The sequence below is a fragment of the Ranitomeya variabilis genome, chromosome 6, assembly GCF_051348905.1.
Source record: "Ranitomeya variabilis isolate aRanVar5 chromosome 6, aRanVar5.hap1, whole genome shotgun sequence".
Lineage (NCBI taxonomy): Eukaryota > Metazoa > Chordata > Amphibia > Anura > Dendrobatidae > Ranitomeya > Ranitomeya variabilis.
In genome coordinates this window covers 459068470-459140558 of record NC_135237.1, presented here as the reverse complement: position 1 = coordinate 459140558, position 72089 = coordinate 459068470, and the positions used below count along the sequence as shown (strand labels likewise).

The 72089-nt window shown below is 43.9% G+C and overlaps 1 long non-coding RNA gene across 1 annotated transcript; it reads left to right on the top strand.

The window, feature by feature from the left end:
- Window positions 1–25821: 25821 nt before the first annotated feature.
- LOC143781269 (uncharacterized) lies at window positions 25822–64150 on the top strand. Its single transcript, XR_013216639.1, has 5 exons — window positions 25822–25888; window positions 37788–37870; window positions 46302–46384; window positions 55205–55287; window positions 64066–64150. It is a non-coding gene; the product is annotated as an uncharacterized LOC143781269 (long non-coding RNA).
- Window positions 64151–72089: the final 7939 nt, after the last annotated feature.

Sequence of the window (72089 nt, the reverse complement as noted above, 5' to 3'; positions counted from 1 at the left end):
ACAACATCCTTAAGGTATTGTAATTGACCAATAGCTTCTCTTTCTTTAAACGTTAAATTATCAAGTTGCCGTTTTAAATCTTCCGCCACCAGCTTGGTGATGATCTCCACTGCAGGGCTAAGGGACAAGAGGGTAACCTTGTTAATCTGGGTAAAAGAGTTGAAGGAAACCCACCTTCTCGTGTAGGTGTTTGTTCTTCGAGCAAGTCCAAAGAAGAGCCCGAAGAGCCTCTCTCTCAGTCCCACTTAACCCATTACTTGCCAAATTAGAAATGTTCATTTTACAGATTTTTCAGAAAAGGGCGTCCCAATATTCAATTAAAAATGACAATGACATGATTTCCTATTTTGAAAACATTCATTTTACAAACACAACACAAAAAATTGGACCTAATTATAAAAAATTATAAAATCTTAGTTGCTAGAAGCAAAAGATTAGGCGTCCCAAAAAAAGGACATTGGTAGATAATGGGTTCATCCTGTCCGTGTTCACCCTTGAATTGCAGTTTCTTTAAAATAAGTTTGCGTGAAAAAAGATGGAGGTTTTTAACGCTGCAAAATAATCAAAGGCATTAGTTGGAGAAAACGTTAGGCCTCTACTTAATACATTCAATTGAACTGTAGAGAGGGCATGATCCAATAAATTACCTGTATCTCCCCTTGGGACCTGGTGTCCGGCTGTATACCCACAAGCCCTTTCTTAGCATTTTGTCTCAAGTTTATTTTCTTGTTAGATTGAGTTTCCTAACTCTCTGTTTCAGGGCAGCCCTTTTTACCAGTATGATGATCTTCAAAAGGTGTGGTGGATCAAATGGATGTTGAACGAGATCGTGAGAATGATCCGTTCCTATAAAAAGGACATGATCGCTCAGATTTCTCCATTTATATGACCTATTGAACTGTTTATCTACTATATAATTGTCTAAGGGTCACTTCCGTCTTTCTGTCTGTCTTTCTGTCTGTCACAGAAATCCCAAGTCGCTGATTGGTTACGGCAAAACGGCCACGACCAATCAGCGACGGGCACAGTCCGGCAGCAAAATGGCCGCTCCTTACTCCCCACAGTCAGTGCCCGCTCCATACTCCCCTCCAGTCAGTGCTCACACAGGGTTAATGGCAGCGTTAACAGACCACGTTATGCCGCTGTGTAACGCAGTCAGTTAACGCTGCTATTAACCCTGTGTGACCAACTTTTACTATTGATGCTGCATAGGCAGCATCAATAGTAAAAAGATCTAATGTTAAAAAAGTAAAAGAAATAAAAAATCATTATATACTCACCTTCCAGATCCAGTCCAGGCATTTCCTGCTCCTCGCGAAGCTCCGGTGACCGGTCCATGCATTGTGGTCTCGCGAGATGATGACGTAGCGGACTCGCAAGACCTCACATCATCATCTCGCGAGACCGCAATGCACTCTTGGGAACGGAGCGTCGCAAGGAGCATCGGTCAACGCCTGGGCTGGATCTGGGGGGCCGACGAAGGGTGAGTATATAACTATTTTTTATTTTAATTCTGTTTTTAACAGGGATATGGTGCCCACATTACTATATACTACGTGGGCTGTGTTAGATACTGCGTGGGCTATGTTATATACTACATCTCTGTGCTATATACTATGTGGGCTGTGCTATATACTACGTGGCTGTGGTATATATTACGTGGCTGGGCAATATACTACGTGTCTGTGATACATACTACGTGTCTGTGCTATATACTGTGTATCTGTGCTATATACTACGTGGCTGTGCAATATATTATGTGGCTGGGCAATATACTACGTGGCTGGGCAATATACTATGTGGCTGGGCAATATACTATGTGGCTGAGCAATATACTATGTGGCAGAGCAATATACTACATGGCTGGGCAATATACTACATGTCTGTGCTATTTACTATGTGGGCTGTGCTATATACTACGTGGCTGGGCAATATACTATGTGGCTGTGTTATATACTACATGGCTGTGCTATATACTATGTGGGCTGTGTTATATACTATGTGGGCAGTGTTATATACTATGTGGCTGGGCAATATACTACGTGGGCTGTGTTATATACTACAGCCCTGTGTTATCTACTACGTGCGCTGAGATATACGCTACTTGGCTGTGCTATATTTCTCTGCTGTATCTGTGCATCATGAATCGTGCTATGTGTTAAAGAGGGGGGCCCACTGAGACTCTTTCGCCCGGGGCCCTCAAAAACCTGGAGCCGGCCCTGGCTTCACTGATTGTTCGAGGCTGGGCGTGACCAATCAGCAAACGGAGCAGTCTGCCCGCGAATTGGCACGGAATTTGAACCACGCTTCGCTAATTGGTCGCGGCTGGCCGAATCCTGTGTATAAATTGCATTATTCTGAAAACTTCATAAGTAAACTACACACATATTCTAGAATACCCGATGCATTAGAATCGGGCCACCATCTAGTCATTTATATTTCGTTGGAATTTTTTTGCCTTTGTTTGCTGGATCTCCTCAGCCCATTTTTGCACTTCCACATCTATATCGTTATTACATTTTTTTAGTGCTTCTCCTGACATTTCACTGAAGATGGTTGTCTGAAGAATTTATATTTCAATTTCCATTTCCTTGAGTGTGTTAAAGTTCATCTCTTTAAGACGTGTCATAAACCCACTTGAGCATTTATTTGCACATTCCAAGGTGGGATTTGCAGTGCTATCCACTGAGCCACCATGCTGCCCTCAAGAAGAAGGAGGAGAAGCTGAGTTGCTCATTTAATCACAATCCACCTACATTCTTTTTGCGTAAGTATGCGTGAGCTATCACCACCTCGAATTCCCATATGTACATAATCAATGCCCCACATTTTCGAATTCCCTGAGTTACATTTATGTTTTAATTTAAAGTGTCTGGGTATTGTTTTGAAAGAGTCCATGTCATCCACGTCACGGGCGGCCTCAATATCCCTAACGTGTTCACAGGTTCTCACACACAACCCACGTGATGTTAACCCAATGTAAATTAGGTTACAACTGCATATAGCATAATATACTACATGTGTGGTAGTACATGTGATATAATCCCTAATATCAAAGGTCTTCAGGCCGTCCGATGACGCGAAGTATGTGGATCTTTTATGATTTTTACAAGCCAGGCAGTTGCCACACGGAAAGAATCCTTCCTTTTCTCATTACTCTTAAAAAAGGAGGGAGATTTTGAAACATAAACCAAAGTGTCTTTCAAATTTCTGCCTCTGCGTGCCGTCATCAAAATGTTTTTTGACAGTGGTTCGCATCATTTCCCACTGCTGATTGTATGTGGAGATAAAGCATGTACCTTCATTTTTTTCTTTATATTTGCTTCTTTGTGGGGCCAAGAGATCCAATTTTGATGCTTTCTTAGCTCTTAAATAGCCTTTTTTAATACTCCTGTTCAGGCCCGGATTAAGGGGGGGGGCCCAAGGGGTCCTGGCCCAGGGCCACCCACCAAGCGGGTGCCTCCCACCAATATAGGGATAAATATCTCAAAATATGTAAAATACACATCTCTTTGCTGTGATCCATTTCTAATGATAAGGAACATTTAACAAAAGAGAAACTATTGAAAGTGTAGGGACCTGGCTACGGTCCTACATCTCAGTGGCTGGCGCAGAGCGGCAGAGTCATGGCACCTGACCTGCGTCATCATCCTCTGACCTGGCTAGCCTAGCCAGACTTCCTTAGTACCCTCCCTGTACCCAATGCATAGCTTATGGCATGCAGCAGCCTTCTCTGATCCTAACAGAAGCTTCTAGACTCTACCTATTCAGCTCCCTTGGGTTAGTTCAGATGAAAGTATGACCAGCTACCTTCGAGGAAGGAGGCGGAGCCACAATGTTGGCGCGAGAAGAGGATTCTCCACCGCGGAGAATGGCAGGAATTCACTCTGGATCTTCAGTCACTGAAGATCCAGAGGTGAAGTGGTTCAGTCTTCACAGTGTCGCGGTGGGTGAGTATGATCTCTGTCTGTCTGTGTGTGTGTGTGTCTGTGTGTGTGTCTGTCTGTCTGTCTGTGTGTATCTTTCTTGCAGCTCCTGTCCTACACAGTACCTTACTGTATATACAAGTCTACACTATATCCTGCATTACAGTGTGTCTGTGTATACTGTATGTATATAGTGTGGACCTGTTTACAGTATAGTGCTGGGCATAAACTTTATACAGCCCCTCAGCCTCTATTCTATATACAGCCAGCACAGCAACAGCCTCTGATGTATACAGGTAAACAGCCTATAATATACACAGACTGGCAGCAGCCCCTCATATACAGGTCCTTCTCAAAAAATTAGCATATAGTGTTAAATTTCATTATTTACCATAATGTAATGATTACAATTAAACTTTCATATATTATAGATTCATTATCCACCAACTGAAATTTGTCAGGTCTTTTATTGTTTTAATACTGATGATTTTGGCATACAACTCCTGATAACCCAAAAAACCTGTCTCAATAAATTAGCATATTTCACCCGTCCAATCAAATAAAAGTGTTTTTTAATAACAAACAAAAAAACCATCAAATAATAATGTTCAGTTATGCACTCAATACTTGGTCGGGAATCCTTTGGCAGAAATGACTGCTTCAATGCGGCGTGGCATGGAGGCAATCAGCCTGTGACACTGCTGAGATGTTATGGAGGCCCAGGATGCTTCAATAGCGGCCTTAAGCTCATCCAGAGTGTTGGGTCTTGCGTCTCTCAACTTTCTCTTCACAATATCCCACAGATTCTCTATGGGGTTCAGGTCAGGAGAGTTGGCAGGCCAATTGAGCACAGTAATACCATGGTCAGTAAACCATTTACCAGTGGTTTTGGCACTGTGAGCAGGTGCCAGGAAGCATGAAGTGCTCCAAAATCTCCTGATAGCTAGCTGCATTGACCCTGCCCTTGATGAAACACAGTGGACCAACACCAGCAGCTGACATGGCACCCCACGCCACTGACTGTGGGTACTTGACACTGGACTTCAGGCATTTTGGCATTTCCTTCTCCCCAGTCTTCCTCCAGACTCTGGCACCTTGATTTCCGAATGACATGCAAAATTTGCTTTCATCAGAAAAAAGTACTTGGGACCACTTAGCAACAGTCCAGTGCTGCTTCTCTGTAGCCCAGGTCAGGCGCTTCTGCCGCTGTTTATGGTTCAAAAGTGGCTTTACCTGGGGAATGCGGCACCTGTAGCCCATTTCCTGCACACGCCTGTGCACGGTGGCTCTGGATGTTTCCACACCAGACTCAGTCCACTGCTTCCTCAGGTTCCCCAAGGTCTGGAATCGGTCCTTCTCCACAATCTTCCTCAGGGTCCGGTCACCTCTTCTCGTTGTACAGCGTTTTCTGCCACATTGTTTCCTTGCAACAGACTTACCATTGAGGTGCCTTGATACAGCACTCTGGGAACAGCCTATTTGTTGAGAAATTTCTTTCTGGGTCTTACCCTCTTGCTTGAGGGTGTCAATGATGGCCTTCTTGACATCTGTCAGGTCGCTAGTCTTACCCATGATGGGGGTTTTGAGTAATGAACCAGGCAGGGAGTTTTTAAAAGCCTCAGGTATCTTTTGCATGTGTTTAGAGTTAATTAGTTGATTCAGAAGATTAGGGTAATAGGTCGTTTAGAGAACCTTTTCTTGATATGCTAATTTATTGAGACAGGTTTTTTGGGTTATCAGGAGTTGTAGGCCAAAATCATCAGTATTAAAACAATAAAAGACCTGACAAATTTCAGTTGGTGGATAATGAATCTATAATATATGAAAGTTTAATTGTAATCATTACATTATGGTAAATAATGAAATTTAACACTATATGCTAATTTTTTGAGAAGGACCTGTATATATATACAGCCCAGCAGCTTCTAATATATACAGCCCAGCAGCAGCCCTATAGATAGATAGATAGATAGATAGATAGATAGATAGATAGATAGATAGATAGATAGATAGAGAGGTAGATAGATATGGATACAGTTGTGGCCAAAAGTATTGACACCCCTGCAATTCTGTCAGATAATACTGTTTCTGCCTGAAAATGATTGTAAACACAAATTCTTTGGTATTATTATCTTCATTTAATTTGTCTTAAATGAAAAAACACAAAAAGAATTGTCCTAAAGCCAAATTAGATATAATTCCACACCATACATAAAAAAGGGGGTGGACAAAAGTATTGGCACTGTTGGAAAAATCATGCGATGCTTCTCTAATTTGTGTAATTAACAGCACCTGTAACTTACCTGTGGCACCTAACAGGTGTTGGCAATAACTAAATCACACTTGCAGCCAGTTGACATGGATTAAAGTTGACTCAACCTCTGTCCTGTGTCCTTGTGTGTACCACATTGAGCATGGAGAAAAGAAAGAAGACTAAACAACTGTCTGAGGACTTGAGAAACCAAATTGTGAGGAAGCATGAGCAATCTCAAGGCTAAAAGTCCATCTCCAAAAACCTGACTATTCCTGTGCCTACCGTGCGCAGTGTCATCAGGAAGTTTAAAGCCCATGGCACTGTGGCTAACCTCCCTAGATGTGGACGGAAAAGAAAAATTGACAAGAGATTTCAACGCAAGATTGTGCGGATGTTTGATAAAGAACCTCGACTAACATCCAAACAAGTTCAAGCTGCCCTGCAGTCCGAGGGTACAACAGTGTCAACCCGTACTATCCGTCGGCGTCTGAATGAAAAGGGACTGTATGGTAGGAGACCCAGGAAAACCCCACTTCTTACCCCGAGACATTAAAAAGCCTGGCTGGAGTTTGCCAAAACTTACCTGAAAAAGCCTAAAACGTTTTGGAAGAATGTTCTCTGGTCAGATGAGACAAAAGTAGAGCTTTTTGGGCAAAGGCATCAACATAGAGTTTATAGGAGAAAACAAGAGGCATTCAAAGAAAAGAACATGGTCCCTACAGTCAAACATGGCGGAGGTTTCCTGATGTTTTGGGGTTGCTTTGCTGCCTCTGGCACTGGACTGCTTGACCGTGTGCATGGCATTATGAAGTCTGAAGTCTACCAATAAATTTTGCAGCATGATGTAGGGCCCAGTGTGAGAAAGCTGGGTCTCCCTCAGAGGTGATGGGTCTTCCAGCAGGACAATGACCCAAAACACACTTCAAAAAGCACTAGAAAATGGTTTGAGAGAAAGCACTGGAGACTTCTAAGGTGGCCAGCAATGAGTCCAGACCTGAATCCCATAGAACACCTGTGGAGAGATCTAAAAATGGCAGTTTGGAGAAGACACCCTTCAAATATCAGGGACCTGGAGCAGTTTGCCAAAGAAGAATAGTCTAAAATTCCAGCAGAGCATTGTAAGAAACTCATTGATGGTTACCGGAAGTGGTTGGTCGCAGTTATTTTGGCTAAAGGTTGTGCAACCAAGTATTAGGCTGAGGGTGCCAATACTTTTGTCTGGCCCATTTTTGGAGTTTTGTGTGAAATGATCAATGTTTTGCTTTTTGCTTCATTCTCTTTTGTGTTTTTTCATTTAAGACAAAATAAATGAAGATAATAATACCAAAGAATTTATGATTGCAATCATTTTCAGGAAGAAACTGAGTATTATCTGACAGAATTGCAGGGGTGTCAATGCTTTTGGCCACAACTGTATATACAACCCAGCAGCAGCCCCTCATATATATACAGCCCACTAAAGTCCAATTCACGCAGTATATCTGACTCAGATATACTGCGTGAATTGAACTTTAGTAACATCATTAGTGATTTTGCAGCACGAAAATCAAGGAAAGTGCCTGGATTGTAAAAAATGAATGATTTTACCTGAATTACTCGGTGTAAATGATTTTTGTAAATAAACTTGCGTTCGTTTCATTTTGTGTTTTTGCATTACATATTGCAACACCTTGAAAAATGGGCCTCCCTCCAAAATGGGCCTGGGCCACACACCTCTTAAATCCGGCCCTGCTCCTGTTGCTGTATCCCTGAATCTCTGCCCAAGGTCTCTAGCCTGTCCCTCAAACACAGCGTCTGAAGAGCAAATTCTCCGAGCCTGAAAAAATTGGCCAGTAGGAATAGCATTGATTTTGGAGACCAGATGTGCAGAAGATACATGTAAAAGTGAATTGACAGATTTTAATTACGATACATATTAGTATACTGTATACTGAACCATCATCCTGCACTCTGAGCTCCACATCAAGGAAAGAAATTACCCTTCGATCATAGTGGTAGGTGAGTCTGATGTTGGACTCGTTGTGATTCAAACCCATCATAAAGGTATCTAAATCCATGGCAGAGCCCTGCCAAATAAACAAAATATCATCTATAAATCGAAGCCACCCAAGGATCTGCGGAGCGGCGTATGCACCATCCATCAACAAACTCCTCTCCCAAAATCCAAGAAAGAGGTTTGCATAGGAGGGCACATTCGCCGCTCACATTGCTGTACCACGCCTCTGTAAGAAAAACTGATCCTTGAATGTAAAAAAAATTGTGTGTAAGTATGAATCGCAACAAGTCCAAAACCAGCTCACGATATCTGCATCCAGATTACTGGCTTCCAAGTAAAATTGTGAAGCCTCAAGACCGTCTTTTTTTTTTTTATTGATAAGCATGGTAGCAGACACAGGATAGGCATAGAGTCCACATGAAAGGATTGGTCAGGAAGAGGTTAATGATATTCACTTAGCGGAAATGAAGGCCTGGATACATGGAGAATGAAGCGTATGGGTCGGGTAGTAGTGCAAAATATGTGTTTCACGGATGATGTTACAGTTCCTAGTGGAAAAGAAAGTGAGTCCAACTTGCCCTTATTCCTTGGAAAAGAAAATATTCTATACATAACACTAAGTATGATCACCTGTGCACACCGGTCCGATGTTTAAACAAACAATTCTTGTGGTTTATTTGCAAACTGATACAGATTTGTTCGACATTATATCACTATATGTATTTATTCTCATGTTTTCACTTGTGGTTTTTATTGCTGTTATTTTTTAAATATATAAATTGCACTTGATTGATTGAACATTGTGGGATGACATTCCAAATGAACACACCTATATACATGTGTTGGCTGCACTCTGAACTGACCGAGGCTTGGCAAATATATATACAGAACAGAGCAAAAGTTTGGACACACCTTCTCATTTAAAGATTTTTCTGTATTTTCATGACTATGAAAATTGTACATTCACACTGAAGGCATTCTTGCCTTATAAATGGGGTTGGGACCATCAGTTGTGTTGAGCAGAAGTTTGGGGTACTGTATTTTCATTACTGTATTTTCATTTTTATATTTGAAAATTTGTACTAGGTTTTGAGGAATGTAACTCGGGTACAGGAAGGTGCTTCATTACATTGTATGTATGCATTGTGCATTGTGTGTATTGTATCCATTACATAATGTTCCACTTACTAAGTTAACCAGTTAAGGTTGGATAGGTGATGGGTGATGGTTTGGGGATATGTACGCAGGAGCCATTGTATATCACTGAAGCTGGTTGGTGGCTTTATCGGGTAGTGGTGGAAAATAATCTTGCATGTATCTGTACAACTAGTCAGTATAAGTAGAAATGTACACCGGATTTTTAAGATTTTGGCATTTCATGATGAAGCCATCATTGCCAAGAACTCTGACTACAGGGTAGTTTATACTTTTCTTTATAATAATTCTTATATTCACTATGTTGAATCAATCATCATTCAATAAAGCTATAATCAGACAGCCTTCCAATTAAGAAGCTGTGTGTAGTATAGTGTTATTAATATAGGGGGGTGACTAGGAGGGTTTTTATTAACTCCTTAAATATCAGCCCTTATAATTTCTTGTGCATCCTCCACCGTTGTGACACTTTATGTAATCATCCAATATCCTTTCCAGCATCCTATGTTTGTCATCATTGATGATGTCATAGACAGTTGATGTCACAATCACTTAGAACCTTCAGCTCTATTTTCCAATCACTTGTGCAGTTGGTTCGATTGCGGTGAAGCATGAAGATGTGCAAGAGGTGACTCTGGACAGGTAATTACTATAATTAATTAGAATTATCAGAATACATGCTAATTATAGGACAACAAGTTAAGCTAATGTAATTAAGGACTTATATCCCCAAATATAAAAGGACCTTGGATCGGATTGCATGCAAATATCATCATTATTTTCTAGCATAGGATAGGTGATGACTTTCTGATTGGTGGAGATTCAACCGATCACTGATCTCAAGAAAGCAGGTTGGAGGTGCAGCATATAAATCTCTGCTCCATTCATTCTCTATTGAACTACCTGAGATAGCGCTGTATTTGGTCCCATAGAGAATGAATCAGTCTGCAGAGCTGTTTGTTGTAGTCATGTGTCATACATGGCTTTATTCTGTGTTTTTCAGCAATTTACACTGTACTTTATATCAAAGGTAAAGACTTTCATAACTTGGTGACTGTGTGTGTTCCCTTAGCTCCTCTAACACCTCCTGCTCTTCCTGGAATTATGGTGGTTACACTAGGCCCTATTACAGCCAGTCACATATTTTACCAGTGACAATAACATTAAAGCTAAAATCTGAATGTTTGCATTGATGAGCAATATTTCTGCAAAAATACTGCCACAACCTTACGATGAAGGGAGCAAATTTAGCTTTTTTCAAACATTTTTAAAAATTGATAAATCTTTTTTTATTTGATAAAAATATGCTTTTAAATCAGATCCATGTTACTCTACTGCAAACTGAAATTTAGAGATGTACAGAGCATTTGTAAATTGCTGGTAAGGCACCCACAGGACAACATCGTCCCCAGGTTCCTTTGCTTCTCTTCTTTTATGATGTCATAAAGGCTTAATAACATAATGTTAGAACTCGGTGCTGTGGAGTTACAGGCCAGGTCGGAGTCATCACAGGGGTGCACACAAACAGCAGGGGAGAAAGAGGACTAGATGACACAGGAGAGGTAAGGAAATCCGAATTATTGAGCAGAAAAGATTTTTGTTCAGGTCTCCATGTTCTGTAAAAGCTTTCTATTATACTGTATACAGTAAGATGGAGGTGGGGGACATTTGTCATATTTCTTACATGTAATCCCTAACTACTAGACTGGGGTTTTAGTAGCAGATAAGGGGGGACATTTGTCTCTTACATATCAGCCTTCATATTGATAATGACATACCGTATATACTCGAGTATAAGCCGACCCCCCTAATTTTGCCACAAAAAACTGGGAAAACTTATTGACTCGAGTATAAGCCTAGGGTGGAAAATGCAGCAGCTACCGGTGAATTTCAAAAATAAAAATAGATGCTCCATACCGTTCATTATGGCCCCATAGCTGTGCCATATAGTGCTCTGCACCGTTCATTATGGCCCCATAGCTGTGCCATATAGTGCTCTGCACCGTTCATAATTGCCCCATAGCTGTGCCATATAGTGCTCTGCACCATTATTGCCCCATGGCTGTGCCATACAGTGCTCTGCACCATTATTGCCCCATAGCTGTGCCATATAGTGCTCTGCACCGTCCATTATTGCCCCATAGCTGTGCCATACAGTGCTCTGCACCATTATTGCCCCATAGCTGTGCCATACAGTGCTCTGCACCATTATTGCCCCATAGCTGTGCTGCTGCTGCAATAAAAATAATAAAACACATACTCACCTGTCTTGCTTGCAGCTCCTCGGCGCCATCTTCCCGGCATCTCTCCGCACTGACTGATCAGGCAGAGGGCGGCGCGCACACTATATGCGTCATCGCGCCCTCTGACCTGCACAGTCAGTGCAGAGAGACGCCGGGAAGATGGAGACAGCGCCCGGCGTGTGGAACGAGGACAGGTGAATATGCGATACTTACCTGCTCCCGGCGTCCCTGGCTCCTTCTCCCGGACAGCTGGTCTCCGGGTGCCGCAGCCTCTTCCTCTGTCAGCGGTCACCGGCACCGCTGATTAGAGAAATGAATTATGCGGCTCCGCCCCTATGGGAGGTGGAGCAGCCTATTCATTTCTCTAATGAGCGGTCCCACGTGACCGCTGAACAGGGGAAGAGCTGCTGCACCGGAGACCGTGGGACGGTTAGGGGGAGCGTCAGGATCGCCGGGACTAGGTAAGTATGCCTCAGCGCCCTCTCCCCCTCACCCACCGACCCCACCGCCGACCGTGACTCGAGTATAAGCCGAGGGGGCACTTTCAGCCCAAAAATTTGGGCTGAAAATCTCGGCTTATACTCGAGTATATACGGTAAATAATATTTAGCAGAATAAAAACAATATAGATGAAAAAAAAAGTGCTGGCTGATATCAAGCAATTATTTTCCCTGTAAGTGGGCATAATTTTTGCAGAATGGGACAAACTTTATATTAGCATAATATGATGTGATATGAAGCAGGAAACGTAATCGGCTTAGGCAGGAGTAATTAACTTTTGTGACGATTCATGATGGTTGAGGTCTTCCAATATAAAGTTGTACTTGGCATGTCAACGTCAGTAATGTAAACTTGGATATTTATGACGTTAGAGACTTTCAAACTAATATGCTAAGAAAAATACACTTGTCTTTTATCAATGTTGGAATCTAGAACTGAAATTGTAACCAATATGTCCTTTGGTGTGAACTGTACATGCTGCATGTGGCTAAGAAAGATCAATAGGGCAAAGGGTATCGTACCCTTTACTCCGATATGGCATAATTCGATTTCACTGGAGTTAATGAAATTGGGAGAATTGTAAACCTGGAGAAATAAAGGGATTGCCTATTTGATTAACGTTATAAAACAGAGAAAACTGATTCCCTTTTCAGATTTACATTTAAATTCAATGTAACGGATGAATTCCTGACCACATTTCCAGTAAAGTTTGCACTGCCTGACTATAATATTTACACTAGTATAAGGACTCACTGACCACAGCATTTATGCTAGGTGTGTAAATTCTGAACACATTTCCAGTAGACCAGAAGACTATGGACTGAATGAACACAGCATTTACACTAGAATGTGGACTAATAGACCACTCTTACAATGGACTGTGGACTGGCGGACCAAAATCTTTTACACTAGTTTATGGACTGACTGATCATAGCATTTACGCTAGGTTTGCATTGTCTGACCACATTTCCAGTAGACTCTAGTCTGACTATAACATTTATAGAATACTGTAGAATGACTGAACATATTATATACAGTAAACCATCAAATGACTGACTACAGGATTCACAATAAACTGACCACAGTCATTATAACTGAAATAAAGCTAACCAGAGAAAAAAAGAGGAGTATAAGTCCCATTTAGTAAACCAGATAAAAAATACGTTTTTATTTTTAGAAAAATACATTACAACACATAATCACAAAAAGTAATGAGACAGCAAGGGAACATTACAGAAACACTGAAAACCATAACAACAGCGACTCCCCCAATGGCACTGACACCATATTCATTGTAAAGTGCTAGTAGTGCATATTCAGCGGTAAGAACCAGCCTGAACCAGATAGCTAAACAGTCTAAATTAGTCCAGCCCTCAGTGGGAACATATTCTAGCGTAAACAGCGTACATTCAACTGAAAACGGTTCAATAGATCTTACCCATGGGGTCAGGTACCGGGGGGATCACCGCCGCAGTACCTGACCCCATGCCTAAGATCTATTGAACCGTTTTCAGTTGAATGTACGCTGTTTACGCTAGAATAAGTTCCCACTGAGGGCTGGACTGATTTAGACTGTTTAGCTATCTGGTTCAGGCTGGTTCTTACCGCTGAATATGCACTACTAGCACTTTACAATGAAAATGGTGTCAGTGCCATTGGGGGAGTCGCTGTTGTTATGGTTTTCAGTGTTTCTGTAATGTTCCCTTGCTGTCTCATTACTTTTTGTGATTATGTGTTGTAATGTATTTTTCTAAAAATAAAAACGTATTTTTTATCTGGTTTACTAAATGGGACTTATACTCCTCTTTTTTTCTCTGGTTAGCTGTATGTGCTCTGGGAGTGTCCTTGATTGGCCTAATTGACCTTATATGTGGCCATCTCTCTGTTAGCATATGACGAGTATGTGGGAGAGATGAATAGCATTCGTGTCCATTGTGGGATGTCTTTATTATACCTGAAATAAGTAATTTTGTCCCTAGTGTGTTATATTTTTCTTTGTGTACAGCACGGAACATATTATCACACCTTTTACTATTTACAGGTGACTGATGCCCAGTGAGATGGTGGAACATGAAATTATTCCTCGTGGGTTTCAAGAAGAGAATTAGAAAAATCTCCTAACAGGTAACTAATATTAATATTAATTACTGATAATTGTAGGTTTAGGCATAAGTTCTAGGCCTGCCGGGGTGTAATAACACCTTCCTGGTACATGAGAATATATTGTTTGTGTTTTTCACATGTATATCTTCTATACACAACTCCGAGTATAATACAACCATATTTCAGGTACAGATGTAAGGAACATTTCTTCTCCTTATCCTCTGTCTTCTAAAATAAGAAAACATTCTTATGTTTCATAGAATAGGCTTCTTATCAGCGGTGTAACATTCAATGCCTCGATTACAAGAGACTGATATCATCATTTACGCTAGGCTGTGGAGCAACTGACCGCAGCATTTCCACTAGACTGTGGACAGACTAACAACATTTACTCTAGACTGTTGACTGACTGACCACAGCATTTCCTCTAGACTTTGGATCGGATAACAACAACATTTACAATAGACTGTAAACCAACTGAACAAAGAATTTACAGTAGACTGTGGACTGATGGACCACAGCATTTAAACTAGATAGTAGACCCACTGACAACATCATTTACACCCGACTGTGGACTGAAATGACACATTTACATCAGACTGTGGCCTGACGGACAAAGCGTTTTACACTAGTCCATGGGCTAACTGATCCAAGCATTTACAGGAGTCTAAGGACTGACTGAGCATAGCAGTTATGCTAGGTGTGGAATTCTTGACCACATTTCTAGTAGACCAAAAGACTATGGACTGAATGACCATAACATTTACAATAGACTGTGGACTGACTGACCACAGCATTTATGCTAGGTGTGGAATTTCTGACCACATTTCCTGTGGACTAGAAGACTATGGACTGAATGAACGCAACATTTACACTAGAATGTGGACTGACAGACCACTTTTACATTCGACTGTGGACTGGTGGACCAAAAGGTTTACACTAGTCTATGGACTGACTTACCATAGCATTTAGCTAGGTGTGAAATTTCTGACCACATTTCCATTAGACCAAAATACTATGTGTGATGCGAGTCACTATAGTAAATGTTAGCTCCAGAAGTGGAGAGAAAGACTACAATAACAGAAAGAAAAAATATATCCTACTTACTGAATAAGTAAAAGGAGGTCAAACAATCCGAGGTCAGATCCAGGAAATGGTGCAGTACAACAAGGGGAAGTCAGAGACTTAAACCAATTTACTAGCCGAGGTCAGGAATACCAGAAAGACAAGACAGTTTACAGGGAGCAGGCACAAGAGAAGTCAGGTCACAAGCAAAGAGTCTAAGTCCTGGAAGAGAATAAAGTCAGGCTGGGGCAGGCACAGAGCACAGAGGGATCAGTCTTACACAGGCAGCAGCAAATGTACGATTGACACTGGATGGAGGAGTCAGCATGCTTATGTAGAGGACTACTCAAGGAAAGTGAACACAGATGATTGCAGCACAGATCAGTCTTACACAGGCAGCAGCAAATGTACGATTGACACTGGTTGCAGCACAGACCCAGCACGGATCAGTCTTACACAGGCAGCAGCAAGTGTACAATTGACACTGGATGGAGGAGCCAGCATGCTTAAGTAGAGGACTACTCAAGGAAAGTGAACACAGATGATTGCAGCACAGACCCAGCACGGATCAGTCTTACACAGGCAGCAGCAAGTGTACGATTGACGCTGGATGGAGGAGCCAACATGGAAAGTGAACACTGATGATTGCAGCACAGACCCAGTACGGATCAGTCTGACACAGGCAGCAGCAAGTGTACGATTGACACTGGATGGAGGAGCTAGCATGCTTAAGTAGAGGTCTAATCAAGGAAAGTAAACACAGATGACTGCAGCTCAGACCCAACACAACAAAAATAGACTGACAGCTTCTACACAAAGTAACTTAGCAGACAGGAACAGGATGGAGATCGTGACACTATGGTCTGAATGAGCATTTCATTTAGTGTTATGATCTGGTGGCATAGGAGCAGCATGAGACGAGCTCTGGAGAAGGTGGTACCTGTACTGACCGCAGACCCTGAACTTAACACAACAACTAGAAGTAGCCGTGGGATGTACCTAACATGGCCTAGACACCTCGACACAGCCCGAGGACTAGATACCCCTAAAGATAGAAACAGGAAAGTTATCTTGCCTCAGAGAAAATCCCCAAATGATAGACAGCCCCCCACAAATATTGACTGTGAGAGGAGAGGGAAATAACATACGTAGCATGAAACCAGGATTTAGCAAAGGAGGCCACTCTAGCTAAATAAAAAGGACAGGACAGAATACTGTGCGGTCAGTATCAAAATACTAGAAAATATCCACCACAGATATACAAAAATCTCCACACCTAACTAAAGGTATGGATGGTAAATCTGTTTCCCTTGAGGAGGGGTCACCGAACCCTCACAAGAGCCCCCAGGCCGATCAGGACGAGCCAAATGAAAAGCACGAACCAAATCGGCCGCATGAACATCGGAGGCAACAACCCAAGAATTATCCTCCTGGCCATAACCCTTCCATTTGACAAGATACTGAAGCCTCCGTCTCGAAAAACGAGAATCCAAAATCTTCTCAACCACATATTCCAACTCCCCATCAACCAACACCGGGGCAGGAGGATCAACAGAGGGAACAACGGGCACCACATATCTCCGCAACAAAGATCTATGGAAAACATTATGGATGGCAAAAGAGGCTGGAAGGGCCAAATGAAAAGACACAGGATTAATAATCTAAGAAATCTTATAAGGACCAATAAACCGAGGCTTGAACTTAGGGGAAGAAACCTTCATAGGAACATGACGGGAAGACAACCAGACTAAATCCCCAACCCGAAGCTGGGGACCAACACACCGACGACGGTTAGCAAAACGTTGAGCCTTCTCCTGAGACAACGTCAAATTGTCTACCACATGAGTCCAAATCTGCTGTAACCTGTCCACCACAGAATCCACACCAGGACAATCAGAAGGCTCAACCTGCCCCGAAGAAAAACAAGGATGAAAACCAAAATTACAAAAGAAGGGCGAAACCAAAGTAGCCGAACTAGCCCGATTATTAAGGGCAAACTCGGCCAACGGCTGGAAAGCCACCCAATCATCCTGATCAGCAGACACAAAGCATCTCAAATAAGTTTCCAAAGTCTGATTAGTTCGCTCAGTTTGGCCATTTGTCTGAGGATGAAATGCTGAAGAAAAAGACAAATCAATGCCCATCCTAGCACAAAAGGCCCGCCAAAACCTAGAAACAAACTGGGAACCTCTGTCAGACACAATATTCTCCGGAATGCCATGCAAACGAACCACATGCTGAAAAAACAACGGAACCAAATCAGAGGAGGAAGGCAATTTAGGCAAAGGTACCAAATGAACCATCTTAGAAAACCGATCACAAACCACCCAGATAACAGACATCTTCTGGGAAACAGGAAGATCTGAAATAAAATCCATAGAAATATGCGTCCAAGGCCTCTCAGGGACCGGCAAAGGCAAAAGCAACCCACTAGCGCGGGAACAACAAGGCTTGGCCCGTGCACAATTCCCACAGGACTGCACAAAAGAATGCACATCCCGCAACAAGGAAGGCCACCATAAGGACCTACCAACCAAATCTCTGGTACCAAAAATCACAGGATGGCCAGCCAACACAGAACAATGAACCTCAGAAGTCACCTTACTAGTCCATCTATCAGGAACAAACAGTTTCCCCACTGGACAGCGGTCAGGTCTATCAGCCTGAAACTCCTGAAGAACCCGTCGCAAATCAGGAGAGATGGCAGAAAGAATCACCCCTTTCTTTGAGAATGCCAACCGGCTCAAGGACTCCAGGAGAATCAGGCAAAAAGCTCCTAGAGAGGGCATCAGCCTTAACATTCTTAGAACCCGGAAGATACGAGACCACAAAATCAAAACGGGAGAAAAACAGGGACCATCGAGCCTGTCTAGGATTCAGCCGCTTGGCAGACTCGAGGTAAATCAAATTCTTATGATCGGTCAAGACCACAACACGGTGCTTGGCTCCCTCAAGCCAATGTCGCCACTCCTCAAATGCCCACTTCATAGCCAACAACTCCCGATTGCCGACATCATAATTGCGTTCGGCAGGCGAAAACTTTCGAGAAAAGAAGGCACACGGTTTCATCAAGGAACCATCAGAATTCCTCTGAGACAAAACGGCCCCTGCCCCAATCTCAGGAGCGTCAACCTCAACCTGAAAAGGAAGAGAAACATCCAGCTGACGCAACACAGGGGCAGAAGTAAATCGGCGTTTAAGCTCCTGAAAGGCAGCCACAGCCGCAGAGGACCAATTCGTCACATCAGCGCCTTTCTTCGTCAAATCGGTCAGGGGTTTAACCACACTGGAAAAGTTGGCAATGAAACGGCGATAAAAATTCGCAAAGCCCAAAAATTTCTGAAGGCTCTTCACAGATGTGGGTTGAATCCAATCATGAATGGCCTGGACCTTAACAGGATCCATTTCTATAGACGAGGGAGAAAAAATGAAACCCAAAAAAGAAACCTTCTGAACTCCAAAGAGGCACTTAGACCCCTTTATAAATAAAGCATTATCACGAAGGATCTGAAATACCATCCTGACCTGCTTCACATGAGACTCCCAATCATCGGAAAAAATCAAAATATCATCCAAATATACAATCATGAATTTATCAAGATAATTGCGGAAAATATCATGCATGAAGGACTGAAATACAGATGGAGCATTAGAAAGCCCGAAAGGCATCACAAGGTATTCAAAATGGCCTTCGGGCGTATTAAACGCAGTTTTCCATTCGTCACCCTGTTTAATACGAACAAGATTATACGCCCCTCGAAGGTCAATCTTAGTAAACCAACTAGCCCCCTTAATCCTAGCAAACAAAACAGAAAGCAAAGGCAAAGGGTATTGAAATTTGACCGTGATCTTATTCAGAAGGCGATAATCAATACAGGGTCTCAAGGAGCCATCCTTCTTGGCAACAAAAAAGAATCCCGCTCCCAATGGTGACGAAGATGGCTGAATATGCCCTTTCTCCAAAGACTCCTTAACATAACTCCGCATGGTGGTATGTTCTGGCACAGACAGGTTGAAAAGTCGGCCCTTAGGGAACTTACAGCCAGGAATCAAGTCAATAGCACAATCACAGTCTCTATGCGGAGGAAGGGAACTGGACTTGGGCTCATCAAATACATCCTGGAAATCTGACAAAAACTCAGGAATTTCAGAAGAGGGGGAAGAGGAAATTGACATCAAAGGAACGTCATTATGAACCCCCTGACAACCCCAACTAGTCACAGACATAGATTTCCAATCCAGCACAGGATTATGTACCTGTAACCATGGAAAACCCAGTACAATAACATCATGCAAATTATGCAACACCAGAAAACGACAATCTTCCTGATGTGCTGGTGCCATGCACATGGTCAGCTGTGTCCAAAACTGAGGTTTATCTTTAGCCAAAGGTGTAGCATCAATGCCCCTCAAAGGAATAGGGTTCTGCAAAGGCTGCAAGGAGAAACCACAACGCTTGGCGAATTCTAAGTCCATTAAGTTCAAAGCGGCGCCTGAATCCACAAACGCCATGACAGAAAATGACGACAATGAGCAGATCAAGGTCACAGATAAGAGAAATTTAGGCTGTACAGTACTGATGGTAACAGACCTAGCGACTCTCTTAGTACGCTTAGGGCAATCAGAAATAACATGAGCAGAATCGCCGCAGTAAAAACACAACCTATTCTGACGTCTGAATTCTTGCCGTTCAGCTCTAGTCAAAATCCTATCACACTGCATAGGCTCAGGACTCCGCTCAGAGGACAATGCCATCGTGTGCACAACTCTGCGCTCGCGCAAGCGCCGATCAATCTGAATGGCCAGAGACATAGAATCATTCAGACCAGCAGGCGTGGGGAACCCCACCATAACGTCCTTAACAGATTCAGAAAGACCCTTTCTGAAAATTGCTGCCAAAGCACCTTCATTCCATTTAGTGAGCACAGACCATTTTCTAAATTTCTGGCAGTATGATTCTGCCGCTTCCTGACCCTGACACAGGGTCAACAAGGTCTTTTCTGCATGATCCACTGAATTAGGTTCGTCATACAATAATCCTAGCGCCTGAAAAAAGGTGTCTACATTAAGCAAGGCCAGATTCCCTGATTCAAGGGAAAATGCCCAGTCCTGAGGATCACCACGCAGCAGAGAGATGACAATTTTAACTTGCTGAATGGGATCACCAGAGGAACGGGGTTTCAAAGCAAAAAAAAGTTTGCAGTTATTTTTAAAGCTCAAAAACTTGGACCTGTCCCCAAAAAACAAATCAGGAGTTGGAATTCTAGGCTCTAAAGCTGGAGTCTGAACAACATAATCAAAAATACCCTGTACTCTTGCAGCAAGTTGATCCACACAAGAAGCCAAATCCTGAACATCCATGCCAACGCCAAACTCCTGAACCACCCAGAGATTAAGAGGGAGGAGAAGGCAAAGTAGACTACAGAAAAAAAATGGCTCAGCACTTTTCTTCCCTTCTTTTGAGATGCATTTAACTCATTGGGGCCAGTTGTACTGTTATGATCTGGTGGCTTAGGAGCAGCATGAGACGAGCTCTGGAGAAGGTGGTACCTGTACTGACCGCAGACCCTAAACTTAACACAACAACTAGAAGTAGCCGTGGGATGTACCTAACATGGCCTAGACACCTCGACACAGCCGGAGGACTAGATACCTTTAAAGATAGAAACAGGAAAGCTATCTTGCCTCAGAGAAAATCCCCAAAGGATAGACAGCCCCCCACAAATATTGACTGTGAGAGGAGAGGGAAATAACATACGTAGCATGAAACCAGGATTTAGCAAAGGAGGCCACTCTAGCTAAATAGAAAGGACAGGACAGAGTACTGTGCGGTCAGTATCAAAATACTAGAAAATATCCACCACAGATATACAAAAATCTCCACACCTAACTAAAGGTATGGAGGGTAAATCTGTTTCCCAGAGCTTCCAGCTTGACTGAATAAATCCACACTGACAAAGCTGGACAAAAAAAAACCATAGAAATGCAGTGAGCTATAAAGTCCACAGCATGTGGACAGCAAAAACAAAGCCAGGACTTATCTTTGATGATTTGGACAGAATAGCAGGAGAATCCAGGCAAAGATGTGAATCCACCAAGAAACAATGGACAACTGCCACTAAGTAAAGGATCCAGCCAAACTAAATAGCCCAGTCAGAATTGTTAATAAGTGGAAGCACCTGATTACTGCTGAAATCCAAAGGAGCAGCAGTGTTATGATCCTAGTGGCTGAGGATCACAAAACGGACTAGCTAAGTTTATGAACATAGACACGAGCTCTAGGGAGGTGGTAACTGAACTGACCGCAAACCTGATCCTAACCAACACACTAAAGGTAGCTGGTGAACGTGCCTAAAATCCTGGACGTCTCGACGCAGCCTAAGAAACTATCTACTCCTGGAGGGAAAGTAAGACCTCACTTGCCTCAAGAGAAATCACCCCAAAGACATAGGAAGCCCCCAACAAATAATAACGGTGAGGTAAGGGGAAAACACAAACGTAGAAATGAAAACAGATTCAGCAAATGAGGCCCGCTAATACTAGATAGCAGAAGACAGATAGTGAACTGTGCGGTCAGTAAAAAACCCTATGCAAAATATCCACGCTGAGAATACAAGAACCCCCACACCAACTAACGGTGTTAGAGGAGAAACTCAGCCCCCTAGAGCTACCAGCAAGCAAGGAAATCACATATTAGCAAGCTGGACAGGAAAACAAAAATAAACCACGAAACATATGACCACTGATGGTCAAAAAAATGAATCAAGCAAAACTTAGCTTCTCTTCAAGAGACTGATAACGAAGGACTGCAGGAGAGCTCCAAAATAGCACTGAAGACATTGACAGCAGGCAACAACTGAGAGTCCAGGTGAACTAAATAGGAAACCAGCTAACAGATAACGAGACAGCTGATCAGCCTCAGACCTGCAGAATGACACAAAGAACCACCAGAGGGAGCCCAAAGACAGCACTACACAGTACCAGTTGTGACCACAAGAGGGAGCCCAAAAACAGAGTTCACAACACAGCAGTACCACTTATAACCACCGGAGGGAGCCCAGAATCAGAGTTCACAACATTACAACTTATAACCACCGGAGGGAGCCCAAGAGCAGAATTCACAACAGACTAGACTGTGGACTGACTGACCACAGCATTTATACTAGATTGTGGAGTGATTGGCCACATCTACAGTAGACCTTGGACTGACGGATCAAAACTTTTAATCTAGTCTTTGGATGAATGATCACAGCATTTATATTAGTTTGAATACTGACTGACCACGGCATTTGCAATTGTTTAAGGCCTTACTGACCTCATCATTTTCACCAGATTTCGAATGCCTGATCACATTTCCAGTAAAGTTTGCACTGCCTGACTATAATATTTACACTAGTATAAGGACTGACTAACCACAGCATTTATGCTAGGTGTGTAAATTCTGAACACATTTCCAGTAGACCAGAAGACTATGGACTGATTGAACACAACATTTACACTAGAATGTGGACTAATAGACCACTTTTGCAGTGGACTGTGGACTGGCGGACCAAAACTTTTACACTAGTTTATGGACTGACTGATCATAGCATTTACGCTAGGTTTGCATTGTCTGACCACATTTCCAGTAAACTATCAAATGACTGACTACAGGATTCACAATAAAGAGACCCCAGTCCTTATACCTGAAATAAGTAATTTTGTCCCTAGTGTGTTATATTTTTCTTTGTGTATAGCATGTAGCAGGAACATATTATCACACCTTTGACTTTTTACAGGTGACTGACGCCCAGTGAGATGGTGGAACGTGACATTTTTCCATGTGGATTTCAAGAAGAGAATTAGAAAAATCTCCTAACAGGTAATTAATATTAATATTAATTACTGATAATTGTAGGTTTAGGCATAAGTTCTAGGCCTGCCGGGGTGTAATAACACCTTCCTGGTACATGAGAATATATTGTTTGTGTTTTTCACATGTATATCTTCTATGCACAACTCCGAGTATAATACAACCATATTTCAGGCAGAGATGTAAGGAACATTTCTTCTCCTTATCCACTGTCTTCTAAAATAAGAAAACATTCTTATGTTTCATAGAATAGGCTTCTTATCAGCGGTGTAACATTCAATGCCTCGATTACAAGAGACTGATATCATCATTTACGCTAGGCTGTGGAGCAACTGACCGCAGCATTTCCACTAGACTGTGGACAGACTAACAACATTTACTCTAGACTGTTGACTGACTGACCACAGCATTTCCTCTAGACTTTGGATCGGATAACAACAACATTTACAATAGACTGTAAACCAACTGAACAAAGAATTTACAGTAGACTGTGGACTGATGGACCACAGCATTTAAACTAGATAGTAGACCCACTGACAACATAATTTACACCAGACTGTGGACTGAAATGCCACATTTACATCAGACTGTGGCCTGACGGACAAAGCGTTTTACACTAGTGCATGGGCTAACTGATCCAAGCATTTACAGGAGTCTAAGGACTGACTGAGCATAACAGTTATGCTAGGTGTGGAATTCTTGACCACATTTCCAGTAGACCAAAAGACTATGGACTGAATGACCATAACATTTACAATAGACTGTGGACTGACTGACCACAGCATTTATGCTAGGTGTGGAATTTCTGACCACATTTCCTGTGGACTAGAAGACTATGGACTGAATGAACGCAACATTTACACTAGAATGTGGACTGACAGACCACTTTTACATTCGACTGTGGACTGATGGACCAAAAGTTTTACACTAGTCTATGGACTGACTTGCCATAGCATTTAGCTAGGTGTGAAATTTCTGACCACATTTCCAGTAGACCAAAATACTATGTGTGATGCGAGTCACTATAGTAAATGTTAGCTCCAGAAGTGGAGAGAAAGACTACAATAACAGAAAGAAAAAATATACACTATTTACTGAATAAGTAAAAGGAGGTCAAACAATCCGAGGTCAGATCCAGGAAATGGTGCAGTACAACAAGGGGAAGTCAGAGACTTAAACCAATTTACTAGCCGACGTCAGGAATACCAGAAAGACAAGACAGTTTACAGGCAGCAGGCACAAGAGAAGTCAGGTCACAAGCAAAGAGTCTAAGTCCTGGAAGGGAATAAAGTCAGGCTGGGGCAGGCACAGAGCACAGAGGGATCAGTCTTACACAGGCAGCAGCAAATGTACGATTGACACTGGATGGAGGAGCCAGCATGCTTATGTAGAGGACTACTCAAGGAAAGTGAGCACAGATGATTGCAGCACAGATCAGTCTTGCACAAGCAGCAGCAAATGTACGATTGACACTGGTTGCAGTACAGACCCAGCACGGATCAGTCTTACACAGGCAGCAGCAAGTGTATGATTGAAACTGGATGGAGGAGCCAGCATGCTTAAGTAGAGGACTACTCTAGGAAAGTGAACACAGATGATTGCAGCACAGACCCAGCATGGATCAGTCTTACACAGGCAGCAGCAAGTGTTCGATTGACACTGGATGGAGGAGCCAGCATGCTTAAGTAGAGGACTACTCAAGGAAAGTGAACACAGATGATTGCAGCACAGACCCAGCACGGATCAGTCTTACACAGGCAGCAGCAAGTGTACGATTGACACTGGATGGAGGACCCAACATGGAAAGTGAACACTGATGATTGCAGCACAGACCCAGTACGGATCAGTCTGACACAGGCAGCAGCAAGTGTACGATTAACACTGGATGGAGGAACTAGATTGCCTAAGTAGAGGTCTAATCAAGAAAAGTGAACACAGATGACTGCAGCTCAGACCCAGCACAACCAAAACAGACTGACAGCTTCTACACAAAGTAACTTAGCAGACAGGAACAGAATGGAGATCGTGACACTATGGTCTGAACGAGCATTTCATTTAGACTAGACTGTGGGCTGACTGACCACAGCATTTATACTAGATTGTGGAGTGATTGGCCACATCTACAGTAGACCTTGGACTGACCGATCAAAACATTTAATCTAGTCTTTGGATGAATGATCACAGCATTTATATTCGTTTGAATACTGACTGACCACGGCATTTGCAATTGTTTAAGGCCTTACTGACCTCATCATTTTCACCAGATTTCGAATGCCTGATCACATTTCCAGTAAAGATTGCACTGCCTGAATATAATATTTACACTAGTATAAGGACTGACTGACCACAGCATTTGTGCTAGGTGTGTAAATTCTGAGCACATTTCCAGTAGACCAGAAGACTATGGACTGATTGAACACAACATTTACACTAGAATGTGGACTAATAGACCACTTTTGCAGTGGACTGTGGACTGGCGGACCAAAACTTTTACACTAGTTTATGGACTGACTGATCATAGCATTTACCCTAGGTTTGCATTGTCTGACTGCATTTCCAGTAAACTATCAAACGACTGACTACAGGATTCACAATAAACTGACCCCAGTCCTTATACCTGAAATAAGTAATTTTGTCCCTAGTGTGTTATATTTTTCTTTGTGTATAGCATGTAGCAGGAACATATTATCACACCTTTGACTTTTTACAGGTGACTGACGCCCAATGAGATGGTGGAACGTGAAATTTTTCCATGTGGATTTCAAGAAGAGAATTAGAAAAATCTCCTAACAGGTAATTAATATTAATATTAATTACTGATAATTGTAGGTTTAGGCATAAGATCTAGGCCTGCCGGGGTGTAATAACACCTTCCTGGTACATGAGAATATATTGTTTGTGTTTTTCAAATGTATATCTTCTATACACAACTCCCGAGTATAATACAACCATATTTCAGGTACAGATGTAAGGAATATTTATTCTCCTTATGCTCTGTCTTCTAAAATAAGAAAACATTCTTATGTTTCATAGAATAGGCTTGTTATCAGCGGTGTAACATTCAATGCCTCGATTACAAGAGACTGATATCATCATTTACGCTAGGCTGTGGAGCAACTGACCGCAGCATTTCCACTAGACTGTGGACAGACTAACAACATTTACTCTAGACTGTTGACTGACTGACCACAGCATTTCCTCTAGACTTTGGATCAGATAACAACAACATTTACAATAGACTGTAAACCAACTGAACAAAGAATTTACAGTAGACTGTGGACTGATGGACCACAGCATTTAAACTAGATAGTAGACCCACTGACAACATCATTTACACCAGACTGTGGACTGAAATGCCACATTTACATCAGACTGTGGCCTGACGGACAAAGCGTTTTACACTATTGCATGGGCTAACTGATCCAAGCATCTACAGGAGTCTAGGGACTGACTGAGCATAGCAGTTATGCTAGGTGTGGAATTCTTGACCACATTTCCAGTAGACCAAAAGACTATGGACTGAATGACCATAACATTTACAATAGACTGTGGACTGACTGACCACAGCATTTATGCTAGGTGTGGAATTTCTGACCACATTTCCTGTGGACTAGAAGACTATGGACTGAATGAACGCAACATTTACACTAGAATGTGGACTGACAGACCACTTTTACATTCGACTGTGGACTGATGGACCAAAAGTTTTACACTAGTCTATGGACTGACTTGCCATAGCATTTAGCTAGGTGTGAAATTTCTGACCACATTTCCATTAGACCAAAATCTTATGTGTGATGCGAGTCACTATAGTAAATGTTAGCTCCAGAAGTGGGGTGAAAGACTACAATAACAGAAAGAAAAAATATATACTACTTACTGAATAAGTAAAAGGAGGTCAAACAATCCGAGGTCAGATCCAGGAAATGGTGCAGTACAACAAGGGGAAGTCAGAGACTTAAACCAATTTACTAGCCGAGGTCAGGAATACCAGAAAGACAAGACAGTTTACAGGGAGCAGGCACAAGAGAAGTCAGGTCACAAGCAAATAGTTTAAGTCCTGGAAGGGAATAAAGTCAGGCTGGGGCAGGCACAGAGCACAGAGGGATCAGTCTTACACAGGCAGCAGCAAATGTACAATTGACACTGGTTGCAGCACAGACCCAGCACGGATCAGTCTTACACAGCCAGCAGCAAGTGTATGATTGACACTGGATGGAGGAGCCAGCATGCTTAAGTAGAGAACTACTCAAGGAAAGTGAACACAGATATTTGCAGCACAGACCCAGTATGGATCAGTCTGACACAGGCAGCAGCAAGTGTACGATTGACACTGGATGGAGGAGCTAGCATGCTTAAGTAGAGGACTAATCAAGGAAAGTGAACACAGATGACTGCAGCTCAGACCCAGCACAACCAAAACAGACTGACAGCTTCTACACAAAGTAACTTAGCAGACAGGAACAGAATGGAGATCGTGACACTATGGTCTGAATGAGCATTTCATTTAGACTAGACTGTGGACTGACTGACCACAGCATTTATACTAGATTGTGGATTGATTGGCCACATCTACAGTAGACCTTGGATTGACGGATCAAAACTTTTAATCTAGTCTTTGGATGAATGATCACAGCATTTATATTAGTTTGAATACTGACTGACCACAGCATTTCATTTGTTTAAGGCCTTACTGACCTCGTCATTTTCACCAGATTTCGAATCCCTGACCATATTTACAGTAAAGTTTGCACTGCCTGACTATTATTTACACTAGTTTAAGGACTGAATGACCACAGCATGATTATGTTATGAACTGGTGGTCTAGGAGCAACATGGGACGAGCTCTGGAGGAGGTGGTACCTGTACTGACCGCAGTTCCTGAGCTTAACACAACACTAGAAGTAGCCGAGGGATGTTCCTGTCACTCCCTAGACACCTCGTTACAGCCGGAGGACTAACTACCCCTAAAGATAGAAACATGAAAGCTATCTTGCCTCAGAGAAAATCCCCAAAGGATAGACAGCCCCCCACAAATATTGACTGTGAGTGGAGAGGGAAATGACATACGCAGAATGAAACCAGGATGTAGCAAAAGGAGGCCACTCTGGCTAGATAGATAGAACAGGACAGAGTACTGTGCGGTCAGTATTAAAAACTAGAAAAATCCACCACAGAGTTTACAAAAATCTCCACACCTGACTAAAGGTGTGGAGGGTAAACCTGCTTCCCAGAGCTTCCAGCATAACTGAATAATTCCATACTGACGAGCTAGACCAGAAAAAACATAGAATGTGCTGAACAATTAAGTCCACAACAAGTGGACTGCAAAAGAACCAAGCAAGGACTTATCTTTGCTGAACTGGTCAGAATATCAGGGAAATCCAAGCAGAGATGTGAATCCAACCAGGAACCATTGACAACTGGCACTGGCTGAAGGAAAGAACCAGGCTAAATAGCTGAGCCAGAATAGACAATCAGTGGAAGCAGCTGCTGACTGCTAAATCCAAGGAGCAGCCGTACCACTTAAAACCACCGGAGGGAGCCCAAGAGCAGAACTCACAAAAGTGCCACTTACAACCACCGGAGGGAGCCCAAGAGCGGAATTCACAACAGTACCCCCCCTTGAGGAGGGGTCACCGAACCCTCACCAGAGCCCCCAGGCCGATCAGGACGAGCCAAGTGAAAAGCACGAACCAAATCGGCGGCATGGACATCGGAGGCAACAACCCAAGAATTATCCTCCTGGCCATAACCCTTCCACTTGACAAGATACTGAAGCCTCCGCTTCGAAAAATGAGAATCCAAAATTTTCTCCACCACATATTCCAACTCCCCTTCAACCAACACCGGGGCAGGAGGATCAACAGAGGGAACAACGGGCACCACATATCTCCGCAACAAAGATCTATGGAAAACATTATGGATGGCAAAAGAGGCTGGAAGGGCCACACGAAAAGATACCGGATTGATAATCTCAGAAATCTTATAAGGACCAATAAACCGAGGCTTAAACTTAGGGGAAGAAACCTTCATAGGAACATGACGAGAAGATAACCAGACTAAATCCCCCACCCGAAGCCGGGGACCAACACACCGACGGCGGTTAGCAAAACGTTGAGCCTTTTCCTGAGACAATGTCAAATTGTCTACCACATGAGTCCAAATCTGCTGTAACCTGTCCATCACAGAATCCACACCAGGACAATCAGAAGGCTCAACCTGCCCCGAAGAAAAACGAGGATGAAAACCAAAATTACAAAAGAAAGGCGAAACCAAAGTAGCCGAACTAGCCCGATTATTAAGGGCAAACTTGGCCAACGGCAAGAAAGCCACCCAATCATCCTGGTCAGCAGACACAAAGCATCTCAAATAGGTTTCCAAGGTCTGATTAGTTCACTCAGTTTGGCCATTTGTCTGAGGATGAAACGCCGAAGAAAAAGAAAAATCAATGCCCATCCTAGCACAAAAGACCCGCCAAAACCTAGAAACAAACTGGGAACCTCTGTCAGACACAATATTCCCCGGAATGCCATGCAAACGAACCACATGCTGAAAAAAAACAATGGAACCAAATCAGAGGAGGAAGGCAATTTAGGCAAAGGTACCATTTTAGACAACCGGTCACAAACCACCCAGATAACAAACATCTTCTGGGAAACGGGAAGATCCGAAATAAAATCCATGGAAATATGCGTCCAGGGCCTCTCAGGGACCAGCAAAGGCAAAAGCAACCCACTAGCGCGGGAACAGCAAGGCTTGGCCCGGGCACAAGTCCCACAGGACTGCACAAAAGAACGCACATCCCGCGACAAGGAAGGCCACCAAAAGGACCTAGCAACCAAATCTCTGGTACCAAAATCCCAGGATGACCAGCCAACACCGAACAATGAACCTCAGAAATTACCTTACTTGTCCATCTATCAGGAACAAACAGCAGCTTCCCCACTGGACAGCTGTCAGGTTTATCAGCCTGAAATTCCTGAAGCACCCGCCGTAAATCAGGGGAGATGGCAGAAAGAATCATCCCTTCCTTAAGAATGCCAACCGGCTCAAGGACTCCAGGAGAATCAGGCAAAAAACTCCTAGAGAGGGCATCAGCCTTAACATTCTTAGATCCCGGAAGATACAAGACCAAAAAATCAAAACGGGAGAAAAACAGGGACCATCGAGCCTGTCTAGGGTTCAGCCGCTTGGCCGACTCGAGGTAAATCAGATTCTTATGATCGGTCAAGACCACAACACGGTGCTTGGCTCCCTCAAGCCAATGTCGCCACTCCTCAAATGCCCACTTCATAGCCAACAACTCCCGATTGCCGACATCATAATTGCGCTCCCCAGGCGAAAACTTTCTGGAAAAAAAACACACGGTTTCATCAAAGAACCATCAGAACTCCTCTGAGACAAAACGGCCCCTGCCCAATCTCAGAAGCGTCAACCTCAACCTGAAAAGGAAGAGAAACATCCAGCTGACGCAACACAGGGTCAGAAGTAAATCGGCGTTTAAGCTCCTGAAAGGCCTCAACAGCCGCAGAGGACCAATTCATCACATCAGCGCCTTTCTTCGTCAAATCGGTCAGGGGCTTAACCACACTGGAAAAGTTGGCAATGAAACGACGATAAAAATTAGCAAAGCCCAAAAATTTCTGAAGGCTCTTCACAGATGTGGGTTGAATCCAGTCATGAATGGCTTGGACCTTAACAGGATCCATTTCTATAGACGAGGGAGAAAAAAATAAAACCCAAAAAAGAGACCTTCTGAACTCCAAATAGGCACTTAGACCCCTTTACAAATAAAGCATTATCACGAAGGATCTGGAATACCATCCTGACCTGCTTCACATGAGACTCCCAATCATCGGAAAAAATCAAAATATCATCCAAATACACAATCATGAATTTATCAAGATAATTGCGGAAAATATCATGCATGAAGGACTGAAATACAGAAGGAGCATTAGAGAGCCCGAAAGGCATCACAAGGTATTCAAAATGGCCTTCGGGCGTATTAAATGCAGTTTTCCATTCGTCACCCTGTTTAATACGAACAAGATTATATGCCCCTCGAAGGTCAATCAAATCAGAAAGCAAAGGTAAAGGGTATTGGAATTTGACCGTGATCTTATTAAGAAGGCGATAATCAATACAGGGTCTCAAGGAGCCATCCTTCTTGGCAACAAAAAAGAATCCCGCTCCCAATGGTGATGAAGACGGACGAATATGCCCCTTCTCCAAAGACTCCTTAACATAACTCCGCATGGCGGCATGCTCTGGCACAGACAGATTGAAAAGTCGGCCCTTAGGGAACTTACAGCCAGGAATCAAGTTAATAGCACAATCACAGTCCCTATGTGGAGGAAGGGAACTGGACTTGGGCTCATCAAATACATCCTGAAAATCCGATAAAAACTCAGGAACTTCAGAAGAGGGGGAAGAGGAAATTGACATCAACGGAATGTCACTATGTACCCCTTGACAACCCCAACTAGTCACAGACATAGATTTCCAATCCAGCACCGGATTATGTACCTGTAACCATGGAAAACCCAGTACAACAACATCATGCAAATTATGCAACACCAGAAAACGGCAATCTTCCTGATGTGCTGGAGCCATGCACATAGTCAGCTGAGTCCAATACTGAGGTTTATCCTTGGCCAGCGGCGTAGCATCAATGCCCCTCAAAGGAATAGGGCTCTGCAAAGACTGCAAGGAAAAACCACAGCGCCTGGCGAATTCCAAGTCCATTAAGTTCAGCGCAGCGCCTGAATCCACAAATGCCATGACAGAAAAGGACGATAATGAGCAAATCAGGGTCACAGATAAGAGAAATTTAGGCTGTACAGTACTGATGGTAACAGACCTAGCGACCCTCTTAGTACGCTTAGGGCAATCAGAAATAACATGAGCAGAATCACCACAGTAAAAACACAGCCTATTCTGATGTCTGAATCCCTGCTGTTCTGCTCTAGTCAAAATCCTATCACATTGCATAGTCTCAGGACTCTGCTCAGAGGACACTGCCATATGGTGCACAACTTTGCGCTCGCGCAGGCGCCGATCAATCTGAATGGCTAGAGACATAGATTCGCTCAAACCAGCAGGCGTGGGGAACCCCACCATAACATCTTTAAGGGCTTCAGAAAGACCCTTTCTGAAAATTGCTGCCAGAGCCTCCTCATTCCATTTAGTGAGCACAGACCATTTTCTAAATTTCTGGCAGTATAATTCTGCCGCTTCCTGACCCTGACACAGGGCCAGCAAGGTTTTTTCTGCGTGATCCACAGAATTAGGTTCGTCATACAATAATCCGAGCGCTTGAAAAAATGCGTCTACATTAAGCAATGCCGGATCCCCTGATTCAAGGGAGAATGCCCAGTCATGAGGGTCACCACGCAGCAGAGAGATGACAATTTTAACCTGCTGAATGGGATCACCAGAGGAACGGGGTTACAAAGCAAAAAACAATTTGCAGTTATTTTTAAAGTTCAAAAACTTGGATCTGTCCCCAAAAAACAAATCAGGAGCTGGAACTCTAGGCTCCAAAGCCGGAGTCTGGACAACATAATCTTGGATACTCTGTACTCTTGCAGCAAGTTGATCCACACGAGAAAACAAACCCTGAACATCCATGCCAGCGCCAAAATCCTGAACCACCCAGAGATTAAGAGGAAAAAAAAGACAAAACAGACTGCAGAAAAAAAAATGGCTCAGAACTTTTTTTTTTCCTTCTTTTGAGATGCATTTAATTCATTTTTGGCCAGTTGTACTGTTATGAACTGGTGGTCTAGGAGCAACATGGGACGAGCTCTGGAGGAGGTGGTACCTGTACTGACCGCAGTTCCTGAGCTTAACACAACACTAGAAGTAGCCGTGGGATGTTCCTGTCACTCCCTAGACACCTCGTCACAGCCGGAGGACTAACCTTGGATTGACGGATCAAAACTTTTAATCTAGTCTTTGGATGAATGATCACAGCATTTATATTAGTTTGAATACTGACTGACCACAGCATTTCATTTGTTTAAGGCCTTACTGACCTCGTCATTTTCACCAGATTTCGAATCCCTGACCACATTTACAGTAAAGTTTGCACTGCCTGACTATTATTTACACTAGTTTAAGGACTGAATGACCACAGCATGATTATGTTATGAACTGGTGGTCTAGGAGCAACATGGGACGAGCTCTGGAGGAGGTGGTACCTGTACTGACCGCAGTTCCTGAGCTTAACACAACAATAGAAGTAGCCGAGGGATGTTCCTGTCACTCCCTAGACACCTCGTTACAGCCGGAGGACTAACTACCCCTAAAGATAGAAACATGAAAGCTATCTTGCCTCAGAGAAAATCCCCAAAGGATAGACAGCCCCCCACAAATATTGACTGTGAGTGGAGAGGGAAATGACATACGCAGAATGAAACCAGGATGTAGCAAAAGGAGGCCACTCTGGCTAGATAGATAGAACAGGACAGAGTACTGTGCGGTCAGTATTAAAAACTAGAAAAATCCACCACAGAGTTTACAAAAATCTCCACACCTGACTAAAGGTGTGGAGGGTAAACCTGCTTCCCAGAGCTTCCAGCATAACTGAATAATTCCATACTGACAAGCTGGACCAGAAAAAACATAGAATGTGCTAAACAATTAAGTCCACAACAAGTGGACTGCAAAAGAACCAAGCAAGGACTTATCTTTGCTGAACTGGTCAGAATATCAGGGAAATCCAAGCAGAGATGTGAATCCAACCAGGAACCATTGACAACTGGCACTGGCTGAAGGAAAGAACCAGGCTAAATAGCTGAGTCAGAATAGACAATCAATGGAAGCAGCTGCTGACTGCTAAATCCAAGGAGCAGCCGTATCACTTAAAACCACCGGAGGGAGCCCAAGAGCAGTACTCACAAAAGTGCCACTTACAACCACCGGAGGGAGCCCAAGAGCGGAATTCACAACAAGCATTTATGCTAGGTGTGCAAATTCTGAACACATTTCCAGTAGACCAGAAGACTGTGGACTGATTGAACACAACATATACACTAGAATGTGGACTAATAGACCACTTTTACAGTGGACTGTGGACTGGCGGACCAAAAGTATTACACTAGTCTATGGACTGACTTGCCATAGCATTTAGCTAGGTGTGAAATTTCTGACCACATTTGCAGTAGACCAAAATACTATGTGTGATGCGAGTCACTATAGTAAATGTTAGCTCCAGAAGTGGAGAGAAAGACTACAATAACAGAAAGAAAAAATATACACTACTTACTTAATAAGTAAAAGGAGGTCAAACAATCCGAGGTCAGATCCAGGAAATGGTGTGGTACAACAAGGGGAAGTCAGAGATTTAAACCAATTTACTAGCCGAGGTCAGGAATACCAAAAAGACAAGACAGTTTACAGGGAGCAGGCACAAGAGAAGTCAGGTCACAAGCAAAGAGTCTAAGTCCTGGAAGGGAATAAAGTCAGGCTGGGGCAGGCACAGAGTACAGAGGGATCAGTCTTACACAGGCAGCAGCAAGTGTATGATTGACACTGGATGGAGGAGCCAGCATGCTTAAGTAGAGGACTACTCAAGGAAAGTGAACACAGATGATTGCAGCACAGACCCAGCACGGATCAGACTTACACAGGCAGCAGCAAGTGTATGATTGACACTGGATGGAGGAGCTAGCATGCTTCAGTAGAGGACTAATCAAGGAAAGTGAACACAGATGACTGCAGCTCAGACCCAGCACAACCAAAACAGACTGACAGCTTCTACACAAAGTAACTTAGCAGACAGGAACAGAATGGAGATCATGACACTATAGTCTGAATGAGCATTTCATTTAGAGGATTAGACTGTGGACTGACTGACCACAGCATTTATACTAGATTGTGGACTGATTAGCCACATCTACAGTAGACCTTGGACTGACGGATCAAAACCTTTAATCTAGTCTTTGGATGAATGATCACAGCATTTATATTAGTTTGAATAATGACTGACCACAGCATTTTCATTTGTTTAAGGCCTTACTGACCTCATCATTTTCACCAGATTTCAAATCCCTGACCACATTTACAGTAAATTTTGCACTGCATGACTATAATATTTACACTAGTATAAGGACTGACCGACCACAGCATTTATGCTAGGTGTGTAAATTCTGAACACATTTCCAGTAGACCAGAAGACTATGGACTGATTGAACACAACATTTACACTAGAATGTGGACTAATAGACCACTTTTATAGTGGACTGCGGACTGGCGGACCAAAACTTTTACACTGGTTTATGGACTGACTGATCATAGCATTTACGCTAGGTTTGCATTGTCTGACCACATTTCCAGTAAACTATCAAATGACTGACTACAGGATTCACAATAAACTGACCCCAGTCCTTATACCTGAAATAAGTAATTTTGTCCCTAGTGTGTTATATTTTTCTTTGTGTATAGCATGTAGCTGGAACATATTATCACACCTTTGACTTTTTACAGGTGACTGACGCCCAGTGAGATGGTGGAACGTGAAATTTTTCCATGTGGATTTCAAGAAGAAAATTAGAAAAATCTCCTAACAGGTAATTAGACTGTGGACAGACTAACAACATTTACTCTAGACTGTTGACTGACTGACCACAGCATTTCCTCTAGACGTTGGATTGGATAACAACATTTACAATAGACTGTAAACCAACTGAACAAAGAATTTACAGTAGACTGTGGACTGATGGACCACAGCATTTAAACTAGATAGTAGACCCACTGACAACATCATTTACACCAGACTGTGGACTGAAATGCCACATTTACATCAGACTGTGGCCTGACGGACAAAGCGTTTTACACTAGTGCATGGGCTAACTGATCCAAGCATTTACAGGAGTCTAAGGACTGACTGAGCATAGCAGTTATGCTAGGTGTGGAATTCTTGACCACATTTCCAGTAAACCAAAAGACTATGGACTGAATGACCATAACATTTACAATAGACTGTGGACTGACTGACCACAGCATTTATGCTAGGTGTGGAATTTCTGACCACATTTCCTGTGGACTAGAAGACTATGGACTGAATGAACGCAACATTTACACTAGAATGTGGACTGACAGACCACTTTTACATTCGACTGTGGACTGATGGACCAAAAGTTTTACACTAGTCTATGGACTGACTTGCCATAGCATTTAGCTAGGTGTGAAATTTCTGACCACATTTCCAGTAGACCAAAATACTATGTGTGATGCGAGTCACTATAGTAAATGTTAGCACCAGAAGAGGAGAGAAAGACTACAATAACAGAAAGAAAAAATATACACTACTTACTGAATAAGTAAAAGGAGGTCAAACAATCCGAGGTCAGATCCAGGAAATGGTGCAGTACAACAAGGGGAAGTCAGAGACTTAAACCAATTTACTAGCCGAGGTCAGGAATACCGGAAAGACAAGACAGTTTACAGGCAGCAGGCACAAGAGAAGTTAGGTCACAAGCAAAGAGTCTAAGTCCTGGAAGGGAATAAAGTCAGGCTGGGGCAGGCACAGAGCACAGAGGGATCAGTCTTACACAGGCAGCAGCAAATGTACGATTGACACTGGATGGAGGAGCCAGCATGCTTATGTAGCGGACTACTCAAGGAAAGTGAGCACAGATGATTGCAGCACAGATCAGTCTTGCACAAGCAGCAGCAAATGTACGATTGACACTGGTTGCAGCACAGACCCAGCACGGATCAGTCTTACACAGGCAGCAGCAAGTGTACGATTGACACTGGATGGAGGACCCAACATGGAAAGTGAACACTGATGATTGCAGCACAGAACCAGTACGGATCAGTCTGACACAGGCAGCAGCAAGTGTACGATTGACACTGGATGGAGGAGCTAGCATGTTTAAGTAGAGGTCTAATCAAGGAAAGTGAACACAGATGACTGCAGCTCAGACCCAGCACAACCAAAACAGACTGACAGCTTCTACACAAAGTAACTTAGCAGACAGGAACAGAATGGAGATCGTGACACTATGGTCTGAATGAGCATTTCATTTAGACTAGACTGTTGACTGACTGACCACAGCATTTATACTAGATTGTGGAGTGATTGGCCACATCTACAGTAGACCTTGGACTGACAGATCAAAACTTTTAATCTAGTCTTTGGATGAATGATCACAGCATTTATATTAGTTTGAATACTGACTGACCACGGCATTTGCAATTGTTTAAGGCCTTACTGACCTCATCATTTTCACCAGATTTCGAATGCCTGATCACATTTCCAGTAAAGTTTGCACTGCCTGAATATAATATTTACACTAGTATAAGGACTGACTGACCACAGCATTTATGCTAGGTGTGTAAATTCTGAACACATTTCCAGTAGACCAGAAGACTATGGACTGATTGAACACAACATTTACACTAGAATGTGGACTAATAGACCACTTTTGCAGTGGACTGTGGACTGGCGGACCAAAACTTTTACACTAGTTTATGGACTGACTGATCATAGCATTTACGCTAGGTTTGCATTGTCTGACCACATTTCCAGTAAACTATCAAATGACTGACTACAGGATTCACAATAAACTGACCCCAGTTCTTATACCTGAAATAAGTAATTTTGTCCCTAGTGTGTTATATTTTTCTTTGTGTATAGCATGTAGCAGGAACATATTAACACACCTTTGACTTTTTACAGGTGACTGACGCCCAGTGAGATGGTGGAACGTGAAATTTTTCCATGTGGATTTCAAGAAGAGAATTAGAAAAATCTCCTAACAGGTAATTAATATTAATATTAATTACTGATAATTCTAGGTTTAGGCAATAGGTTCTAGGCCTGCCGGGGTGTAATAACACCTTCCTGGTACATGAGAATATATTGTTTGTGTTTTTCACATGTATATCTTCTATACACAACTCCGAGTATAATACAACCATATTTCAGGTACAGATGTAAGCAACATTTCTTCTCCTTATCCACTGTCTTCTAAAATAAGAAAACATTCTTATGTTTCATAGAATAGGCTTCTTATCAGCGGTGTAACATTCAATGCCTCGATTACAAGAGACTGATATCATCATTTACGCTAGGCTGTGGAGCAACTGAACGCAGCATTTCCACTAGACTGTGGACAGACTAACAACATTTACTCTAGACTGTTGACTGACTGACCACAGCATTTCCTCTAGACTTTGGATCGGATAACAACAACATTTACAATAGACTGTAAACCAACTGAACAAAAAATTTACAGTAGACTGTGGACTGATGGACCACAGCATTTAAACTAGATAGTAGACTGTTGTGAACTCTATTTTTAGGCTCCCTCTAGTGGTCACAAGCGGTACTGTGTAGTGTTGTCTTTCTGCAGGTTGGCTGCATCAGCTGGTTCGTTATCTTTGGTTGGTTTCCTATTTAACTCACCTGGATACTCAGTTCCTTGCCTGCTATCAATGTATTCAGTGCTCTTCAGATTCCTTGTGATTACCTTGCTCCCAGCGTCTCCTAGACAAGCTAAGTTTTTGTTCGTTCATTTTTTGATTATCAGCATTCATCATGTTTCTTGTCCAGCTTGCTAAGATTTGATCTCCTCGCTTGCTGGTTGCTCTAGGGGACTGAGTTTCTCCCCCCACACCGTTAGTTGGTTCGGGGGTTCTTGAAATCTCAGTGTGGATATTTTGTAAGGGTTTTTTACTGACCGCACAGGCCCCTTACTATTTTCTGCTATCTAGTATTAGTGGGCCTCTTTTGCTGAATCTGTTTTCACCCCTGTGTATGTGCCTTCCTCTTACCTCACCGTTATTATTTGTTGGGGGCTTCTATATCTTTGGGGACTATTTCTCTGGAGGCAAGAGAGGTCTTTCTTTCTCTCTAGGGGTAGTTAGTTCCTCAGGCTGGCTCGAGACATCTAGGATTTTTAGGCACGTTCACCGGCTACTTCTAGTGTGTTTGGATAGGTTCAGATTTGCGGTCAGTCCAGCTTGCCACCTCCCTAGAGCTTGTCCTATGTTTGTTACTTAGCTGGAGTAATTCGTGATCCTCAACCACTAAGGATCATAACAGTATAGCAGGCCAAAAAAGTGTTTAATGCATCGCAGAAGTGGGACAAAAAGAAGACCTGAGTACATTTTTTTTTTCCTCCCGCTTTTCCTTTGCTGCAGTCTGCTTAGCTTCTTTCATCCCCTTGAACTCTGGGTGGTTTTTGAGCTCAGCTGCAGACATGAATATTCAGACTCTGACTTCTAGTGTGGATCATCTTACTGCACGGGTGCAAAGTATTCAGGATTTTGTTATTCATAGCCCTATGTCAGAACCAAAGATACCCATTCCTGAGTTGTTTTCTGGAGATAGATCTAGGTTTCAGAATTTTAAGAATAATTGTAAGTTATTGCTGTCTCTGAGACCTCGTTCCTCTGGTGATTCCGCTCAGCAAGTTAAAATTGTTATCTCCTTGTTGCGTGGTGACCCTCAAGATTGGGCCTTCTCTCTGGTGCCAGGAGATCCTGCATTGCTTAATGTAGATGCATTTTTTCTGGCTCTTGGACTGCTTTATGAGGAGCCTAATCTTGAGAATCAGGCAGAAAAAGCGTTGCTGGCTATCTCTCAAGGTCTGGATGAAGCAGAGGTGTATTGTCAAAAATTTCGGAAATGGTCGGTGCTGACTCAATGGAATGAGTGTGCCCTGGCTGCAAATTTCAGAGAAGGTCTTTCTGAGGCCGTTAAGAATGTTATGGTGGGGTTTCCCACCCCTACAAGTCTGAGTGATTCTATGGCTTTAGCCATTCAGGTTGATCGGCGTTTGCGGTAGCGCAAATCTGCTCATCCTTTGGCGGTATTTTCTGAACAGAGACCTGAGTCTATGCAATGTGACCGAACTCTGACCAGAATTGAGCGACAAAGTCATAGACGTCAAAATGGGTTGTGCTTTTACTGTGGTGATTCTACTCATGTTATCTCAGCATGCTCTAAACGTTTAAAAAAAAAATCGCTAAACCTGTCACCATTGGTACGATACAGCCTAAATTTATTTTGTCTGTTACTTTGATTTGTTCTTTGTCGTCCTACCCGGTTATGGCTTTTGTGGAATCGGGTGCTGCCCTGAATCTGATGGATTTGTCGTTTGCCAGGCGCTGTGGTTTTGTCCTGGAGCCTTTGGAATTTCCTATTCCTCTGAGGGGAATTGATGCTACGCCATTGACTGAGAATAAGCCTCAGTATTGGACGCAAATGACCATGTGCATGACTCCCGTACATCAGGAGATGATTCGCTTTCTCGTTGTGCATAATTTGCATGATGTTGTCGTTTTGGGTCTGCCATGGCTGCAGGCTCATAATCCAGTTTTAGATTGGAAAGCTATGTCTGTGTCAAGTTGGGGTTGTCAAGAAATTCATGGCGATACTCCGTTGGTGTCTATTGCTTCTTCCACTCCTTCTGAGGTCCCTGAGTTTTTGTCTGACTACCAGGATGTATTTGATGAGCCCAGGTCCAGTGCCCTGCCCCCTCATAGGGATTGTGACTGTGCTATAAATTTAATTCCTGGTAGTAAATTCCCTAAGGGACGACTTTTTAATTTGTCTATACCAGAGCATGCCGCGATGCGGAGTTATATAAAGGAGTCTTTGGAGAAGGGACATATTCGCCCATCCTCTTCCCCTCTTGGTGCAGGATTTTTTTTTGTGGCCAAGAAGGACGGTTCTTTGAGACCTTGTATAGATTATCATCTTCTGAATAAAATCACAGTCAAATTTCAGTATCCTTTGCCACTATTGTCTGATTTGTTTGCTCGGATTAAGGGGGCCAGTTGGTTCACTAAGATAGATCTCCGTGGTGCGTATAACCTTGTGCGCATTAAGCAGGGAGATTAATGGAAAACAGCATTTAATACGCCCGAAGGCCATTTTGAGTACTTAGTGATGCCTTTTGGACTCTCTAATGCTCCTTCTGTGTTTCAGTCCTTCATGCATGACATCTTCCGAGAATATCTGGATAAATTTATGATTGTTTATCTGGATGACATTTTGGTCTTTTCTGATGATTGGGAGTCCCATGTGAAGCAGGTCAGGATGGTGTTTCAGGTCCTGCGTGCTAATGCTTTATTTGTGAAGGGCTCAAAATGCCTCTTTGGAGTACAGAAGGTCTCCTTTTTGAGTTTTATTTTTTCTCCTTCTACTGTGGAGATGGACCCAGTCAAAGTCCAGGCTATTCCTGACTGGACTCAGCCTACGTCTGTTAAGAGTCTTCAGAAGTTCTTGGGTTTTGCTAATTTTTACCGTCGTTTCATCGCTAATTTTTCTAGCGTGGTTAAACCTTTGACGGATTTGACCAAGAAGGGTTCTGATGTGACTAATTGGTCTCCTGTGGCCGTGGAGGCCTTTCGGGAACTGAAGCACCAGTTTTCTTCAGCTACAGTCTTATGTCAATCAGATGTCTCTCTCCCCTTCCAGGTCGAGGTTGATGCTTCTGAGATTGGAGCAGGGGCTGTTTTGTCGCAGAGAAGCTCTGATGGCTCTGTGATGAAGCCATGTGCTTTCTTTTCAAGAAAGTTTTCGCCTGCCGAGCGGAATTATGATGTTGGTAATCGTGAGTTGTTGGCTATGAAGTGGGCATTTGAGGAGTGGCGACATTGGCTCGAAGGAGCTAAACATCGTGTGGTGGTCTTGACTGATCACAAAAACCTGATTTACCTCGAATCTGCCAAGCGCCTGAATCCTAGACAGGCTCGTTGGTCGCTGTTTTTCTCCCGTTTCAACTTTGTGGTCTCATATCTGCCTGGTTCGAAGAACGTGAAGGCTGATGCACTTTCTAGGAGTTTTGTGCCTGACTCTCCGGGAGTTTCTAAGCCGGCTGGTATTCTCAGAGAGGGAGTGATTTTGTCTGCCATTTCCCCAGATTTGCGACGAGTGCTGCAGAAATTTCAGGCGGATAGACCTGACCGTTGTCCACCAGAGAGACTGTTTGTCCCAGATAGATGGACCAGCAGAGTTATTTCCAAGGTTCATTCTTCGGTGTTGGCGGGTCATCCTGGGATTTTTGGTACCAGAGATGTGGTGGCTAGGTCCTTCTGGTGGCCTTCCTTGTCGCGGGATGTGCGTTCCTTTGTGCAGTCTTGTGGAATTTGTGCTCGGGCTAAGCCTTGCTGTTCTCGTGCAAGCGGTTTGCTTTTGCCTTTGCCTGTCCTGAAAAGGCCTTGGACGCACATTTCCATGGATTTTATTTCGGATCTTCCAGTATCTCAGAAAATGTCTGTCATCTGGGTGGTGTGTGATCGTTTTTCCAAGATGGTCCATTTGGTGCCCTTGCCTAAGTTGCCTTCCTCCTCCGATTTGGTTCCTCTATTTTTTCAGAATGTGGTTCGCTTGCACGGCATTCCTGAAAATATTGTGTCTGATAGAGGATCCCAGTTTGTGTCCAGGTTTTGGCGGACTTTTTGTGCTAAGATGGGCATTGATTTATCTTTTTCGTCGGCCTTCCATCCTCAGACTAATGGCCAAACCGAGCGAACTAATCAGACGTTGGAAACTTATTTGAGATGTTTTGTTTCTGCTGATCAGGATGATTGGGTGACTTTTTTGCCATTGGCCGAGTTTGCCCTTAATAATCGGGCTAGTTCTGCTACTTTGGTTTCGCCTTTTTTCTGCAATTCTGGTTTCCATCCTCGTTTTTCCTTGGGTCAGGTTGAGTCTTCTGACTGTCCTGGGGTGGATTCTGTGGTGGATAGGTTGCAGCAGATTTGGAACCATGTGGTGGACAATTTGAGGTTGTCACAGGAGAAGGCTCAGCGCTTTGCCAACCGCCGCCGCGGTGTGGGTCCCCGACTTCGTGTTGGGGATTTGGTGTGGCTGTCTTCTCGGTATGTTCCTACGAAGGTCTCCTCTCCTAAATTCAAGCCTCGCTTCATCGGTCCTTATAAGATCTTGGAAATCCTTAACCCGGTGTCTTTTCGTTTGGATCTCCCAGCATCGTTTGCCATTCATAATGTGTTCCATAGGTCTTTGTTGCGGAGGTATGTGGTACCTGTGGTTCCTTCTGTTGAGCCTCCTGCTCCGGTGCTGGTCGAGGGAGAATTGGAGTACCTGGTGGAGAAGATTTTGGATTCTCGTATCTCTAGACGGAGGCTTCAGTATTTGGTGAAGTGGAAGGGCTATGGTCAGGAGGATAATTCCTGGGTTGTCGCCTCTGATGTTCATGCGGCCGATTTGGTTCGTGCCTTCCACGCTGCTCATCCTGATCGCCCTGGGGGTCTTGATGAGGGTTCGGTGACCCCTCCTCAAGGGGGGGGTACTGTTGTGAACTCTATTTTTAGGCTCCCTCTAGTGGTCACAAGCGGTACTGTGTAGTGTTGTCTTTCTGCAGGTTGGCTGCATCAGCTGGTTCGTTATCCTTGGTTGGTTTCCTATTTAACTCACCTGGATACTCAGTTCCTTGCCTGCTATCAATGTATTCAGTGCTCTTCAGATTCCTTGTGATTACCTTGCTCCCAGCCTCTCCTAGACAAGCTAAGTTTTTGTTCGTTCATTTTTTGATTATCAGCATTCATCATGTTTCTTGTCCAGCTTGCTAAGATTTGATCTCCTCACTTGCTGGTTGCTCTAGGGGACTGAGTTTCTCCCCCCACACCGTTACTTGAAATCTCAGTGTGGATATTTTGTAAGGGTTTTTTACTAACCGCACAGACCCCTTTACTATTTTCTGCTATCTAGTATTAGTGGGCCTCTTTTGCTGAATCTGTTTTCACCCCTGTGTATGTGCCTTCCTCTTACCTCACCGTTATTATTTGTTGGGGGCTTCTATATCTTTGGGGATTATTTCTCTGGAGGCAAGAGAGGTCTTTCTTTCTCTCTAGGGGTAGTTAGTTCCTCAGGCTGGCTCGAGACGTCTAGGATTTTTAGGCACGTTCACCGGCTACTTCTAGTGTGTTTGGATAGGTTCAGATTTGCGGTCAGTCCAGTTTGCCACCTCCCTAGAGCTTGTCCTATGTTTGTTACTTAGCTGGAGTAATTCGTGATCCTCAACCACTAAGGATCATAACAGTAGACCCACTGACAACATCATTTACACCAGACTGTGGACTGAAATGCTACATTTACATCAGACTGTGGCCTGACGGACAAAGTGTTTTACACTAGTGCATGGGCTAACTGATCCAAGCATTTACAGGAGTCTAAGGATTGACTGAGCATAGCAGTTATGCTAGGTGTGGAATTATTGACCACATTTCCAGTAGACTAAAAGACTATGGACTGAATGACCATAAAATTTACAATAGACTGTGGACTGACTGACCACAGCATTTATGCTAGGTGTGGAATTTCTGACCACATTTCCTGTGGACTAGAAGACTATGGACTGAATGAACGCAACATTTACACTAGAATGTGGACTGACAGACCACTTTTACATTCGACTGTGGACTGATGGACCAAAAGTTTTACACTAGTCTATGGACTGACTTGCCATAGCATTTAGCTAGGTGTGAAATTTCTGACCACATTTCCAGTAGACCAAAATACTATGTGTGATGCGAGTCACTATAGTAAATGTTAGCTCCAGAAGTGGAAAGACTACAATAACAGAAAGAAAAAATATACACTACTTACTGAATAAGTAAAAGGAGGTCAAACAATCCGAGGTCAGATCCAGGAAATGGTGCAGTACAACAAGGGGAAGTCAGAGACTTAAACCAATTTACTAGCCGAGGTCAGGAATACCAGAAAGACAAGACAGTTTACAGGCAGCAGGCACAAGAGAAGTCAGGTGACAAGCAAAGAGTCTAAGTCCTGGAAGGGAATAAAGTCAGGCTGGGGCAGGCACAGAGCACAAAGGTATCAGTCTTACACAGGCAGCAGCAAATGTAGGATTGACACTGGATGGAGCCAGCATGCTTATGTAGAGGACTACTCAAGGAAAGTGAGCACAGATGATTGCAGCACAGATCAGTCTTGCACAAGCAGCAGCAAATGTACGATTGAAACTGGTTGCAGTACAGACCCAGCACGGATCAGTCTTACACAGGCAGCAGCAAGTGTATGATTGACACTGGATGGAGGAGCCAGCATGCTTAAGTAGAGGACTACTCTAGGAAAGTGAACACAGATGATTGCAGCACAGACCCAGCACGGATCAGTCTTACACAGGCAGCAGCAAGTGTACAATTGACACTGGATGGAGGAGCCAGCATGCTTAAGTAGAGGACTACTCAAGGAAAGTGAACACAAATGATTGCAGCACAGACCCAGCACGGATCAGTCTTACACAGGCAGCAGCAAGTGTACGATTGACACTGGATGGAGGACCCAACATGGAAAGTGAACACTGATGATTGCAGCACAGACCCAGTACGGATCAGTCTGACACAGGCAGCAGCAAGTGTACGATTGACACTGGACGGAGGAGCTAGCATGCTTAAGTAGAGGTCTAATCAAGGAAAGTGAACACAGATGACTGCAGCTCAGACCCAGCACAACCAAAACAGACTGACAGCTTCTACACAAAGTAACTTAGCAGACAGGAACAGAATGGAGATCGTGACACTATGGTCTGAACGAGCATTTCATTTAGACTAGACTGTGGACTGACTGACCACAGCATTTATATAGATTGTGGAGTGATTGGCCACATCTACAGTAGACCTTGGACTGACGGATCAAAACATTTAATCTAGTCTTTGGATGAATGATCACAGCATTTATATTCGTTTGAATACTGACTGACCACGGCATTTGCAATTGTTTAAGGCCTTACTGACCTCATCATTTTCACCAGATTTCGAATGCCTGATCACATTTCCAGTAAAGTGTGCACTGCCTGAATATAATATTTACACTAGTATAAGGACTGACTGACCACAGCATTTATGCTAGGTGTGTAAATTCTGAACACATTTCCAGTAGACCAGAAGACTATGGACTGATAGAACACAACATTTACACTAGAATGTGGACTAATAGACCACTTTTGCAGTGGACTGTGGACTGGCGGACCAAAACTTTTACACTAGTTTATGGACTGACTGATCATAGCATTTACGCTAGGTTTGCATTGTCTGACCACATTTCCAGTAAACTATCAAATGACTGACTATAGGATTCACAATAAACTGACTCCAGTCCTTATACCTGAAATAAGTAATTTTCTCCCTAGTGTGTTATATTTTTCTTTGTGTATAGCATGTAGCAGGAACATATTATCACATCTTTGACTTTTTACAGGTGACTGACGCCCAGTGAGATGGTGGAACGTGAAATTTTTCCATGTGCATTTCAAGAAGAGAATTAGAAAAATCTCCTAACAGGTAATTAATATTAATATTAATTACTGATAATTGTAAGTTTAGGCATAAGATCTAGGCCTGCCGGGGTGTAATAACACCTTCCTGGTACATGAGAATATATTGTTTGTGTTTTTCAAATGTATATCTTCTATACACAACTCCCGAGTATAATACAACCATATTTCAGGCACAGATGTAAGGAACATTTCTTCTCCTTATCCTCTGTCTTCTAAAATAAGAAAACATTCTTATATTTCATAGAATAGGCTTGTTATCAGCGGTGTAACATTCAATGCCTCGATTACAAGAGACTGATATCATCATTTACGCTAGGCTGTGGAGCAACTGACCGCAGCATTTCCACTGGACTGTGGACAGACTAACAACATTTACTCTAGACTGTTGACTGACTGACCACAGCATTTCCTCTAGACTTTGGATCGGATAACAACAACATTTACAATAGACTGTAAACCAACTGAACAAAGAATTTACAGTAGACTGTGGACTGATGGACCACAGCATTTAAACTAGATAGTAGACCCACTGACAACATCATTTACACAAGACTGTGGACTGAAATGCCACATTTACATCAGACTGTGGCCTGAGGGACAAAGCGTTTTACACTAGTGCATGGGCTCACTGATCCAAGCATTTACAGGAGTTTCAGGACTGACTGAGCATAGCAGTTATGCTAGGTGTGGAATTCTTGACCACATTTCCAGTAGACCAAAAGACTATGGACTGAATGACCATAACATTTACAATAGACTGTGGACTGACTGACCACAGCATTTATGCTAGGTGTGGAATTTCTGACCACATTTCCTGTGGACTAGAAGACTATGGACTGAATGAACGCAACATTTACACTACAATGTGGACTGACAGACCACTTTTACATTCGACTGTGGACTGATGGACCAAAAGTTTTCCACTAGTCTATGGACTGACTTGCCATAGCATTTAGCTAGGTGTGAAATTTCTGACCACATTTCCAGTAGACCAAAATACTATGTGTGATGCGAGTCACTATAGTAAATGTTAGCTCCAGAAGTGGAGAGAAAGACTACAATAACAGAAAGAAAAAATATACACTACTTACTGAAATAAGTAAAAGGAGTTCAAACAATCCGAGGTCAGATCCAGGAAATGGTGCAGTACAACAAGGGGAAGTCAGAGACTTAAACCAATTTACTAGCCGAGGTCAGGAATACCAGAAAGACAAGACAGTTTACAGGCAGCAGGCACAAGAGAAGTCAGGTCACAAGCAAAGAGTCTAAGTCCTGGAAGGGAATAAAGTCAGGCTGGGGCAGGCATACAGCACAGAGGGATCAGTCTTACACAGGCAGCAGCAAATGTACGATTGACACTGGATGGAGGAGCCAGCATGCTTATGTAGAGGACTACTCAAGGAAAGTGAACACAGATGATTGCAGCACAGATCAGTCTTACACAGGCAGCAGCAAATGTACGATTGACACTGGTTGCAGCACAGACCCAGCACGGATCAGTCTTACATAAACAGCAGCAAGTGTACAATTGACACTGAATGGAGGAGCCAGCATGCTTAAGTAGAGGACTACTCAAGGAAAGTGAACACAGATGATTGCAGCACAGACCCAGCACGGATCAGTCTTACACAGGCAGCAAGTGTACGATTGATGCTGGATGGAGGAGCCAACATGGAAAGTGAACACGGATGATTGCAGCACAGACCCAGTACGGATCAGTCTGACACAGGCAGCAGCAAGTGTACGATTGACACTGGATGGAGGAGCTAGCATGCTTAAGTAGAGGTCTAATCAAGGAAAGTAAAAACAGATGACTGCAGCTCAGACCCAGCACAACAAAAATAGACTGACAGCTTCTACACAAAGTAACTTAGCAGACAGGAACAGGATGGAGATCGTGACACTATGGTCTGAATGAGCATTTCATTTAGTGTTATGATCTGGTGGCATAGGAGCAGCATGAGACGAGCTCTGGAGAAGGTGGTACCTGTACTGACCGCAGACCCTGATCTTAACACAACAACTAGAAGTAGCCGTGGGATGTACCTAACATGGCCTAGACACCTCGACACAGCCGGAGGACTAGATACCCCTAAAGATAGAAACAGGAAAGTTATCTTGCCTCAGAGAAAATCCCCAAATGATAGACAGCCCCCCACAAATATTGACTGTGAGAGGAGAGGGAAATAACATACGTAGCATGAAACCTGGATTTAGCAAAGGAGGCCACTCTAGCTAAATAGAAAGGACAGGACAGAATACTGTGCGGTCAGTATCAAAATACTAGAAAATATCCACCACAGATATACAAAAATCTCCACACCTAACTAAAGGTATGGAGGGTAAATCTGTTTCCCTTGAGGAGGGGTCACCGATTCCTCACCAGAGCCCCCAGGCCGATCAGGACGAGCCAAATGAAAAGCACGAACCAAATCGGCCGCATGAACATCGGAGGCAACAACCCAAGAATTATCCTCCTGGCCATAACCCTTCCATTTGACAAGATACTGAAGCCTCCGTCTCGAAAAACGAGAATCCAAAATCTTCTCAACCACATATTCCAACTCCCCATCAACCAACACCGGGGCAGGAGGATCAACAGAGGGAACAACGGGCACCACATATCTCCGCAACAAAGATGTATGGAAAACATTATGGATGGCAAAAGAGGCTGGAAGGGCCAAACGAAAAAACACAGGATTAATAATCTCAGAAATCTTATAAGAACCAATAAACCGAGGCTTGAACTTAGGGGAAGAAACCTTCATAGGAACATGACGGGAAGACAACCAGACTAAATCCCCAACCCGAAGCTGGGGACCAACACACCGACGACGGTTAGCAAAACGTTGAGCCTTCTCCTGAGACAACGTCAAATTGTCTACCACATGAGTCCAAATCTGCTGTAACCTGTCCACCACAGAATCCACACCAGGACAATCAGAAGGCTCAACCTGCCCCGAAGAAAAACGAGGATGAAAACCAAAATTGCAAAAGAAGGGCGAAGCCAAAGTAGCCGAACTAGCCCAATTATTAAGGGCAAACTCGGCCAACGGCTGGAAAGCCACCCAATCATCCTGATCAGCAGACACAAAGCATCTCAAATAAGTTTCCAAAGTCTGATTAGTTCGCTCAGTTTGGCCATTTGTCTGAGGATGAAATGCTGAAGAAAAAGACAAATCAATGCCCATCCTAGCACAAAAGGCCCGCCAAAACCTAGAAACAAACTGGGAACCTCTGTCAGACACAATATTCTCCGGAATGCCATGCAAACGAACCACATGCTGAAAAAACAACGGAACCAAATCAGAGGAGGAAGGCAATTTAGGCAAAGGTACCAAATGAACCATCTTAGAAAACCGATCACAAACCACCCAGATAACAGACATCTTCTGGGAAACAGGAAGATCTGAAATAAAATCCATAGAAATATGCGTCCAAGGCCTCTCAGGGACCGGCAAAGGCAAAAGCAACCCACTAGCGTGGGAACAACAAGGCTTGGCCCGTGCACAATTCCCACAGGACTGCACAAAAGAATGCACATCCCGCAACAAGGAAGGCCACCATAAGGACCTACCAACCAAATCTCTGGTACCAAAAATCCCAGGATGGCCAGCCAACACAGAACAATGAACCTCAGAAGTCACCTTACTAGTCCATCTATCAGGAACAAACAGTTTCCCCACTGGACAGCGGTCAGGTCTATCAGCCTGAAACTCCTGAAGAACCCGTCACAAATCAGGGGAGATGGCAGAAAGAATCACCCCTTCCTTGAGAATGCCAACCGGCTCAAGGACTCCAGGAGAATCAGGCAAAAAGCTCCTAGAGAGGGCATCAGCCTTAACATTCTTAGAACCCGGAAGATACGAGACCACAAAATCAAAACGGGAGAAAAACAGGGACCATCGAGCCTGTCTATGATTCAGTTGCTTCGCAGACTCGAGGTAAATCAAATTCTTATGATCGGTCAAGACCACAACACGGTGCTTGGCTCCCTCAAGCCAATGTCGCCACTCCTCAAATGCCCACTTCATAGCCAACAACTCCCGATTGCCGACATCATAATTGCGTTCGGCAGGCGAAAACTTTCGAGAAAAGAAGGCACACGGTTTCATCAAGGAACCATCAGAATTCCTCTGAGACAAAACGGCCCCTGCCCCAATCTCAGGAGCGTCAACCTCAACCTGAAAAGGAAGAGAAACATCCGGCTGACGCAACACAGGGGCAGAAGTAAATCGGCGTTTAAGCTCCTGAAAGGCAGCCACAGCCGCAGAGGACCAATTCGTCACATCAGCGCCTTTCTTCGTCAAATCGGTCAGGGGTTTAACCACACTGGAAAAGTTGGCAATGAAACGGCGATAAAAATTCGCAAAGCCCAAAAATTTCTGAAGGCTCTTCACAGATGTGGGTTGAATCCAATCATGAATGGCCTGGACCTTAACAGGATCCATTTCTATAGACGAGGGAGAAAAAATGAAACCCAAAAAAGAAACCTTCTGAACTCCAAAGAGGCACTTAGACCCCTTTATAAATAAAGCATTATCACGAAGGATCTGAAATACCATCCTGACCTGCTTCACATGAGACTCCCAATCATCAGAAAAAATCAAAATATCATCCAAATATACAATCATGAATTTATCAAGATAATTGCAGAAAATATCATGCATGAAGGACTGAAATACAGATGGAGCATTAGAAAGCCCGAAAGGCATCACAAGGTATTCAAAATGGCCTTCGGGCGTATTAAACGCAGTTTTCCATTCGTCACCCTGTTTAATACGAACAAGATTATACGCCCCTCGAAGGTCAATCTTAGTGAACCAACTAGCCCCCTTAATCCTAGCAAACAAAACAGAAAGCAAAGGCAAAGGGTATTGAAATTTGACCGTGATCTTATTCAGAAGGCGATAATCAATACAGGGTCTCAAGGAGCCATCCTTCTTGGCAACAAAAAAGAATCCCGCTCCCAATGGTGACGAAGATGGCCGAATATGCCCTTTCTCCAAAGACTCCTTAACATAACTCCGCATGGCGGTATGTTCTGGCACAGACAGGTTGAAAAGTCGGCCCTTAGGGAACTTACAGCCAGGAATCAAGTCAATAGCACAATCACAGTCTCTATGCGGAGATAGGGAACTGGACTTGGGCTCATCAAATACATCCTGGAAATCTGACAAAAACTCAGGAACTTCAGAAGAGGGGGAAGAGGAAATTGACATCAGAGGAACGTCATTATGAACCCCCTGACAACCCCAACTAGTCACAGACATAAATTTCCAATCCAGCACAGGATTATGTACCTGTAACCATGGAAAACCCAGTACAATAACATCATGCAAATTATGCAACACCAGAAAACGACAGTCTTCCTGATGTGCTGGCGCCATGCACATGGTCAGCTGTGTCCAAAACAGAGGTTTATCTTTAGCCAAAGGTGTAGCATCAATGCCCCTCAAAGGAATAGGGTTCTGCAAAGGCTGCAAGGAGAAACCACAACGCTTGGCGAATTCTAAGTCCATTAAGTTCAAAGCGGCGCCTGAATCCACAAACGCCATGACAGAAAATGATGACAATGAGCAGATCAAGGTCACAGATAAGAGAAATTTAGGCTGTACAGTACTGATGGTAACAGACCTAGCGACTCTCTTAGTACGCTTAGGGCAATCAGAAATAACATGAGCAGAATCGCCGCAGTAAAAACACAACCTATTCTGACATCTGAATCCTTGCCGTTCAGCTCTAGTCAAAATCCTATCACACTGCATAGGCTCAGGACTCCGCTCAGAGGACAACACCATCGTGTGCACAACTCTGCGCTCGCGCAAGCGCCGATCAATCTGAATGGCCAGAGACATAGAATCATTCAGACCAGCAGGCGTGGGGAACCCCACCATAACGTCCTTAACAGATTCAGAAAGACCCTTTCTGAAAATTGCTGCTAAAGCATCTTCATTCCATTTAGTGAGCACAGACCATTTTCTAAATTTCTGGCAGTATGATTCTGCCGCTTCCTGACCCTGACACAGGGTCAACAAGGTCTTTCCTGCATGATCCACTGAATTAGGTTCGTCATACAATAATCCTAGCGCCTGAAAAAAGGTGTCTACATTAAGCAAGGCCGGATTCCCTGATTCAAGGGAAAATGCCCAGTCCTGAGGATCACCACGCAGCAGAGAGATGACAATTTTAACTTGCTGAATGGGATCACCAGAGGAACGGGGTTTCAAAGCAAAAAAAAGTTTGCAGTTATTTTTAAAGCTCAAAAACTTGGACCTGTCCCCAAAAAACAAATCAGGAGTTGGAATTCTAGGCTCTAAAGCTGGAGTCTGAACAACATAATCAAAAATACCCTGTACTCTTGCAGCAAGTTGATCCACACAAGAAGCCAAATCCTGAACATCCATGCCAACGCCAAACTCCTGAACCACCCAAAGATTAAGAGGGAGGAGAAGGCAAAGTAGACTACAGAAAAAAAAATGGCTCAGCACTTTTCTTCCCTTCTTTTGAGATGCATTTAACTCATTGGGGCCAGTTGTACTGTTATGATCTGGTGGCTTAGGAGCAGCATGAGACGAGCTATGGAGAAGGTGTTACCTGTATTGACCGCAGACCTTAAACTTAACACAACAACTAGAAGTAGCCATGGGATGTACCTAACATGGCCTAGACACCTCGACACAGCCGGAGGACTAGATACCCTTAAAGATAGAAACAGGAAAGCTATCTTGCCTCAGAGAAAATCCCCAAAGGATAGACAGCCCCCCACAAATATTGACTGTGAGAGGAGAGGGAAATAACATATGTAGCATGAAACCAGGATTTAGCAAAGGAGGCCACTCTAGCTAAATAGAAAGGACAGGACAGAGTACTGTGCGGTCAGTATCAAAATACTAGAAAATATCCACCACAGATATACAAAAATCTCCACACCTAACTAAAGGTATGGAGGGTAAATCTGTTTCCCAGAGCTTCCAGCTTGACTGAATAAATCCACACTGACAAAGCTGGACAAGAAAAAACATAGAAATGCAGTGAGCTATAAAGTCCACAGCATGTGGACAGCAAAAACAAAGCCAGGACTTATCTTTGATGATTTGGACAGAATAGCAGGAGAATCCAGGCAAAGATGTGAATTCACCAAGAAACAATGGACAACTGCCACTAAGTAAAGGATCCAGCCAAACTAAATAGCCCAGTCAGAATTGTTAATAAGTGGAAGCACCTGATTACTGCTGAAATCCAAAGGAGCAGCAGTGTTATGATCCTAGTGGCTGAGGATCACAAAATGGACTAGCTAAGTTTATGAACATAGACACGAGCTCTAGGGAGGTGTTAACTGAACTGACCGCAAACCTGATCCTAACCAACACACTAAAGGTAGCTGGTGAACGTGCCTAAAATCCTGGACGTCTCGACGCAGCCTGAGAAACTATCTACTCCTGGAGGGAAAGTAAGACCTCACTTGCCTCAAGAGAAATCACCCCAAAGATATAGGAAGCCCCCAACAAATAATAACAGTGAGGTAAGGGGAAAACACAAACGTAGAAATGAAAACAGATTCAGCAAATGAGGCCCGCTAATACTAGATAGCAGAAAACAGATAGTGAACTGTGCGGTCAGTAAAAAACCCTACGCAAAATATCCACGCTGAGAATACAAGAACCCCCACACCAACTAACGGTGTGAGGGGAGAAACTCAGCCCCCTAGAGCTACCAGCAAGCAAGGAAATCACATATTAGCAAGCTGGACAAGAAAACAAAAATAAACCAAGAAACATATGACCACTGATGGTCAAAAAAATGAATCAAGCAAAACTTAGCTTCTCTTGAAGAGACTGATAACGAAGGACTGCAGGAGAGCTCCAAAATAGCACTGAAGACATTGACAGCAGGCAACAACTGAGAGTCCAGGTGAACTAAATAGGAAACCAGCTAACAGATAACGAGACAGCTGATCAGCCTCAGACCTGCAGAATGACACAAAGAACCACCAGAGGGAGCCCAAAGACAGCACTACACAGTACCAGTTGTGACCACAAGAGGGAGCCCAAAAACAGAGTTCACAACACAGCAGTACCACTTATAACCACCGGAGGGAGCCCAAAATCAGAGCTCACAACATTACCACTTATAACCACCGGAGGGAGCCCAAGAGCAGAATTCACAACAGACTAGACTGTGGACTGACTGACCACAGCATTTATACTAGATTGTGGAGTGATTGGCCACATCTACAGTAGACCTTGGACTGACGGATCAAAACTTTTAATCTAGTCTTTGGATGAATGATCACAGCATTTATATTAGTTTGAATACTGACTGACCACAGCATTTGCAATTGTTTAAGGCCTTACTGACCTCATCATTTTCACCAGATTTCGAATGCCTGACCACATTTCCAGTAAAGTTTGCACTGCCTGAATATAATATTTACACTAGTATAAGGACTGACTGACCACAGCATTTATGCTAGGTGTGTAAATTCTGAACACATTTCCAGTAGACCAGAAGACTATGGACTGATTGAACACAACATTTACACTAGAATGTGGACTAATAGACCACTTTTACAGTGGACTGCGGACTGGCGGACCAAAACTTTTACACTAGTTTATGGACTGACTGATCATAGCATTTACGCTAGGTTTGCATTGTCTGACCACATTTCCAGTAAACTATCAAATGACCGACTACAGGATTCACAATAAACTGACCCCAGTCCTTATACCTGAAATAAGTAATTTTGTCCCTAGTGTGTTATATTTTTCTTTGTGTATAGCATGTAGCAGGAACATATTATCACACCTTTGACTTTTTACAGGTGACTGACGCCCAGTGAGATGGTGGAACGTGAAATTTTTCCATGTGGATTTCAAGAAGAGAATTAGAAAAATCTCCTAACAGGTAATTAATATTAATATTAATTACTGATAATTGTAGGTTTAGGCATAAGTTCTAGGCCTGCCGGGCTGTAATAACACCTTCCTGGTACATGAGAATGTATTGTTTGTGTTTTTCACATGTATATCTTCTATACACAACTCCGAGTATAATACAACCATATTTCAGGTACAGATGTAAGGAACATTTCTTCTCCTTATCCTCTGTCTTCTAAAATAAGAAAACATTCTTATGTTTCATAGAATAGGCTTCTTATCAGCGATGTAACATTCAATGCCTCGATTACAAGAGACTGATATCATCATTTACGCTAGGCTGTGGAGCAACTGACCGCAGCATTTCCACTGGACTGTGGACAGACTAACAACATTTACTCTAGACTGTTGACTGACTGACCACAGCATTTCCTCTAGACTTTGGATCGGATAACAACAACATTTACAATAGACTGTAAACCAACTGAACAAAGAATTTACAGTAGACTGTGGACTGATGGACCACAGCATTTAAACTAGATAGTAGACCCACTGACAACATCATTTACACCAGACTGTGGACTGAAATGCCACATTTACATCAGACTGTGGCCTGAGGGACAAAGCGTTTTACACTAGTGCATGGGCTAACTGATCCAAGCATTTACAGGAGTCTAAGGACTGACTGAGCATAGCAGTTATGCTAGGTGTGGAATTCTTGACCACATTTCCAGTAAACCAAAAGACTATGGACTGAATGACCATAACATTTACAATAGACTGTGGACTGACTGACCACAGCATTTATGCTAGGTGTGGAATTTCTGATCACATTTCCTGTGGACTAGAAGACTATGGACTGAATGAACGCAACATTTACACTAGAATGTGGACTGACAGACCACTTTTACATTCGACTGTGGACTGATGGACCAAAAGTTTTACACTAGTCTATGGACTGACTTGCCATAGCATTTAGCTAGGTGTGAAATTTCTGACCACATTTCCAGTAGACCAAAATACTATGTGTGATGCGAGTCACTATAGTAAATGTTAGCACCAGAAGTGGAGAGAAAGACTACAATAACAGAAAGAAAAAATATACACTACTTACTGAATAAGTAAAAGGAGGTCAAACAATCCGAGGTCAGATCCAGGAAATGGTGCAGTACAACAAGGGGAAGTCAGAGACTTAAACCAATTTACTAGCCGAGGTCAGGAATACCAGAAAGACAAGACAGTTTACAGGCAGCAGGCACAAGAGAAGTCAGGTCACAAGCAAAGAGTCTAAGTCCTGGAAGGGAATAAAGTCAGGCTGGGGCAGGCACAGAGCACAGAGGGATCAGTCTTACACAGGCAGCAGCAAATGTACGATTGACACTGGATGGAGGAGCCAGCATGCTTATGTAGAGGACTAAGCAAAAAAACTAAATAGAATAGTCAACTAAGGTCCAAAAACTAAGCAAAATCAAAAGAAACCTTGTATGTTCAGATACTGGATAAAACCAATTTTTATTTGAGTCTCTAAAAACTTAGAACATCAACAATCAACATACAAGCAACCGTGCCAGACTAAACTGCCCCTTGCACTATATAACCTACATTGCCCTACCTTCAGCGGAGGTTGGCACCCTAAACATATAATCGAGATAGGCGCCCCCGCTCAACGTCGACTATCCGTTATTACTCCTATCTGGCAGCTACACAATGTGATGCATTTATGCCAACATACTGACAGAGATAGACAGAGGAAAGTCTTGCCGACTAGTATTTCAGGGCAATAATGGCAGTAGGTCACCCATGTGATAGATGGCAAAACACCATACCCTAAAGTGCAAAAAGTGCAAAAACCAGTGCTAGACATACACCAAGTACCTCGCTCTAACTGCTCCCTGCCAAACTTACTCCTGCCTGGCAGTGGGGGTTGGCACCCTACTGTGAAGCGGATATGGTGCCCCCACTCCGCGTCGGCTGGCCCTAAGAGCTAGCCCTACATGTGCTACTTAACAATGAAAGGATATTTTGTGCACAATGTGGCCCCACCAAATTGTTATGGCCAAGGCACTAAAATTTCAGGCAGGAGATATGGGTACAGTATTGATGTATAACTGTAACCCCATTCTATGATAAACATATATAGCAGTTATGATAGCCAGGTACTTATCATTTCTGATGTATACGAACGCCTCGACGCGTTTCACCAATATGGCTCATCAGGAGGCTGAGATAGATAGATGCTGCATGTTGACTGCCCACGTTCCTCATATATATAGACTATTAGAAATGGGCACCACCCCCATCACATCCTTTCGACGGTAGAGGTGCATGTTAAGCTATAACTCCGTGGGCCCAATGTGTGTGTTCACAGTGTATTACTCGATTAGTTACTCACTCTATAGCCGATGATCATACCGCCATCATGCGATCCTGTGGTAAACTGATAGTGCCACGAGGACCGGCGTCTCTAAAGTGCATTGTTCTGGCGTGTGCGTGCTCCTTCTGCGCATGACCGGAAATGTAGCGGCTTCCATATTATTGAAGACCAGCTACTGTTGAAGAACAGCTACTATGCGCTACGGAAGTTATTAACCTCCATTTTTAGGAGGACTTGACCATGAACTTGAAACACTTCTGCGCAAGTACGGAGACGCCCTGTTATTAATGATCAGATCCTAGGAGCTACTCCACGCCAATGCGGAAGTCTCCCGTTTGCCATTCTGCCTGGGATTTCACCCTGGATCAGGATGCCCAACGGATATATACACATTGCCTAGTGCTAAGCGCTAGATGCTCATGCGCATGTCCATATGTTGTGTAGCACAAGTGGCTATAATAATCCAAGATTGCATAACAACGCTTGTATTATGGCGGCTATGATAATTATGTGGCCTAAGTGAAGCCAATATTTTTTGTATATATGTTTAATTAAAAATTAGCAATCATGAGATTTTACGCGTATACATACACTCTCCATAGAACAGCAATGTGAGGTATGGATTCCAGGCATAAAACATCCCGTTCTATCTCACAGCTATGTCTGTCATACTATAATACAGATTGCATTAATGATAAAACATAATTAAAGTATTTTAGATGATATAGAGTTATTGGATATTCACACATTAATAGTCTAAGGGAACAGTAGGTATTAAATTGATAATAATTAAATACATATATAATAGATATACAGTGATACTCCATTACGATTAATGGATCCCATTAAAAAAGATGGGCACAAACTGCCCGGCACGGCAAGTAAAATTATAATGATCAAATGGTGGCCCCTACAGCATGGACAAATGGCTCAATAATGTCTTTATTAAACTCATATGGACCAAAGAGCAGGAAGATGCACTATAGAAAGCAGTCATAAGACATATTCTCATTCAAGCCTCTTGGGGTAATGCAGTTGAAATGATAGATCCAAGCACACTCTTTTTGAAGCAGCAATCTGTCAAAATTTCCCCCCCAGGGGTTTAAGGTGAACGACTCAATGACACTGAATGAAATTTCATTCACATTGCCCTGATGGACCTCATTCATATGCCTAGCAATTGGAGAGTCACGTTTATGCCTGATATCTCCGATATGCTCGCCCACCCTTCTTCTGAACTCTCTCCGTGTCTTCCCCACATAATTTTTGGGGCATCCACATGTGGCTACATATATTACGCCACTAGTTTTGCAGTTTGAGAAATCTCTAAGATAGTATTCCCTCCCATCATATGCACTAATAATTGATTTACAGGGTCGCATGAATTTACAATTGACGCAGTCACCACATTTGGAAAAACCGCATGTTCTGCGTTCAAGCCACGTGCCCGTCGGGGCCGATCTCTTGAAGTGACTGTGTACCAGCCTATCTCTCAGGGAACGACCCCTCTTGTAGGTTATCTGTGGACGAGGTCCTACAAAGTCAGCTAAGTCAGGGTCGGCTGTAAGGATATCCTAGTATTTATACAGGATTGACATTACCCTGTCATGTTGGCAATCGTAAGTACCAATAATCCTAGTTTTAGTTAGGGCTGCGTTCTCATTGCGGCCTCGAGTCTGACCTTGTAGCAGGGAATCCCTATCCTGCTGAAGAGCATGATTGAATGCTGTTTCAATGATACCTCTCGGATAACCCCTCTCTGAGAACCTTCTCTTCATGTCCACAGCTTGTTTAAGGAGGGCATCCATGTCCGAACAAACGTGGGCGTAATATATGTAGCCACATGTGGATGCCCCAAAAATTATGTGGGGAAGACACGGAGAGAGTTCAGAAGAAGGGTGGGCGAGCATATCGGAGATATCAGGCATAAACGTGACTCTCCAATTGCTAGGCATATGAATGAGGTCCATCAGGGCAATGTGAATGAAATTTCATTCAGTGTCATTGAGTCGTTCACCTTAAACCCCCGGGGGGGAAATTTTGACAGATTGCTGCTTCAAAAAGAGTGTGCTTGGATCTATCATTTCAACTGCATTACCCCAAGAGGCTTGAATGAGAATATGTCTTATGCCTGCTTTCTATAGTGCATCTTCCTGCTCTTTGGTCCATATGAGTTTAATAAAGATATTATTGAGCCATTTGTCCATGCTGTAGGGGCCACCATTTGATCATTATAATTTTACTTGCCGTGCCGGGCAGTTTGTGCCCATCTTTTTTAATGGGATCCATTAATCGTAATGGAGTATCACTGTATATCTATTATATATGTATTTAATTATTATCAATTTAATACCTACTGTTCCCTTAGACTATTAATGTGTGAATATCCAATAACTCTATATCATCTAAAATACTTTAATTATGTTTTATCATTTATGCAATCTGTATCATAGTATGACAGACATAGCTGTGAGATAGAACGGGATGTTTTATGCCTGGAATCCATACCTCACATTGCTGTTCTATGGAGAGTGTATGTATACGCGTAAAATCTCATGATTGCTAATTTTTAATTAAATATATATACAAAAAATATTGGCTTCAATTAGGCCACATAATTATCATAGCCGCCATAATACAAGCGTTGTTATGCAATCTTGGATTATTATAGCCACTTGTGCTACACAACATATGGATATGCGCATGAGCATCTAGCGCTTAGCACTAGGCAATGTGTATATATCCGTTGGGCATCCTGATCCAGGGTGAAATCCTAGGCAGAATGGCAAATGGGAGACTTCCGCATTGGCGTGGAGTAGCTCCTAGGATCTGATCATTAATAACAGGGCGTCTCCGTACTTGCGCAGAAGTGTTTCAAGTTCATGGTCAAGTCCTCCTAAAAATGGAGGTTAATAACTTCCGTAGCGCATAGTAGCTGTTCTTCAACAGTAGCTGGTCTTCAATAATATGGAAGCCGCTACATTTCCGGTCATGCGCAGAAGGAGCACGCACACGCCAGAACAATGCACTTTAGAGACGCCGGTCCTCGTGGCACTATCAGTTTACCACAGGATCGCATGATGGCGGTATGATCATCGGCTATAGAGTGAGTAACTAATCGAGTAATACACTGTGAACACACACATTGGGCCCACGGAGTTATAGCTTAACACGCACCTCTACCGTCGAAAGGATGTGATGGGGGTGGTGCCCATTTCTAATAGTCTATATATATGAGGAACGAGGGCAGTCAACATGCAGCATGTATCTATCTCAGCCTCCTGATGAGCCATATTGGTTAAACGCGTCGAGGCATTCGTATACATCAGAAATGATAAGTACCTGGCTATCATAACTGCTATATATGTTTATCATAGAATGGGGTTACAGTTATACATCAATACTGTACCCATATCTCCTGCCTGAAATTTTAGTGCCTTGGCCATAACAATTTGGTGGGGCCACATTGTGCACAAAATATCCTTTCATTGTTAAGTAGCACATGTAGGGCTAGCTCTTAGGGCCAGCCGACGCGGAGTGGGGGCACCATATCCGCTTCACAGTAGGGTGCCAACCCCCACTGCCAGGCTGGAGTCAGTTTGGCAGGGAGCAGTTAGAGCAAGGTACTTGGTGTATGTCTAGCACTGGTTTTTGCACTTTTTGCACTTCAGGGTATGGTGTTTTGCACCTCTATCACATGGGTGACCTACTGCCATTATTGCCCTGAAATACTAGTCGGCAAGACTTTCCTCTGTCTATCTCTGTCAGTATGTTGGCATAAATGCATCACATTGTGTAGCTGGCAGATAGGAGTAATAGCGGATAGTCGACGTTGAGCGGGGGCGCCTATCTCGATTATATGTTTAGGGTGCCAACCTCCGCTGCAAGGTAGGGCAATTTACCGTATATACTCGAGTATAAGCCGACCCGAGTATAAGCCGACCCCCCTAATTTTGCCACAAAAAACTGGGAAAACTTATTGACTCGAGTATAAGCCTAGGGGGAAAAATGCAGCAGGTACCGGTGAATTTCAAAATTAAAAATAGATGCTCCATACCGTTCATTATGGCCCCATAGATGCTCCACATAAAGCTGTGCCACATATAATGCTCTGCACCGTTCATTATGGCCCCATAGATGCTCCACATAAAGCTGTGCCATATATACAATGCTCTGCACCGTTGCCCCATAGCTGTGCCACATATATAATGCTCTGCACCGTTGCCCCATAGCTGTGCCATATATATAATGCTCTGCACCATTGCCCCATAGCTGTGCCATATAGTGCTCTGCCCCATTGCTGTGCCATATAGTGCTCTGCCCCATAGCTGTGCCATATAGTGCTCTGCCCCATAGCTGTGCCATATAGTGCTCTGCCCCATAGCTGTGCCATATAGTGCTCTGCCCCATAGCTGTGCCATATAGTGCTCTGCCCCATAGCTGTGCCATATAGTGCTCTGCCCCATAGCTGTGCCATATAGTGCTCTGCCCCATAGCTGTGCCATATAGTGCTCTGCCCCATAGCTGTGCCATATAGTGCTCTGCCCCATAGCTGTGCCATATAGTGCTCTGCCCCATAGCTGTGCCATATAGTGCTCTGCCCCATAGCTGTACCATACAGTGCTCTGCCCCATAGCTGTACCATACAGTGCTCTGCACCGTCCATTATTGCCCCATAGCTGCTGCTGCAATAAAAAAAAATAAAACACATACTCACCTGTCTTGCAGCTCCTCGGCGCCATCTTCCCGGCGTCTCCCTGCACTGACTGATCAGGCAGAGGGCGGCGCGCACACTATATGCGTCATCGCGCCCTCTGCCTGAACAGTCAGAGCGGAGAGAGAGACGCCGGGAAGATGGCGCGACGCCCGGCGTGTGGAACCAGGATAGGTGAATATGCGATACTTACCTGCTCCCGGCGTCCCGCTCCTTCCCCCTGCCTGTCTTCGGTGCCGCAGCCTCTTCCTCTATCAGCGGTCACCGGCACCGCTGATTAGAGAAATGAATTATGCGGCTCCGCCCCTATGGGAGGTGGAGCAGCCTATTCATTTCTCTAATGAGCGGTCCCACGTGACCGCTCAGGGGAAGAGGCTGCTGCACCCGGAGACCGTGTAACAGGCAGGGGGAGCGCCAGGATCGCCGGGACTAGGTAAGTATATGACAGTGCTCACCCGCCGACCCCACCACCGATCATGACTCGAGTATAAGCCGAGGGGGCACTTTCAGCCCAAAAATTTGGGCTGAAAATCTCGGCTTATACTCGAGTATATACGGTAGGTTATATAGTGCAAGGGGCAGTTTAGTCTGGCACGGTTGCTTGTATGTTGATTGTTGATGTTCTAAGTTTTTAGAGACTCAAATAAAAATTGGTTTTATCCAGTATCTGAACATACAAGTTTCTTTTGATTTTGTTTTGTTTATGTAGAGGACTACTCTAGGAAAGTGAACACAGATGATTGCAGCACAGACCCAGCACGGATCAGTCTTACACAGGCAGCAGCATGTGTACGATTGACACTGGATGGAGGAGCCAACATGGAAATTGAACATTGATGATTGCAGCACAGAACCAGTACGGATCAGTCTGACACAGGCAGCAGCAAGTGTACGATTGACACTGGATGGAGGAGCTAGCATGCTTAAGTAGAGGTCTAATCAAGGAATGTGAACACAGATGACTGCAGCTCAGACCCAGCACAACCAAAACAGACTGACAGCTTCTACACAAAGTAACTTAGCAGACAGGAACAGAATGGAGAACGTGACACTATGGTCTGAATGAGCATTTCATTTAGACTAGACTGTGGACTGACTGACCACAGCATTTATACTAGATTGTGGAGTGATTGGCCACATCTACAGTAGACCTTGGACAGACGGATCAAAACTTTTAATATAGTCTTTGGATGAATGATCACTGTTTGAATACTGACTGACCACAGCATTTGCAATTGTTTAAGGCCTTACTGACCTCATCATTTTCACCAGATTTCGAATGCCTGATCACATTTCCAGTAAAGTTTGCACTGCCTGAATATAATATTTACACTAGTATAAGGACTGACTGACCACAGCATTTATGCTAGGTGTGTAAATTCTGAACACATTTCCAGTAGACCAGAAGACTATGGACTGATTGAACACAACATTTACACTAGAATGTGGACTAATAGACCACTTTTGCAGTGGACTGCGGACTGGCGGACCAAAACTTTTACACTAGTTTATGGACTGACTGATCATAGCATTTACGCTAGGTTTGCATTGTCTGACCACATTTCCAGTAAACTATCAAATGACTGACTACAGGATTCACAATAAACTGACCCCAGTCCTTATACCTGAAATAAGTAATTTTGTCCCTAGTGTGTTATATCTTTCTTTGTGTATAGCATGTAGCAGGAACATATTATCACACCTTTGACTTTTTACAGGTGACTGACGCCCAGTGAGATGGTGGAACGTGAAATTTTTCCATGTGGATTTCAAGAAGAAAATTAGAAAAATCTCCTAACAGGTAATTAATATTACTATTAATTACTGATAATTGTAGGTTTAGGCATGAGTTCTAGGCCTGCCGGGGTGTAATAACACCTTCCTGGTACATGAGAATATATTGTTTGTGTTTTTCACATGTATATCTTCTATACACAACTCCAAGTATAATACAACCATATTTCAGGTACAGATGTAAGGAACATTTCTTCTCCTTATCCTCTGTCTTCTAAAATAAGAAAACATTCTTATGTTTCATAGAATAGGCTTCTTATCAGCGGTGTAACATTCAATGCCTCGATTACAAGAGACTGATATCATCATTTACGCTAGGCTGTGGAGCAACTGACCGCAGCATTTCCACTGGACTGTGGACAGACTAACAACATTTACTCTAGACTGTTGACTGACTGACCACAGCATTTCCTCTAGACTTTGGATCGGATAACAACAACATTTACAATAGACTGTAAACCAACTGAACAAAGAATTTACAGTAGACTGTGGACTGATGGACCACAGCATTTAAACTAGATAGTAGACCCACTGACAACATCATTTACACCAGACTGTGGACTGAAATGCCACATTTACATCAGACTGTGGCCTGACGGACAAAGCATTTTACACTAGTGCATGGGCTAACTGATCCAAGCATTTACAGGAGTCTAAGGACTGACTGAGCATAGCAGTTATGCTAGGTGTGGAATTTCTGACCACATTTCCTGTGGACTAGAAGACTATGGACTGAATGAACGCAACATTTACACTAGAATGTGGACTGACAGAACACTTTTACATTCGACTGTGGACTGACAATCCGAGGTCAGATCCAGGAAATGGTGCAGTACAACAAGGGGAAGTCAGACTTAAACCAATTTACTAGCCGAGGTCAGGAATACCAGAAAGACAAGACAGTTTACAGGCAGCAGGCACAAGAGAAGTCAGGTCACAAGCAAAGAGTCTAAGTCCTGGAAGGGAATAAAGTCAGGCTGGGGCAGGCACAGAGCACAGAGGGATCAGTCTTACACAGGCAGCAGCAAATGTACGATTGACACTGGATGGAGGAGCCAGCATGCTTATGTAGAGGACTACTCAAGGAAAGTGAGCACAGATGATTGCAGCACAGATCAGTCTTGCACAAGCAGCAGCAAATGTACGATTGACACTGGTTGCAGTACAGACCTAGCACGGATCAGTCTTACACAGGCAGCAGCAAGTGTACGATTGACACTGGATGGAGGAGCCAGCATGCTTAAGTAGAGGACTACTCTAGGAAAGTGAACACAGAAGATTGCAGCACAGACCCAGCATGAATCAGTCTTACACAGGCAGCAGCAAGTGTACGATTGACACTGGATGGAGGAGCCAGCATGCTTAAGTAGAGCACTACTCAAGGAAAGTGAACACAGATGATTGCAGCACAGACCCAGCACTGATCAGTCTTACACAGGCAGCAGAAAGTGTACGATTGACACTGGATGGAGGAGCCAGTGGAGTGGCCCCCAAACGCAGGGCAGCGGGGTACTCGGTACCGGGTCCCTCGGTCTCAGTTCTAGGTGTGTTACGGTGGCCCGACCCAGTCCGTGGCCCTTCTAAGGGGCGCCCAAATAAAGATGTAGGTGAGAGTTTGTCAAGTGTTCATGACGCCACCTGTGGTATTCGGTCAGGGTGACCGACGCTGCTAGGGGTCCACTGGGGTGATGGAATGGCAGCTAGATGTTGTAACTTCCCACAGGTGAAGTATGTCCCCAGGGCTTCCCTTGATGAGTAGATGGTAATGGTGTAGGTCGCAGTAAATGACGAGGACACAGGGTTGCAGTCTCTTTACCTCTTTACTGAAGGCTTCGGCATCTGCAATCCAGAGCACTGCTAACAGGGCTGGCTGAGACCGGCTGGTCCGAAGGCACATCCAGAGTTCCCTTTGCAGGTGGAAATCAGTAGCCTTCCTACTAGCGTCTGTGTGTTGTAGTACCTCCCTGCTGAGCACCGCGGGATAGTCCTCACAACTGTCGTGTATGTTTCTGTTCTTTCTCTCCGTCCCCCAGATGGTTTCGATAGGATGCACCCGTATGACGGGGTAGGCCTTGAGTTATTTTATAGGGACCCTAGAGACTCCCCTCTCCCACAATTGCCTCCGTTGTCTTCGTTATTTGTAAAGGTGAGACAGCCAACCTAGAGTTAACTGCCCTGCCGTAGTTCAAAGTAATGTGTAGAGTCTATTACTTCCTCGGCGTTCCGGCCGCCGGCTACGCGCCTCAGAAGGATGTTGCCGATCTTGGGGCACGACTCCTCCTGGTTCTACCTCCTTTGTGCTGTGATCTCGTTTCTCAATTTTCCACAATATATTTCGCTTCGTGTCCTTTCTTAGGATGCCACCGCAATGAGGTGCAGGCACGGCTCTGTAACGATCTGTCTCGTGCTAGGCCACTGTCAGCATCCCACCCCTGACAGGGACCTCCCTGAGTCTTCCCAAGCAACCCTCTCTCTCACTAGATTTTACCTGGGCAAAACCCAGTCAGCTTCTCTCTAACTTCCTATCCGACTCCCAGTTTTACCAGAGTGTGAGGAGTGGCCTAATACATAGAACCTTTTGCTCCCTCTGGTGGCCGGAGTGTGAAGTGTAATGTGTGACTGTGATACCTGGTCAGGTGAACTCCTTTAGTGCCATCAGACGTACCATCACTCCCCCTTGTGGCAGAGCGACAATACTGCAACGACCAGGACTCTGGGGCGCTGCACTCCCCCCCGTTAAATCCAGTACTCCCGGACTGGGAAAGAAGAACAACAATACATGTTAGCAAAAGACATACAACATTTTTAGAATGCTGTAAACAAGTAAATGTAACAGTGCTTCCTTTTATGGGAGACGAGGACACTTGAACATTACAAACAGAAACATATTTACATTGTGTTGAAGATTTTAAATAACACTTATTAAATAACTAGTGTAGCGTGGCTAAAGGTTGGATAGTAGATGGGAGGTATGTATCACAGAGAAGGCTTGTCGCTGTGATGTAGCCCGAAGTGTTTTCTTTAATCACATAAAGCAATAAGGAATTGTTTGGTATATTTGGGTCCAAGTTACGGGTAGCTATGAGAGATGGGAGGGTCTGGCTACCCATATACCTCACCCCTGGGTAAGGGGCATAACCATGCCTATCTATGTGTGTTTCAGGACCTGTGGTGATGTCACACTCACCTGACTGGCCATGTGACAGGTACCTGGGTGTGGTTTCAGGCTACATAATGGAGGTGTGTTTGGCACATGGCTGTGAGTGTTTTGGGAGTCTGTGAGTGTGCACAGAGTTCCCTGTGTCCAGGCGGGACACTACAGACAGGAGTCTGTGTGTGTGGAGGAGAAAGCCTCCACAGTGTGTTAAGGCTCCAGGACTGGGCCTGCGTGCTGGACATTGCACAGCTTGTGTGCCGTCAGGCCTGAGAAGAGCAGAGCTCTTCTATGGACTTTTATGCTATGTCGGCCTGATATACAGACTGTTTTCCTTTTTGTTGCTGCCTTGCTGGTTTATGGAGCAAATAAACCCACTTGGACATTAAAGAGAATGTGCCTCCTGTTTCCTCCAACGCACCTGAGCGAGTGAATACCTACAATTGGTGGAGAATGCGGGCATCGGTCCAAGGAACACAGGTTGCAGCGCTGGCTGGACTGAGCCAGAGGAGTGGACGGTCTTGACAACCGTGAGTAATACAGTACTGACCGGGGTCAGTGAGAAACTGCTGTTTTGGGATACCTCTGAGGAGAAGAGGGATCCGGGAACCTGTGTGGCCGGCACCCACAGGTAACAGACAGGTGTCCGTGTGTACTGACTGGGATCAGAGTGGAAGAAAACAGAGACAGTGCGTCTGGGCATCTCTGAGGCTGAGGGGTGTCCAGAAACTCGTGAAGTTGCCAACGGGTGACGGTCTGAAAACCGTGTATTGTACTGACCGGGGTCAGTGGAAAACTATGTTTGGGCTGTGTGTAAAGCCGGGTGCGTAACAGACCGGAGTCTGTGGTGTTCTGACCGGGGTCAGTGAGAGACTGTGTTTTTTTTTTCTATAAGCACGTGTGAAAGTGCTTGCTGTGGCTCGGCGGGGCCACGAAGACTGAAGGCCTCTGCCGGTAACTCCGCGGGTCCACGAAGGTGACAAGCGGCTTGCTGTGGATCGGCGGGTCCACTAAGGTGACAAGCGGCTTGCTGTGGATCGGCGGGTCCACAAAGTCTGCGGTTGAGCTGTGCAGCGCGGTTGCAGCAAAGAGAGAAAAGAAAAAAAAAAAGACATTGCTGGGTTAGAGTGTGCGGACTCTTAAAGGGCCTGAGAGTGCTGTGGGAAGTCCACAGGGTGTACCCCAGAGTGGGGTGGTGTCCCTAAAAGGGGGTGGAGTCCCAAAGAACGGAGCAGTGCCCAAATAATTATGGTTGGCCAAAAAGGGGCTGCGTCTCAAAAGGGGGTAGTTGCCCAAAAGGGGGTGGAGTCCCTAAAAGGGGTGGTCGCCCTAAAGGAGAACATGGTCCACAAGGGGGCAATAACCCAAAAGGGGGTGGAGTCCAAAAAGGGGGCGGCAACCCAAATAGGGATGGTGGCCCAAAAAGGGGTGGCGGTGAATGCGCTGATGGACTGTTGCCGGGTTCAGTGTTCAAACAGCGCATGTTCAGAATGTTGTACTGACTTTTCATCTGTCAAGATGACACAGAGCTGTTCTGTAGAAATCAATGGAGTGTGCGTGACTGGATCTCTGGACTCAGGGTGCCTGGTGACGCTGGTGAGCGCCACACTCCCTGTCTATTTGATTCCCGGAAGGAAGATGGAAGTCCACTGCGTTCATGGGGTCGCTAGGGATTATCCGGTGTCCAGGGTAATCATTGAGACGCCCACTATTATTGCCAGCCATGATGTACCTGTAGTCTCAGATTTGCCATTCCCTGTTGTAATAGGCCAGGACTTTGAAAGGTTTTGGGACTTGTGGGAGGAAAGGGGAGTGTCTGATTGCTCAGAACGGACTCAGAATGACCCTAAGGGAGCCCCACCACAACAGGCGGCTGTAGTGATTCCGAGTGGTGTGATGTGTGAAAAGGAGATAGCGACACCTAAGGTCGATAATCCAGAGTTCTGGGTGACTGGAAGAAAGTGTGGATTTGACACTTGTGTAAATGGGGAATTGCTGTTCCAGGATGACAGAGTGAGAGGGGGTGACTCCTATCCAGACTGTGACTTGAGCGCAAAAGGAAAAGAGTGCAGTAAGGAGGAGCCGAGTAAAAATCACAGATCTTCATCTCGTCGCGGGGGCCGCAGAAAGGCGGGACAGGTTACACCCTCTGAGAAGAGAGATGATGAGGAAGAGACAGGGTCAGGTACAGATCAGGTTACTGTCCTTGATAAGGAGGTCACTTTACCTCTGACAAATCCCAGCACAGAGGTAGGGCTGGAATTAAAACAGACCTGTGGTAGTCCCATATCTGCAATGCCCGGAAAGGGTGAAGTGGCTCAGTATGAAGGCTCAAGAGTACCTGATGCTGAAGAGATGGAGAACTCTGAAGTTACCAAGAGCCCAGAAGAGACCATAGAGGTGGATGCAGAAACAGGTGGAACTCTGAAGAGGCAGAGTGTGGGTGGGCAAGAGCCCCCATCTGAAAGTTTAATTAAGGAACTGGTGGTGCAACATGTGCTAGCCAAAAGAGAGCAGGACCATAACATATAGCTGCTTAAAGAAACTGTTGAACAAGACAGGGTCCTGAGGCAAGCAATTGAGCACAAAGTGGGTGACCTAGAGAAGGAGGTTTTTGAACTCAGATGTCACCTGTCGGTGTGTCAGGCCGTGAATAGGGCCATATTGAAAGATATGGACGTGCTCAGAATGGCTCAAGAAAAGCATCAGCAGGAGCTTCTCCAGAGAGAGGAGGAACATCGCTGCCTGGCAGAGGAGTTGCCAATCCCCATCTTGGCGAAGGCTAAAGCAGAAGACAAGACAGAGGAAGAGTTTGTGCTAAAAGAGGAACAAGACAGTCATCCGGTCGTGACAGACGTCTTGGTGGAAAGGTCAGAGGCAAAAAGGGAGCCGTCTGTCTATGAAGAGAGTGAGACCCCGCTCTTCAAGACCATGATTGATGTACCCGAAGAGGTGCAAGAAGCCTGTACCAGTGAAGGTCGGCATGAGGCCTTCAGAAAAGCAGTGGAAGCATGTAGTGTGCACTGGGCACCAGAGACTAAACAGTTGGTGATACTGTCGACTATGGAAGTCACAGTGAAGCGGGTGGCTATCCTGAGGGATATGCACCTACACTGCCTCCGTACAAAACAGAGGATCATTTTGAAGAATGATGAAGCCGTTCGACGTTTGGAGCGTGAAAGGAAAGCTCTTAGTCGGCTTGGCTTAGTAGAAGACACAGTCCAATGTTGTGAAATTTGATTTTGGGCTCCCCCGGTGGCCACTGGTGGAATTGAACTGGTGTGCATCATCCTCTCTGTTCACCTGTTTCCATCAGGATGTGGGAGTCGCTATTTAGCCTTGCTCCTCTGTCACTTCCATGCCGGTCAACATTGTAATCAGAAGCCTTTCTGTGCATGTTCCTGCTGCTAGACAACTCCCAGCTAAGTTGGACTTTAGTCCTTGTTTGTTTTTGCATTTTGTTCCAGTTCACAGCTGTAGTTTCGTTTCTGTGTCTGGAAAGCTCTTGTGATCTGAAATTGCCACTCTGATGTTATGAGTTAATACTAGAGTCTTAAAGTAATTTCAGGATGGTGTTTTGATAGGGTTTTCAGCTGACCATGAAAGTGCCCTTTCTGTCTTCCTGCTATCTAGTAAGCGGACCTCAATTTTGCTAAACCTATTTTCATACTACGTTTGTCATTTCATCTAAAATCACCGCCAATATTTGTGGGGGCCTCTGTCTGCCTTTCGGGGAAATTTCTCTAGAGGTGAGCCAGGACTATATTTTCCTCTGTCAGGATTAGTTAGTCCTCCGGCCGGCGCTGGGCGTCTAGGGATAAAACGCAGGCCACGCTACCCGGCTACTGTTAGTTGTGCGGCAGGTTTAGTTCATGGTCAGTTTAGTTTCCATCCTTCCAAGAGCTAGTTCTTATGTTTGCTGGGCTATGTTCTCTTGCCATTGAGAACCATAACAGTTTGACCGGCCAAAAAGGGTTAAATTAATTGACAGAGAAAGGAGAGAAAAGAGAAGTCTGCTGAAGATTTTTTTTTTTTTTTTTTTTTTCAGTTCTGAGTGTGCTTGTAATTGAATCTCTTGCAAGTCTGCCTATATTGCAGCCTTTCTCTCTCTCTCTCCTTCTAATCCTGGAATGGCTCTGTGTTCACCTGTTTAAAATGGATATTCAGAGTTTAGCTGCAGGTTTGAATAATCTCACCACGAAAGTTCAAAATTTACAAGATTTTGTTGTTCATGTTCCTATATCTGAACCTAGAATTCCTTTGCCTGAATTTTTCTCGGGGAATAGATCTTGCTTTCAAAATTTCAAAAATAATTGCAAGTTGTTTTTGTCCCTGAAATCTCGCTCTGCTGGAGATCCTGCTCAGCAGGTCAGGATTGTGATTTCCTTGCTCCGGGGCGACCCTCAGGATTGGGCTTTTGCATTGGCTCCAGGGGATCCTGCGTTGCTCAATGTGGATGCGTTTTTTCTGGCCTTGGGGTTGCTTTATGAGGAACCTCAGTTAGAACTTCAGGCGGAAAAGGCCTTGATGTCCCTATCTCAGGGGCAAGACGAAGCTGAAATATACTGCCAGAAATTCCGTAAATGGGCTGTGCTTACTCAGTGGAATGAGTGCGCCCTGGCGGCGAATTTCAGAGAGGGTCTCTCTGATGCCATTAAGGATGTTATGGTGGGGTTCCCTGTGCCTGCGGGTCTGAATGAGTCCATGACAATGGCTATCCAGATCGATAGGCGTCTGCGGGAGCGCAAACCTGTGCACCATTTGGCGGTGTCTACTGAGAAGACGCCAGAGAAT